The sequence below is a fragment of the Oncorhynchus tshawytscha genome, linkage group LG07 (assembly GCF_018296145.1).
Source record: "Oncorhynchus tshawytscha isolate Ot180627B linkage group LG07, Otsh_v2.0, whole genome shotgun sequence".
Taxonomy (NCBI): Eukaryota; Metazoa; Chordata; class Actinopteri; order Salmoniformes; family Salmonidae; genus Oncorhynchus; species Oncorhynchus tshawytscha.
In genome coordinates, this window is record NC_056435.1 from 56443859 (window position 1) to 56509243 (window position 65385).

Sequence of the window (65385 nt, forward strand, 5' to 3'; positions counted from 1 at the left end):
GTGCAAGGGATAATTGATGTGATGCACACGCGCACTTCACAGAGTAGGTGATCTTCTTCGATGATGCTTAACCGCGGTTGGCATCCAATAAATGTTGCATTACCGCCACCTATTGGACTGAGTATAACTCCCTTATACTTTGCTACAAAATAAAGGAAATAAATCTCCAGAACCCTACCATCTAACCCTACACTCATTAAAAACCCACCACCCTAACTCCACTTTTTAAATATATACACTGCTCAAAAAAATAAAGGGAACACTAAAATAACACATCCTAGATCTGAATGAATGAAATATTCTTATTAAATACTTTTTTCTTTACATAGTTGAATGTGCTGACAACAAAATCACACAAAAATGATCAATGGAAATCAAATTTATCAACCCATGGAGGTCTGGATTTGGAGTCACACTCAAAATTAAAGTGGAAAACCGCACTACAGGCTGATCCAACTTTGATGTAATGTCCTTAAAACAAGTCAAAATGAGGCTCAGTAGTGTGTGTGGCCTCCACGTGCCTGTATGACCTCCCTACAACGCCTGGGCATGCTCCTGATGAGGTGGCAGATGGTCTCCTGAGGGATCTCCTCCCAGACCTGGACTAAAGCATCCGCCAACTCCTGGACAGTCTGTGGTGCAACGTGGCGTTGGTGGATGGAGCGAGACATGATGTGACAGATGTGCTCAATTGGATTCAGGTCTGGGGAACGGGCGGGCCAGTCCATAGCATCAATGCTTTCCTCTTACAGGAACTGCTGACACACTCCAGCCACATGAGGTCTAGCATTGTCTTGCATTAGGAGGAACCCAGGGCCAGCCGCACCAGCATATGGTCTCACAAGGGGTCTGAGGATCTCATCTCGGTACCTAATGGCAGTCAGGCTACCTCTGGCGAGCACATGGAGGGCTGTGCGGCCCCCCAAAGAAATGCCACCCCACACCATGACTGACCCACTGCCAAACCGGTCATGCTGGAGAATGTTGTAGGCAGCAGAACGTTCTCCACGGTGTCTCCAGACTGTCACATCTGTCACATGTGCTCAGTGTGAACCTGCTTTCATCTGTGAAGAGCACAGGGCGCCAGTGGCGAATTTGCCAATCTTGGTGTTCTCTGGCAAATGCCAAACATCCTGCACGGTGTTGGGCTGTAAGCACAACCCCCACCTGTGGACGTCGGGCCCTCATACCACCCTCATGGAGTCTGTTTCTGACCGTTTGAGCAGACACATGCACATTTGTGGCCTGCTGGAGGTGATTTTGCAGGGCTCTGGCAGTGCTCCTCCTGCTCCTCCTTGCACAAAGGCGGAGGTAGCGGTCCTGTTGCTGGGTTGTTGCCCTCCTACGTCCTCCTCCACGTCTCCTGATGTGGTGGCCTGTCTCCTGGTAGCGCCTCCATGCTCTGGACACTACGCTGACAGACACAGCAAACCTTCTTGCCACAGCTCGCATTGATGTGCCATCCTGGATGAGCTGCACTACCTGAGCCACTTGTGTGGGTTGTAGACTCCGTCTCATGCTACCACTAGAGTGAAAGCACCGTCAGCATTCAAAAGTGACCAAAACATCAGCCAGGAAGCATAGGAACTGAGAAGTGGTCTGTGGTTATCACCTGCAGAACCACTCCTTTATTGGGGGTGTCTTGCTAATTGCCTATAATGTCCACCTGTTGTCTATTCCATTTGCACAACAGCATGTGAAATGTATTGTCAATCAGTGTTGCTTCCTAAGTGGACAGTTTTATTTCACAGAAGTGTGATTGACTTGGAGTTACATTGTGTTGTTTAAGTGTTCCCTTTATTTTTTTTGAGCAGTGTATATTTCCTACCACTGGCCAACAGCCAGGAAAGACGGGACACCACCACTCAACATATCCTGTAACTCTTCTGACTTCAAGTCGTGTACAAATACCTCAATTTCTTTTATTTTTCCTCTAACCTATTTTGTGCCTCTATAGTACAGTTTCCATTACCATCTACCTGCGCTGTTACTTCCGCTATTTCATTTATTAGTCTAATCTCTTTTGACCTCAACTGCTTTTGTTTTAACGAGTATTGTATTGAATGGCCTCTAAAAGTGCATTTGAAAGTGTCCCATACAGTAAGGGGATCTACTGTATCTATGTTGTACAAAAAAAGTAAATTGTCATCCAACAGACTTGGATTAGTTTTCCAATAACCCCGTCCACGTGGAAATTTTATAAGAGTTATATGGAAGCCAATTAGATGGTGGTCCGATCACATTTGGTCTCCTATTAATAGTTTTTTTTGCAAGAACGAGACTAGGAAGTAATCAAGACGGCTGGCTTGATTAAGCCTCCTCCATGTATATCTCACTAGGTCAGGGTTTTCAACCTCCATATATCCACTAGTTATAATGTATCCATGATCTTTGTAATCTCCTTAAGTGCTTGAGGGTGATAGCTTGTAGAATGATTTCCTTTACGATTCATTGAGGTACTTAAAATCGTATTATAATTTCCCAACCATAATAATACATGATTTCGTTGCAAGGGAGCTAAAAAGATGATTATACATATTTAAGAAAAGTGTGGATCCTTATTATTTGGCCCATATAGATTAATTAGCCAGATCTGTTTTTGGTACAATAGAATATTTAAAATAATCCATCTTCTTTGCGGATCAATTTCCACAATCGGATCAAAAGTTATATTAATGTAATCACCCCTTTTGAGTTTCTTTGACCATGACAAAAATATATTTCTCCCTCCCAGTTCTTTTCCCACCCAACCTCATCTATATTTGTAGAATGAGTTTCCTGTAAACAGTATATATGATATTCTTTCTCTTTTAGCCATGTAAAAATTGATCTTATTTGTTTATGATCTGCTAAACCATTACAATTATAACCTACTTGCTATACTTATTTCCCCACTTACCATAATGATACCCAAGTTTCAATTATACTTACCACAACCAATGTTTGTAAACTTACCATTCAAAGGGACCATGATGATTAAGTGTCCATATAGTTGTACCATAATAATTTGCACTGTTAAGCATACTGTAGCTGCAACTTTGTAAACCTCCAATTGTCCTAATATTCCACTCACTAAAACCTCCCCCCATATCTAGGTCTGTTGTCACTAAGACCATCTCCCTGACTCATGGCGCACCTTTGCGTCCTAAGGCAAACCCTTGGCCGTCAATTGGCGTTGGCCAGAGGCTGAGGGAAATATGGCCAGTCCCATGTTAATATAATGATCTATGAGGATGCCAAAGAGAACTAACCAAATAACATGGAAAACAGTCAGGGAAAAAAATAGTAATAATAATAGTTAATATTAATATAAATAATAACAGCGCAATCTTATACATGCATGCTAATATTTGAAAGTCCTAGCAAGGCTATAAGCATGTCAGCCCAGCCTGCTCAGTTCATTGGATTCATTGGATTCAGTCGTAAAACAAAATAAAAAGAGAAAACGACCTAAATATATCACAAGACCAGTCCTTTTTTAATGTCAATTACATGCAATCATATTTCATGTAGTCCTCATTATATCCTGTTATATCCCGACAAAAAAAGGAAGAAGGAAAAAGGAACATAGATTCTAACGGCCGCTAATGACTGCAAGGAAAAATTCGTCTTAGGTATCACATTATATCCTGTTGTTTCGTGCCATGGCTCTGCCAGAGCCGACCTCAAGCCAACCCCGGGCACTCCCTTATGGAAGGCATACTCAAATTCAATCTCACAATCGATTCCGACACAGCCACCGCACGACAGCCAAGAACACATACAGTACTGACAATCAGGAGCGAGTAAACTTGTAAAACTAACCCTCCCTCCACATTATGTTTTTCATTCCAGGGTCGTTGCTCTATCACCTCGCCTGTTTTACACCTAGGCCTATATCATTAGGATCAATAAAATAAAAGGTAGCATAAATAGCTTATATAGAAATATATAATATAACTTCCTCTCACTTTGAGAAGTGCTTCCATAAGCCAATTATTGTATTAGTTCTACGGTTAACTTTAATCACTTTATCCCAGTGTTAACCAGCCCGCCACACACTAGAGACAACAACCCTGTTGACAATACCTAATCCATCCTTTGCCGGTGTGTATCGGAAGAATAATCATCCTTTATATGTTTTATATTGACATTTATGTTTTAAATTTAAAAGGACAATACCAATTATTTTAGGATCGTATAGGCCTATTCCAATAAAGAACCTAGGCAGGTTTTTAATTATGTAAACCTTTATCCTAGCCCTATAATACATCTATACATATTTATTAGGTTTTATCTTAAAAGCTAATCATTCCGATTCACATCGACGAACAAGGGCCGCACTATATAAGAGCTTTTGTCATAATATACACGTCCTCTACAATTTGGACATACTGTATCATATTTTAAACAAAATTAAAAACTACCTTGTTATTTCTAATGTACAATCTTCAAATTAAATACAGAAAAAATCATAACGTTAAAAAAAGGTCAGCCTTACCCATCCTCGCTTTCCCCTGAATCAAAACCTGATATTACGTCCATATAGTGCAAACTTCTATATTGCCTAAATAGTAAAAGGATAAGTTCATCATATCCATTCTGCATTGCCATAAATTCAACCTTATTTTAAGTCCACATAGTCCACGGTTCCATAATGCATGACTAAAAACAAAAAAAGTAGTTAATGCAAAAACATTTTTATAAAAAAACAATGAATCCATATTCTGTGTAATGCGGTGCAAATATGTATCCGGGACTACTTCAACGGGAGGTAGCTATCACTCACAGCCACGTTGTAATCTTCGAGTCCTTGAACATTTGATTATTTACATATAATTTATCGACCACTAGACGAATATTCTGCTTCTCTGCTCCGAGGCAATTTTCATTTTGTATTGGGTTAGCATAGCTACGATCGGACGGGGACCTTCCCTCTACTCTGCCACCAAAACGATGAGTTCTTTGAAAATCAGTTGTTTCCACCCGTTCGTCCGTCATCTTGAGATTGTGTTTCATGAACACCTTGACTATTTCCTCCGTTGGCTGATAGTTTTAGTTTCGAATAGGCTACTTGATGGCCAACAGAGGCAAATATATCATTCTCCAAATTTAATGTCAGTTTCATTGAGGCCTTTTCCCCATTAAAATAACCACCCAGAGTAGTCCTATAATTTTCATTTCAAATTTCCACTTGTGCAGCCCCCGAGACCCAAGAACTGAGAATGCATAAAACTCTTAGCTTGATACCGTTTCCTTTAAGCAAAGTAAACATTAGAACGAGGTTCAAATAACCTCCAAGCGAATTTAGTACATTTCCAGTGCATTGTCTACATTATTTATTGATGTGCATCAGTTCATGAGAATAATAATGTCCCAATTTCAATGTCTCATCTTTACCACTCATGTCTTGTCCATTCGTCAACCAATATACCAGCATCATAAGAAAATGTTAGAACAGATCTTTCTCCATGATCACTCCAAGTGGACTATCACAGTATGAGAGAAAAGCAGTTGATAGCTTAGATCTGATACTATACACCAATTTCTGGCTTGGTTCTTTTCTCTCGGTAGAAGTGGTTTGGAAAGCCTCCTTCAACGCCTTTGTCACTCTTCTTCAGCCAGTTAGAGGGTTTTTTTGAGGTACACACACCATTCGGTCCAATTATCTCTTCCATGTATTAAGATACCGTCTGATGTCACTTTTCATGATAACCTCGAAAGAACAGATCAGAACAACAGTTTAGTTCAGTTCATTAACTACATGATAAATTATTACTTTTACCAATTATTCTTAATACACATATCTAAACATATTTCACAGAGAATATCAAGACACACATAATTTATCGTTCAGCTTTGTCTCCTAAACTATGCTCTTTTCTCAAACTCGGAACCATAAACAAATCCTCCATATCAACAGCCATATATCAAATCCATCCTATCTTGACAAGATCACAGAGACACACTGACTGGCACACAGACATTGTGGAGCCAAGAGATACACGCTTGACCTCTCCCCTCTCTCCGGCCCAAACAACTTAGTCTTGACATAGAACAGATACTGCAACCCCGCCACAGTATTATACAAAAATAACATTCTGATGAGAAGTAACTTACAAATATATGATGAACATAAAACATCTTACCTATGTTAACAACCAATTCTGATTATTCCCCAACATTCTACATACACCTTAGCCAAATACATATATAGCTCAGTTTTTCACAGTACCTGACATTTTATCCTAGTAAAAATTCCCTGTCTTAGGTCAGTTAGGATCACCACTTTATTTTAAGAATATGAAATGTCAGAACAATAGTAGAGAGAATTTTTTATTTCAGCTTTTATTTCTTTCATCACATTCCCAGTGGGTCAGAAGTTTACGTACACTCAATTAGCATTTGGTAGAAATGCCTTTAAATGGTTTAACTTGGGTCAAACATTTCAGGTAGCATTCCACAGGCTTCCCACAATAAGTTGGGTGAATTTGGCCCATTCCTCCTGACAGAGCTGGTGTAACTGAGTCAGGTTTGTAGGCCTCCTTGCTCACACACGCTTTTTCAGTTCTGCCCACAGATTTTCTATAGGATTGAGGTCAGGGCCTTGTGATGGCCACTCCAATACCTTGACTTTGTCGTCCTTATGCCATTTTGCCACAACTTTGGAAGTATGCTTGGGGTCATTGTCCATTTGGAAGACCCATTTGCGACCAAGCTTTAACTTCTTGACTGATGTCTTGAAATGTTGCTTCAATATATCCACATAATTGTCCTGCCTCATGATGCCATCTATTTTGTGAAGTGCACCAATCCCTCCTGCAGCAAAGCACTCCCACTACATAAAACTGCCACCCCTGTGCTTCATGGTTGGGAGTGTGTTCTTCGGCTTGCAAGCATCCCCCCTTTTCCTCCAAACATAACAATGGTCATTATGGCCAAACAATTATATATTTTTTTCATCAGACCAGAGGACTTTTCTCCAAAAAGCATGATCTTTGTCCCCATGTGCAGTTGCAAACTGTGGCTCTTTTTATGGCGGTTTTGGAGCAGTGGCTTCTTCTTTGCTGAGCGGCCTTTCAGGTTATGTCGATATAGGACTCGTTTTACTGTGGGTATAGATACTTTTGTACCTGTTTCCTCCAGCATCTTCACAATATCCTTTGCTGTTATGCTGGGATTGATTTGCACTTTTCACACCAAAGTACATTCATCTCTAGAAACATAAATTATGTTAATTAGCCTATCAGAAGCTTCTACAGCCATGATATAATTTCCTGGAATTTTCCGAGCTGTTTAAAGGCACAGTCAACTTAGTGTATGTAAACTTCTGAGCCACTGGATTTGTGATACAGTGAATTATAAGTGAAATAGTCTGTCTGTAAACAATTGTTGGAAAAATGACTTGTGTCATGCACAAAGTAGATGTCCTAACCAACTTGCCAAAACTATAGTTTGTTGACAAGAAAACTGTGGAGTGGTTGAAAAACTGGTTTTAATGACTCCAACCTAAGTGTTTGTAAACTTCCCGACTTCAACTGTAAATGGCCACAAAATCCTGATATACAGTTAACAGCGACCTCTACTGCATGGACATTGTACATGTACACTGGGGAACGCGCATTGATTCCTGACATAAAACTGTACTCCTCCAAAAATAACATGTTTGAAGATTTACTGATTTGAATATAGGAGGAGGACCTATGTGTATAAAGATCCATTCTCTCTATGACTTCGTTTGTCCCAACTTTGTTATTGTAAGTGACCTTTCATTTAGGTATGGCAACTTGGTTTAAACTTCATTCGGGCGCAAAAATAGAGATGGTCTGTTCACTTCTGTGTAAAAATAAAATGTTTTTTTTTTGGTCGCGTACACATATTTTGCATATGATATCGCAGGTGCAGCGAAATGCTTATGTTTCTAGCTCCAACAGTGCAGTACTACGAACAATACAAAATAATAGACACAACTCCCAAAATGTAAACAAATGAATTAAGAAAAACCTAAATGAGCAAAGTCAGAGTCTGGAAGATAAATGTATTTGTATCAAATCAAACTTTATTTGTCACATGCGCCGAATACAATAAGTGTAGACTTTACCGTGAAATGCTTACTTTACAAGCCCTTAACCAACAGTGCAGTTCATGAAGAAGAAAATATTGACCAATTAGACTCAAATAAAAAGTAATAATAAAAAGTAGCACAATATGAATAACGAGGCTATATACAGGGGCACCGGTACCGAGTCAGTGTGCGGGGGTACAGGCTAGTTGAGGTAATCTGTACATGTAGGTGGGGGCGAGGTGACTATGAAGTACAAACAAACAGTGAGTAGCAGCAGTGTACAAAAGGGAGGGTGATGTAGATGATCAAATTGGTATCAATGCAATAATATAAAATGTTGGTCATTTCTTGGTTTGATAGTAATTTGATTCAATATGTTGTGTTTGTTTGTCATTGTACAGTATTTTAGTCCAATAGACCTAGCAATACCGATTATTACCAATCCACTTCCTTTCTCGAGTTCTTGACCATGACGATTTACGTGCGCGCTCCCGCGTTGCAGATGATGCTGCCACTGATGAAGATGGCGAATGCTTGGAGTATGGCGATTTACTGCAGAAGCTGATAAAGGGAATGAGAAGAGATAATTCACAAGATAGAAAACCAACTAAAGAATACGTGCAGAATTACGGTGAATATCAAAGCTGTTGGGGTTATGATTGGAAGGGAAATATGTCCCCTGAAAACCTGACAGAAATAGAGCAGAAACCAAACAAACCACCAACGTTAGTAGTTTCTTACTGCATCCTAGCTGGCTAACTTAACGCGTTAGCTAGCTACTTTAGCTATACCCACTAGCTAGCAAGCTATATCTAACGTTATATTCCACAGATACACTGGCATTTTTTATTACAGTTTTCCACGGATTGTTAGCAAAATATCAATTATTTGAGACAGTGTTAACTAAGATGGAAATTCTAATTAGTGAGGGCGGGCCAGAAGTGATGCGTTCATCGGTGGATGTTAATGCTACTAGTAGCTAGCTAACGGTATTGTGCCAATTAGCTAACCACTTTCCTTAGTTATCCAGCTAGCTAGTTACATTAATTAAGCAGGTTGCTAGTTCGCTTTAGTTTAGAACACCCCATCGGGAGTCTGTGTATTGGTTCCAACCAATACACAAACTCCCTGTCCCAAAGCTAGCAAGCTAAATTAGCTACAGTATGTCTATCCCCACCCTTTTGTAATTTCCCAAAACTACCATGAAGCACATGTCACGTGATGGAATTGATGGAAGGTACTATTATTGTTTGTCTTTGGGCCCACCCTTTTAGTGTCATCTCCCATCTATGTCCAGGCACAGAAAGAATGTCCCGCTCTTCAGACAGTGATGATGGGTACTTTGTTGCCATGGATACAGAGGAAGATGTATCAGGGCCTGTTGGAATGGCACAGGGGGAAGATCTGAAATTGGGGACCAGCAGAGGAGAGGGGGACGTAGAAGGCTGCAATGAGGGTGAGGGGACAATGGTGGAGCTGCCGGAGGAAGTCCTAGAATACATCCTGTCTTTCCTCTCACCATACCAGGAGCACAAGACCGCTGCACTGGTGTGTAAACAGTGGTATCGCCTCATTAAAGGTATGTCTCTCTACTGATGACATAACAACCTCCACCACCATTCTAAACCCAAATAGTAGTGCTGTGCAAATAACCCAAATAAAAATGTTTTGGTTATTAAACTAATTGACCAACGTTGGTTCAAATCAAATTTTATTAGTCACATGCGCCGAATACAACAGGTATTCAACCTTATAGTGAAATTCTTACTTACAAGCCCCTAACCAACAATGGCGTTTTAAAAAATCCGGATAAGAATAAGAAATAAAAGTAACAAGTAATTAAAGAGCAGCAGTAAAATAACAATAGCGAGACTATATACAGGGGGGTACTGGTACAGAGTCAATGTGCGGAGGTACCGGTCTGGTTAGTTGAGGTAATATGTACATGTAGGTAGAGTTATTAAAGTGACTCTGCATAGATAATAACAGAGAGTAGCAGCAGTGTTCCAGAGGGGGGCAATGCAAATAGTCTGGGTAGCCATTTGATTAGCTGTTCAGGTGTCTTATGGCTTGGGGGTAGAAGCTCTTTCGAAGCCTCTTGGACCTAGATTTGGCGCTCCGGCACTGCTTGCCGTGCAGTAGCAGAGAGAACAGTCTATGACCGGGGTGGCTGGAGGCTTTGACAATTTTTAGGGCCTTCCTCTTACACCGCCTGGTATAGAGGTCCTGGATAGCAGGAAGCTTGTCCCCAGTGATGTACTGGGCCGTTTGCACTACCTCATACCTTCTGTAGTGCCTTGCAGTCGGAGGCCGAGCAGTTGCCATACCAGGCAGTGATGAAACCAGTCAGGATGCTCTCGATGGTGCAGCTGTAGAACCTTTTAAGGATCTGAAGACCCATGCCAAATATTTTCAGTCTCCTGAGGGGGAATAGGTTTTGTCGTGCCCTCTTCATAACTGTCTTGGTGTGCTTGGACCATGTTAGTTTGTTGGTGAAGTGGACACCAAGGAACTTGAAGGTCTAATCCTGAACCACTGCAGCCCCGTCGATGAGAAATGGGGGTGTGCTCGGTCCTCTTTTTCCTGTAGTCTACAATCATCTCGTTTGTCTTGATCACGTTGAGGGAGAGGTTGTTGTCCTGGCACCCCACGGCCAGGTCTCGGACCTCCTCCCTATAGGCTATAGGCTGTCGTTGTCGGTGATCAGGCCTACCACTGGGCTACCCTGGGGCGGCAGGGTAGCCTAGTGGTTAGAGCGTTGGACTAGTAACGAAAAGGTTGCAAGTTCGAATCCCCGAGCTGACAAGGTACAAATCTGTCGTTCTGCCCCTGAACAGGCAGTTAACCCACTGTTCCTAGGCCGTCATTGAAAATAAGAATTTGTTCTTAACTGACTTGCCTAGTAAAATAAAGGTAAAAAAACAAAAAAAACAATCTGCAAACTTAATGATGGTATTGGAGTCGTGCCTGGCAGTGCAGTCCTGAGTGAACAGGGAGTACAGGAGGGGACTGAGCATGCACCCCTGAGGGGCCCCTGTGTTGAGGATCAGCGTGGCGGATGTGTTGTTACCTACCCTCACCACCTGGGGGTGGCCCTTGCAGAGGGAGGTGTTAAGTCCCAGGGTCCTTGCCATAGACTTGCCATAGACTGTTCTCTTAGCTTTGAGGGCACTATGGTGTTGAACGCTGAGCTGTAGTCAATGAACAGCATTCTCACATAGGTGTTCCTTTTGTCCATGTTGGAAAGGGCAGTGTGGAGTGCAATAGAGATTGCATCATCTGGATCTGTTGGGGCGGTATGCGGATTGGATCTAGGGTTTCTGGGATAATGGTGTTGATGTGACAAGTCTTTCAAAGCACTTCTTGGCTACAGACGTGAGTGCTACGGGTCTGTAGTCATTTAGGCAGGTTGCCTTTGTGTTCTTGGGCACAGGCACTATGGTGGTCTGCTTCTAACATGTTGGTATTACAGACTCGGACAGGGAGAGGTTGAAGATGTCAGTGAAAGCACTTGCCAGTTTGTCAGCGCATGCTCGCAGTACACGTCCTGGTAATCCGTCTGGCCCCGCTCTCATGCATGTTTCAGTGTTATTTGCCTCAAAGTGAGCATTGAAGTAGTTTAGCTCGTCTGGTAGACTCATATCACTGGGCAGTTCTTGGCTGTGCTTCCTTTTGTAGTCTCTAATGGTTTGCAAGCCCTGCCACATCCGACGAGCGTCAGAGCCGGTGTAGTACGATTCGATCTTAGTCCTGTATTGAAGCTTTACCTGTTTGATGGTTCGTCGGAGGGCATAGCGGGATTTCTTATAACTTTCGGGTTAGAGTCCCGCTCCTTGAAAATGGCAGCTCTAGCCTTTAGCTCATTGCGTATGTAGCCTGTAATCCATGGCTTCTGGTTGGGGTATGTACGTACGGTCACTGTGGGGACGACGTCAACGATACACTTATTGATGAAGCCAGTGACTGATGTGGTGTACTCCTCAATGCCATCGGAGGAATCCCGGAACGTATTCCAGTCTTTACTGGCAAAACAGTCCTGTAGCTTAGCATCTGCTTCATCTGACCACTTTAAAAAAAAAAAAATTTGTCACTGGTGCTTCCTGCTTTAATTTTTGCTTGTAAGCAGGAATCAGGATGATAGAATTATGGTCAGATTTGCCAAATGGAGGGAGAGGGAGAGCTTTGAATGCGTCTCTGTGTGTGGAGTGAAGTTGGTCCAGAGTGTTTTTAATTTAAAAAATTTTATTCCCCCGCCCCCCCTCTGGTTGCGCATTTAACATGCTGATAGAAATTTGGTAAAACTGATTTAAGATTCCTTGCATTAAAGTCCCCGGATGCTAGGAGTGCCGCCTCTGGGTGAGCGTTTTCTTGTTTGCTTATGGCGGAATACAACTCATTCAATGCTGTCTTAGTGCCAGCCTCTGACTGTGGTGGTATGTATGTAAACAGCTACGAAAAATACAGATAAACTCCCAAGGTAGATAGTGTGGTCTACAGCGTATCATGAGATATTCTACCTCAGGCGAGCAATAGCTAGAGCTGTTATTTACAAAAATACATAGTCTTCCGCCCCTTGTCTTACCAGACACCGCTGTTCTATCCTGCGGGTACAATGTGTAACCAGCCAGCTGTGTGTTGAGTGTCGTCATTCAGCCACGACTCCGTGAAGCATAAGATATTACAGTTTTTAATGTCCCGTTGGTAGTTTAATCGCCCGCATAGGTCATCAATTTATTCTCCAAATATTGCACATTTGCTAGCAGAATGGAAGGAAGTGGGGGTTTTATTCGATCGCCTACGAATTCTCAGAAGGCTGCCTGCCCTCCTGCCCCTTTTTCTCCGCCTCTTCACTGGGATCTGGGCCTGTTCCTGAGAAAGTAGTATATCATTCGCATCGGGCTCGTCAGACTTTTTAAAGGGAAAAAATGATTCTGCCAGTCTGGTGAGTAATCGCAGTCCTGATGTCTAGAAGTTATTTTCGGACATAAGATGGTAGCGGTAACATTATGTACAAAATAAGTAAGAACATTTTTTTATAAACAAACAAAAAAACATGATCGGTTGGGGACATGTAAATCATCACCCTTCTCCGGCGCCATTGTTACTCTCAAATACAAATCAAAAACTCGAATTGCATTTATAAAAATAATAATTTGCGAGCCCAGTGAGCTGTTTCTTTAGAGAGAAATCAAATAATTTATGAGAGAATCAAGTCGAGAACTATGTGGGATGCTGGCATCCCGAGAGGCAGTGGCGCAGCGTTCTAAGTCTCTGCTTTGCAGTGCTGAGGCGCCATTACACCCTGAGGTTCAATACCAGGCTGTGCCACAGCCGTGAGTGATCGGGAGCCCCATAGGGCTGTGCACAATTGCCCCAGCGCTGTCCAGGTTAGTGGAGGGTTTGGCCGGGGGCCTTTCCTTGGCTCATCGCGCACTAGCTACTCATTGTGGCTGGTCGGGCGCCTGCAAGCTGACTTCGGTTGTTGGTCAAAAGTTGTTTCCTCCAATATATTGGTTATGGCTGGCATCTGGGTTAAGCGAGCTGTGTGTTAAGAAGCAGCGTGGCTTGGCGGGTCATGATTCGGAGGACGCTTGTCTCAACATTCGCCTCTCCTGACCCCATTGGGGAGTTTCAGCGATGAGGCAAGATCTTAACTACCAATTGGATATCATGAAATTGGGGATAAAAAAATAAATATACTTAACAAAAATATAAACGCAACATGCATACATACAGTTCATATAAGGAAATTAGCCAATTTAAATAAATTCATTAGACCCTAATCTATGGATTTCACATGGCTTGGAATACAGATATGCATCTATTGGTCACAGATACCTAAAAAAAGAAAAGGTAGGAGTGTGGATCAGAAAACCAGTCTATCTGGTGTGTGACCACCATTTGCCTCATGCAGCGTGATACATCTCCTTTGTGTAGAATTGATCAGGCTGTTGATTGTGGCTTTTTGAATGTCCCATGCCTCTTCAATGGTTGCGAAGTTGCTGGATATTGGCGGGAATGGGAACATGCTGCCGTTTCCATCGATCTAGAGCATCCCAAACATGCTCAATGGGTGACATGCAGGCCATGGAAGAATTGGGACATTTTCAGCTTCCAGGAATTGTGTACAGATCCTTGGAACATGGGGCTGTGCATTATCACGCTGAAACATAAGGTGATGGCGGCAGATGAATGGCACAACAATGGGCCTCAGGATCTCTTCACGGTATCTCTGCATTCTTATTGCCATCGACAAAATACAATTGTGTTCATTGTCCGTATCTTATGCCTGTGTAACAGTATAGCTTCCGTCCTTCTGCTCGCCCCTACCTGGGCTCGAACCAGGGACCATCTGCACACATCTACAACTGCCTCACACGAAGCATCGTTACCCATCGCAACACAATAGCCCAGGCAGAGCAAGTGGAACAACTACTTCAAGGTCTCAGAGCGAGTGATGTCACCAATTGAAACGCTATTAGCGCGCACCCCGCTAGCTAGCTAGCCATTTCACATCAGTTACACCTGCCCATACCATAACCCCACCGGCACCATGGGGCACTCTGTTCACAACGTTGACATTAGCAAACCGTTCGCCCACATGACGCTATACATGTGGTCTGTGGTTGTGTGGTTGGTTGGATGTACTGTTCTCTAAAGCGACGCTGGAAGCAGTTTATGGTAGAGAAATTAACATAAAATGTTCTGTTAACAGCTCTGGTGGACATTCCTGCAGTTAACATGCCAATTGCACACTCCCCCAAAATTACAGACATCTGTGGCATTGTGTTGTGTGACAACTGCACATTTTAGTGGCCTTTTTGTCCCCAGCACAAGGTGCACCAGTGTAATGATCATGATCACTTTACATATTGAGTTTTATATTTTTGTTCAGTGTATGTGGGATGCTGGACTGAAAGGAGCTGTAGTTTTCATTAAGCAAATATTCAACCTAGTTCAGCACAGAAATGTGGTAATGAAATACAATGACCATAATCCATTGCGCTTGTTTTTTCTGGCTCAGACAGAGATGGATACACTTTTATGCCTGCTACATTAGGTTAGATATTTTGTTGTTACAAAGTGGGATTAAAATTGATTGTCATTTATTTTGTCAACGATCTACAGAAAATACTCTTTCAAAGTGGAAGAAAAATTATATTTGTAAAAATGAATACTATCTTCATTAGAATTAGTATTCAACCCCCTGAGTCAATACATGTTATAATCACATTTGGAGGTGATTACAGCTATGAGTCTTTTGGGTAAATCTAAGAGTTTTTCACACCTGGATTGTGCATGATTTGCCTTTTTTTTTTTTTTTTTTTTTTTTTATTCTCTAAGCTCTGTCAAATTGGTTGTTGATCATTGCTAGACAACGATTTTAAGGTCTTGCCATAGATTTTCAAGCAGATTTATGTCAAAGCTGTAATTCGGCCACTCACCGTCTTCTTGGTAAGCAACTCCTGTGTAGATTTGGCCTTGTCTTAGGTTATTGTCTTTCTGAAAGCTGAATTCAGATTTCAACAGAAACCTGGCTGAGATTCAAAGGAAATTCAAGAAAAGCGGGTACAAAAATTGTCAGACAAATACTGGCGTTGAGAGAAAAAAAAAGAGACATTGTCTTTGAAAGAGATCAGACTGCAATAGCATGGAATAGTCCCCGCGATATGCAATAGCATTGAATAGTCCCCGCGATATGCAACTATTCAGGGAAGTCAGGAAGCAATACACGCAGTCAGCCAGGAAAGCAAAGGCCAGCTTTTTCAAGCAGAAATTTGCATCCTGTAGCTCTAACTCCAAAAAGTTCTGGAACACTGTAAAGTCCATGGAGAACAAGAGCACCTCCTCCCAGCTGCCCACTGCACTGAGGCTAGGTATCACGGTCACCACCGATAAATCCATGATAATCGAAAACTTCAACAAGCATTTCTCAACGGCTGGCCATGCCTTCCTCCTGGCTACTCCAACCTCGGCCAACACCCCCCACAGCTACTTGCCCAAGCCTCCCCAGCTTCTCCTTTACCCAAATCCAGATAGCAGATGTTCTGAAAGAGCTGCAAAACCTGGACCCGTACAAATCAGCTGGGCTTGACAATCTGGACCCTCTATTTCTGAAACTATCCGCCGCCATTGTCGCAACCCCTATTACCAGCCTGTTCAACCTCTCTTTCATAGAAAGAGGGAAAAAAAGCTGCCGCAGTCATCTCCCTCTTCAAAGGGGGAGACACCACTGTTACAGACCTATATCCATCCTGCCCTGCCTATCTAAGGTCTTCGAAAGCCAAGTCAACAAACAGATCACTGACCATCTCGAATCCCACCGTACCTTCTCCGCTGTGCAGTCTGGTTTCCGAGCCAGTCACGGGTGCACCTCAGCCACGCTCAAGGTACTAATCGATATCATAAACGCCATCGATAAAAGGCAGTACTGTGCAGCCATCTTCATCGACCTGGCCAAGGCTTTCGACTCTGTCAATCACCATATTCTTATCGGCAGACTCAGTAGCCTCGGTTTTTCTAATGACTTCCTTGCCTGGTTCACCAACTACTTTGCAGACAGAGTTCAGTGTGTCAAATCGGAGGGCATGTTGTCCGGTCCTCTGGCAGTCTCTATGGGGGTGCCACAGGGTTCAATTCTCGGGCCGACTCTTTTCTCTGTATATATCAATGATGTTGCTCTTGCTGCGTGCGATTCCCTGATCCACGTCTACGCAGACGACACCATTCTGTATACTTCTGGCTCTTCGTTGGACACTGTGCTATCTAACCTCCAAATGAGCTTCAATGCCATACAACACTCCTTTCGTGGCCTCCAACTGCTCTTAAACGCTAGTAAAACCAAATGCATGCTTTTCAACCGTTCGCTGCCTGCACCCGCACGCCCGACTAGCATCACCACCCTGGATGGTTCCGACCTAGAATATGTGGACATCTATAAGTACCTAGGTGTCTGGCTAGACTGTAAACTCTCCTTCCAGACTCATATCAAACATCTCCAATCTAAAATCAAATCTAGAGTCTGCTTTTTATTCCGCAACAAAGCCTCCTTCACTCACGCCGCCAAACTTACCCTAGTAAAACTGACAATCCTACCGATCCTTGACTTCGGCGATGTCATCTACAAAATAGCTTCCAACACTCTACTCAGCAAACTGGATGCAGTTTATCACAGTGCCATCCATTTTGTTACGAAAGCACCTTATACCGCGCTCCAGCAGGTGTATCTCACGGATCATCCCTAAAGCCAACACCTCATTTGGCTGCCTTTCCTTCCAGTTCTCTGCTGCCTGTGACTGGAACTAATTGCAAAAATCGCTGAAATTGGAGACTTATCTCCCTCACCAACTTTAAACATCTGCTATCTGAGCAGCTAACTGATCGCTGCAGCTGTACATAGTCTATCGGTAAATAGCCCACCCATTTTTACCTACCTCATCCCCATACTGTTTTTATTAATTTACTTTTCTGCTCTTTTGCATACCAGTATCTCTACCTGCACATGACCATCTGATCATTTATCACTCCATTGTTAATCTGCAAAATTGTAATTATTCGCCTACCTCATGCCTTTTGCACACAATGTATATACATTTTTTTTTTTTCCTACTGTGTTATTGACTTGTTTATTGTTTACTCCATGTGTAACTCTGTGTTGTTGTCTGTTCACACTGCTATGCTTTATCTTGGCCAGGTCGCAGTTGTAAATGAGAACTTGTTCTCAATTAGCCTACCTGGTTAAATAAAGGTGAAATAAAAAATACAATAAAAATCGTCTCGCAAAAAGTGTTTTTCCGTTCTTACTATGCGCTATTCAAAGTACTCTGGACAAATTAAGAGAATCTCACAGACATTGGCAGATTCTAAGATCCGATGACAGTATTGGTAATGTGTTTTTTTGGACCCTCCCTTGGTCGTATTCTCTTGGAGCAGAAATCTGAGATCAAGTGGTAGACTCTGTGATTTACCACCCCATAATACCCCCGCATGACATCTCCTTGTGCCCCTTCCAGATGGAAACTACAAGTGTAATGGCTGCACTTACAAATGTAGATCATTAAAACACCCCCAAACAGGGAAACCGATCAAGCAAAGGTGTTGTCACGTACTCAATTAAGGTAGTTATTTATCTTAAATGATGTGGGCAAAACAAAGTGCGAACTAAAAGTAAGAATCTCTGAGCATTGTAGCACCATTAGGTGCAAAAACTCAACGTATCCAGTTGCGGCACACATTTTGGAAACAAACTACTCTATTTTGTCCCTTCGCTATATTGGCATCGAACACTGTACCATCCTTAGGAGAGGGGGTAACCTTGACTATTCATTGTTAAAACAAGAGGCCATCTGAATCTTTAATTTAAAAATCCTTGCTTCCTTCAGTTTCAACGGAAAGTTTGATCTGAAACCATTCTTGTGATTGTGTTTTTGCTATCCATTGTAAATGTTTGTTGGTCAATGTGGCCAAATGGTAACTCTGATCGTATGTAATCCATTCATGCTTTATTATATGTTCTATTCATATCTGAAAATTGACCAATGAAATCAAGCCACAGCCGGCCATGATTAGACACCCATGTGTGTCCTTTCAAACTCTATATAAACTGGTGACCCGCAGTGTTTGTCATTATTCCCTGATGAAAGCAGCTTGGCTGTCGAAACATTATTAAATTATTGCATCTGAGCTCCTAGTGTGCGACTCTTCTTTTTCAAGTGTCCTACTCTGCTAGCCAGCACCTCACCTAACCTGGTGTGCATTTCTTCTGTCTCCGGAAAGCAGGCTGAATCAGGTTTTCCTCTAGGATTTTGCATGTGTTTAGCTCCATTTATTTTTTATCCTGAAAAACTCCCCAGTCCTTAACGATTACAAGCATACCCATAACCAGGGCTTGCGACTAACTTTATTCATCACCATTCCGAAGTGCAATTTCAACTAATCCAAACTGAACTTGAACTGTCCCAAAATGGAAATACTTATTTTATTTTTTGATATGTGACCATCGGTCAAGGTCATTTACAGTGCTTTTAAAGTAATTTGTGTATTTCTGAGACCATCTATATTACATAAACTTAATTTGTTCATGAAAACAGACACATCATTACATTATTCAATTCATTATTACATTATTCATTATTCATTACATTACATAGTTCAAACTCAAATATTGAAAAACAACCTAGCTTTTGAACAAAACAGTGTAAATAGCCAAGGAACACACAAAGTCTTCAGTAGACTTCCGTTTCAAGTTAAACAGACTTTTATGCCTGTGCGCAACGCTTCTAAAAATGAATATGTAACGCCGCTCTTCACGTGCGCACACTCAGACCCCAGCCAGGCAGTGTTGCACACGAGGCAGAAATACTTTGCACATTTTACAGTGTGCATTTGGTTCAGCTCAGGGAGATATAACCATATTCTGTAGAATACCATAGTAGCTAGCCTATAGACAATGCAAATGCTGCAGCAACTCCCGGCACACGAAACCTCAGTTCCGGGCCGCTGGGCCGCAGACAGGCTGGGAGAGAGTCAAATGTGCATTTTAATAGGTCTATTTGCCCAACATTGGAATTATATTCTAATATTATACATCTCCCGAGTCCGTATGGGAGTTGCAGCAATGGGACAAGACTAACTACCAATTTGGATATCGTAAAATTGGGGAGAAAAGGGGTTAAAAAAAAAAAAGCAAAGATTTCTAGATATGCCATTTACCAGCATTTCTTCTACTGTCCAAAGTCAGTAAGGCACAATCATATTGTTGCATCTTCAGATATTCTAAGTTTCTACTATTATGCTCTATATCCATATGTCGCATTATAAAAACCTCTAGCATCAGGTGCGTGTTTGAGAATGGTGTTCTCCCGTACTAGCATTTTTGAACATTCACGCTTATGGCCGAGACGAGCAAACCCATTACTGTGCTTGTAATGTGAATTATTCATAGTTTATCAACTTTTAAGCTAAATGTTGTGATCTGTTTCATCAGCCTCGTCTTTGTTTTTATTAATTTTATTTTACTTTTTACCTTGAGGCAAGTCAGTTAAGAAAAATATATTATTTTCAATGACGGGACAGCCTAGGAACAGTGGGTTAACTGCCTTGTTCAGGGGCAGAACAACAGATTTTTACCTTGTCAGCTCGGGATTAGATCTTGCAACCTTTCGGTTAAAAGTCCAATGCTCTAACCACTTGGCTACCTGCCGCCCCATTTGTGTTTAAACATTTTAGTAATGAACCACTGTTTTGTGCATTTGATATTTTTCTGGTCCATCGTCCCACAACTGTCTGTTTTGAATGATCCCAGACATATTTTTATTGTACCCGGGACGCCCTTAATTCTGAGCCACCACTATGCTTGAAAATATGAAGAGTGTTACTCAGTATTGTGTTGTATTGGATTAGCCCCAAACATAACAGTTTGTGTTTAGGACAACAAGTGTATTGCTTTGCCACACTTTTTGCAGTTACTTATTGCATTTTTATTTTTAAATTTAACATTTATTTATTTGGTTAATTCGGTTAAGAACAAATTCTTATTTACAATAATGGCCTACCGGGGAACAGTGGGTTCACTGCCTTGTTCAAGGGCAGAACACCAGATTTTTCCCTTGTCACCTCGGAGATTCGATCCAGCAACCTTTCAGTTACTGGCCCAACACTCTAACCACTAGGCTACCTGCAAACAGGATGCATGTTTTGGCATATTTTGTATTCTGTACAGGCTTCCTTCTCACGCTCAACTAGGTTAGTATTGTGGAGTAACTACAATGTTGTTGATCAGTCCTCAGTTTTTTCCAATCACAGCCATTGCACTGTAACTGTTTTAAAGTCACCATTGGCCTTATGGGGTTTTCTTCCTCTCCAGCAACTGAGTTAGGAAAGACACCTATATCTTTATACTGGCTGGGTGTATTGATACACCATCCAAAATGTAATTAATAACTTCATGCTCAAAGGCATGTTAAATGTCTTCTTTTTTTTTTTTTACCCATCTACCAATACTGTAGGTGTCCTTCTTTGCGAGGCATTGGGAAACCTCCCTGGTGGTTGAATCTGTGTTTGGGGTCATTCAAAAATCATGTTAAACACTATCCATGCAATTTGTGACTTGCATGGACTCCATGCGAGTCCATGCAATTTGTGACTTGTTAAGCAAATGTTTACGCCTGAACGTATTTAGGCTTGCCGTAACAAAGGGGTTGAATACTTATTGACTCAAGACATTTCAGCTTTTCATTTTTTATTAATTTGTTTTTTAAAAATCAACCAAAAGAATTCCACTAACATTATGGAGTATTGTGTTTGTGTGTGTGTGTGTGTGTGTGTGTGTGTGAAGGCCAGTAACAAAAAAAACTCAATTTAATCAATTTTAAATTCCGGCTATAACAAAGTGGAGAAAGTAAACAGGTGTAAACACTTTCTGAAGGCTCTGTACACACAGACCACATAGACTGCATGAGAGAGGAATGTACACCACAACGGTGATAGAGGGATAGAGACAGTTCGCGAAAGTATGTCTTATCTACTTTGGAGAACTAGTCAGCTCTGCAGCATACCTAGGCAGGCTAAGCTAGTTAAATATGATGACTAATGACAGTACAGTATGGAGAACACACAGAGATAACGTTGTCTGGCTGGCTGGTTGCTACTGCCTGAGCAGAGATAACGTTGTCTGGCTGGCTGGCTGCTACTGCCTGAGCAGAGATAACGTTGTCTGGCTGGCTGGCTGCTACTGCCTGAACAGAGATAATGTTGTCTGGCTGGCTGGCTCCTACTGCCTGAGCAGAGATTACGTTGTCTGGCTGGCTGGCTGCTACTGCCTGAGCAGAGATAACGTTGTCTGGCTGGCTGGCTGCTACTGCCTGAGCAGAGATGAGATAATGACTTTAAGGAATTAAATATATTAGATTCATCAAATAAATATATTAGAGTCATCAAATAATATACACAACTTAAATATTTTATTATTTCATAGTAATTTCGTTTTTTTCAATTCATATCTACCCAATGTGGACATGACGGATACAATATACTATTTTCAATGTTTTGGCAATTGAATGTTTACAATTTTTTTGGCTTATTTAATAATTAATTTAATGTGAAATAAATGCATAGTGAAATCAAAAACGTGATTATTTTGTAATAATTGAACTGAAACCGAACCAACCTCATAAAGCACTAATCGCTCAGCATTACCAAAAAGGCAACAACATGCCATTATGCTGCATTTTGAGACCCCCAAGTGGAAACCCAAACTACCACTCAGCTGTTTGAAGTGGTTTCTTTTTCACAATGCGTCATGTAACGTTTATTCCATTTTCAGATCGGACACTGAGTCAACCATGACAATAAGTGACTTGTTATTTCAAAAACAGTTAAGATAATGACGTGTTACTTATTATGTTGCTTTTATTGAGGCTGTGACTCACATAAAACCATAATAGTCATTCACCTCCTCTCCAATCTCTTTCTCCCCCCCAGGTGTTGCATATCAGTGTTACCATGGTTTTCTGCGGGCCGTCCAGGAGGGCAATATTCAGTGGGAGAGTCGTACATACCCATATCCTGGAACACCCATCACGCAACGCTTCTCACACAGTCAGTATACAACATATACCACCGCTTTGTTGTATTGAGTTGATTGGCCATGGTATAAGCTGGATAATCAACTCCAGGCTGTGTAGTCCTAAGTATTATCTTTAAAAAAGTAACGCCATACACAATTTAAATTGGAAGTATTAGGGATAGGGCATTGAAGGTGTAAATCAGTTGAATAGCCCCATCTTGTTGCAGGGGTTGGATTTGAAAAAGGTTATTTATGGGGGCCAGATATTTTCTACATGGGATTACTCTTTCCTAAAACCGGTATAAAAAACCATGCACCAACACAATTCTAATCTTATGAAGCTCTTTAAATGTAATGTTGCTAAAAGTTCATTTTAAGTGCTTTAAGATTAGCCTAATTCAGTGCATCAAATTGTTTAATTACATACATAGCTTCATCTTTAGTTTTTATTTACACATAGGAAACCTTTGTGCATGGCATCTCAGTTTGACTAGTATCATATTCTGTTTTATTTTCTATTTCTTTATCATTTTGTTATTTGTTATTTTTTTACACATAGAAACCTTTTATGCATGGGATATCTGTTGACTAGCTTTTGCGGAGAAGTCTCTCTCCCCCACCTCAGTAGAGAACGTGGGGGAGAGATTTGGTCATGTGTGCAATAAGCATAGAACACTATTTTATATAAAGAATTGGAAACTCGTTCTCATTCTGACAAATAAGATAGGCTTACACTTGATTTCAACATCTGAACAAAGTGGACAGGCAAGCATGCTGTTCAAACAGTTGGAGACAAGGGTGTGTTCATAACAATTCAACTGTTCAACCTTGTTAGCTAGGAAATAGATCCAAGTTGGCTAAACTTGAAATATAAAGATTGGCTGGCTACTCACTAGCACGTGAGATTGTTTTGAGACCTTGTGTTCATTTCCTATAATGTCTGCTACAAGAAGTTAGTCATTATTAGTGAATGTGCATTATTCCTTTTTTTTTTAAACATTTGTATCAAAAAGGGCATTTTCATAGACATACTTGAAAGCCAGATCAGTGATTATTGCAAAAAAAGCAGGTTAAACTATTTTGATAAAATAATTTACTTAGTGGGGCTTATACACTGAGTGTACAACACATTAAGAACACCTTCCTTTTCCCCTCAGAACAGCCTCATTTTGTCGGGGCATGGACTCTACAAGGTGTCGAAAGCGTTCCACAGGGATGTCAAGTTGGCTGGATGTCCTTTAGGTGGTGGCACATTATTGATACACACGGGAAACTGTTGAGCGTGAAAAACCCAGCAGTGTTGCACTACAATACCTGTTCAAAGGCACACTTCAATATTTTGTCTTGTCCATTCACCCGCTGAATGGCACATGTTTTGTACACTCTGTGTATTTAGCCTAATTTCACATGCATGGAATTAATTTGATTATTGCTGACTGTTTGAAATGCATTGTATTTGACCTTTATTTGTACATCAAAGATTATTTAGAGAAAACATTTAAGAAATCGATGTATATCGTGAATCAACCATAAGCTTGAAAAAATCCAGATGATTTTCAGGCCATATTGCCCAGCTCTAACTGATGGTGACTGAATATAGTTGCGCGGTGTAGCGAAATAGAGCCTTTTCTTTGGGCTCAATTCAGAGGAGAAAATGTATTTTGAAAATATGTCTGTTTTTCAATCATGTCAATAACTGTTTTATCCCTCCCCTGTAGTCTCAAATTAAGTCCATTCAGTTGATTGAAGATCACTGAAAAACATCTGATACGAACTCATCAAGCATTTTCGTTAGATATGTGTTAGCTTTCTTGTGTTGGAGAAAAGCAACTATGTCCTCCCTAATCTCACAGGCTGTTCTCTTGAGAGTATTATTACCCTTTCTTAGCCACCGAACGTCATTATGTAAAAGTGGATCAGGATGCTCAGCAGACTACGAAGCAAGCAATGTTGAAGTCTAGATGTTGATCGGATAACATTCATGATCGCCGAAACTGAGTCCATGGTCTTTTTCACTCACAGCTGAGTTAAGTACAAAGCATGCTTTGGTGTATTGGGCAGTGTAGTGATCTCCTCTGCAGTGAAAGAGCTGACAGGCGGGCAGACCCTTGTACCCCTGTTTGCAGCTCTAATTGGCTGTAACTGGTATGTTGGGTGATATTGATTGACAGCAATTAAGGGGTGGGACTACAAGAATACAGATTCTCCCATTGGAGAATATTGAACGAACGCTCCTTTTGGCCCTAAACACTGGATTTTTAAATGAATGTTCATAATTGATCAAAAGGCTATTCTAAAATGATAAACAGGCAGGATCTGGCCCACGGACGCCAGTTAAATAGCCCTGGTTATGACTCAAACCATGTATGTGTGTGTTGCAGGTGCATGCTACTACGACTCCAACCAGTCCATGTATGTGTTTGGGGGCTGTACTCAAAGTAGCTGCAACGCTGCCTTCAATGACCTGTGGAGACTTGACCTCAACAGCAAGGAGTGGATCCGCCCTTTAGCCTCGGGTAAGAAATCAGCCCTTTTTTTCCTTTTAAAAAAAAAAACAACCTTTATTTAACTAGGCAAGTCAGTTAAGAACAAATTCTTACTTTCAATGATGGCCTAGGAACAGTGGGTTAACTGCCTGTTCAGGGGCAGAATGACAGATTTGTACCTTGTCAGCTCGGGGATTCGAACTTGCAACCTTTAAGTTACATGGGGTGGATACTGCCTACTTGTAACAAGGAAAGTGAAAATAACGTTCCTTGATGGTTCGTGTGCTTTACACATGGCGGTAAAAAATAAAAAATGTTTTAGTCATTTTTTTACTCTGCTTGCAGATGTAACTTGTCATGTTTAAATCGACTTCCAACCTTTTGAATGCATGACATAGAAGTATGTACAGTGCATTTGGATATGATTCAGACCCCCTTTTCCACATTTTTTCCATTACAACCTTATTCTAAAATGGATGAAATGGATAAAAAATCCTCATCGACCTACACACTACCACATAGTGACAAAGCCAAAACAGGTTTTTAGAAATGTTTGCAAATTCATAATACATAAAAACAGATACCTTTACATAAGTATTCAGACACTTTGCTATGAGGTGTATCCAGTTTCCATTAATCATCCTTGAGATGTTTCTACAACTTGATTGTCCACCTGTGGTAAATTCAATTGATTGGACATGTCTATTTTAGGTCCCACAGTTGACAGTGCATGTCAGAGCAAAAACCAAGGCATGAAGTAGAAGGAATTGTCCGTAGAGCGCCGAGACAGGATTGTGCCGAGGCACAGATCTGGGGAAGGGTACCAAAACATTTCTGCAGCATTGAAGGTCCCCAAGAACACAGTGGCCAAGAACCACCCGATTTGTCACTCTTGACAGAGCTCCAGAGTTCCTCTGTGGAGATGGGAGAACCTTCCAGAAGGACAACCTTTTCTGCAGCACTCCACCAATCAGGCCTTTATGGTAGAGTGGTCAGACGGAAGCCACTCCTCAGTAAAAGGCACATGACAGCCCGCTTGGAGTTTGCCAAAAGGACTCTCAGCCCATGTGAAACCAGATTCTCTGGTCTGATGAATCCAAGATTGAACTATTTGGCCTGAATGCCAAGCGTCACTTCTGGAGGAAACCTGGCACCATCCCTACATTGAAGCATGATGGTGGCAGCATCATGCTGTGGGGATGTTTTCAGCGGCAGGGACTGGGAAACTAGTCAGGCTCGAGGGAAAGGTGAACGGAGCAAAGTACAGAGATCCTTGATGAAACCCTGCTCCACAGCGACGGTTCACTTTCCAACTGCACACAGCCAAGACAACGCAGAAGTGGCTTTGGGACAAGTGTCTGAATGTCTTTGAGTAGCCCAGCCAAAGCCCGGACTTGAAACTAATCTAACATCTCTAGAGAGACCTGAAAATAGCTGTGCAGCGATGCTCCCCATCCAACCTGACAGAGCTTTAGAGGATCGGCAAAGAAGAATGGGATAATCTCCCCAAATACAGGTCTGTCTAGCTTGTAGCGTCATACCTAAGAAGACTGGAGACTGTAATCGCTGCCAAAGGTGCTTCAACAAAGTACTGAGTTTAGAGTCTGAATACTTTTCATTTAGAATACATTTGCAAAAATTGAAAAAATGTTTTGCTTTGTCATTATGGGCTATTGTGTGTAGATGAGGGGGGGGAAACAATTAAATACATTTTAGAATAAGGCTGTAATGTAACAAAATGTGGAAAAAGTCAAGGGGTCTGAATGCTCTGTATGAAGTCTTATTCTTACTCCTTTTGGCCACACAGGCTCCTATCCGTCTCCTAAAGCGGGTGCTACCCTGGTGATGTACAACAATCTGCTGGTGCTGTTTGGTGGATGGACTCGACCTAGCCCATACCCACTACATCAGCCTGAGAGGTTCTTTGACGAGATCCACACATACTCCCCCTCCAAAAACTGGTAAGAGGAAGAGACCAGAAGGTTTGGAGATAGGCCTAGACCCTGTGGATGAATTAACTCCTTTAGCCATACAGTATGTGTCAACATCACATGTTGACTACTGTTCACTCTCATACAGGCTGATAGTCAGAGTGCTATTACTCATGACAATTCTTTCTGTGTAGAGACTGAAAACCCATAGCCCCACAATAGTATGGCATTGGTTGAAGCTCAACATTATGTGCAAATCTCCATACCATCATATCTAAGCCAATGACACCAATGTCAATGAAAATTCGCAAATCAACTTGGAGGTATGACACACTCCGTCATGAGTCGTCCGGCTGTTACCGGATTTTTAATAGGGTTGTTAGCTATTGAGTTTTTTTCTGTACCCATCTAGCTCAAATTCTAGATGTCAGATTAAAACGAGACTATATTGTCCTGAAAGTGAACATTGGACTTAACTTCTTGGTGACGGGGCAGTATTTTCACGTCCGGATTTGGATAGAAAACACTCTGAAGTTTCTAAAACTGTTTGAATTATGTCTATGAGTATAACAGAACTCATGTAGCAGGTGAGGTCACTCTTTTCAATGGTGTTTCATTGGAAACACCAGATTTCTAAGGGACCTTCCTTGCAGTTCCTACCGCTTCCACTGGATGTCACCAGTCTTTAGAAATTGGTTGAGGTTTTTCCTTTGTGTAATGAAGAAGTAGCCCTGTTCAAAACGAGGGTCACTTCAAGTGTACTGTTTGTTAGAGGCGCGAGACCAGAAAGGTAGCGTCAATTTGTTTTCTTCCTGTATTGAACACAGATCATCCTGTCTTCAATTTGATCGATTATTTTACTTTAAAAAATACCTGAAGTTGTATTACAAAAGTTGTTTGAAATGTTTTGGCAAAGGTTACAGTTAACTTTTGAGATATTTTATAGTCACATTGCCCAAGTTGGAACCAGTGTTTTTCTGGATCAAACATGCCAAATAAATGAACATTTTGGATATATATCGATGCAATTAATCGAACAAAAGGACCATGTGTGATGTTTATGGGACATATTGGAGTGCCAACAAAAGAAGCTCGTCAAAGGTAAGGCATGATTTATATTTTTATTTCTGCGTTTTGTGTCGTGCCTGCAGGGTTGAAATATGCTTCTTTCTCTTTGTTGACGGAGGTGCTATCCTCAGATAATAGCATTGTTTGCCTTTGTCGAAAAGCCTTTTGGACATCTGACATGTTGGCTGGATTCACAACAGAGTTCTAACACCATGTCGAACAACTGTTGATAGGCAACAACACAGCTGACGCTGCAGAACCAGGCTGCCAGTTACAAGAGAACAACCTTAAGCTACTGTATGGTGTATATACAAGCTGAGGTTAATCAAATGCTAGTAAACGTTACCTAGCTAATGTTAGCTTGCGTATCCAAAGTCCAGAAACTAGCCTCTCTAGCTAGCTAACACCAGTCAGCCGTAAGCTGGCTAGCTAACAAACAGGCAAAGAAAGGTTTTTACACAAATCACTTCAGTCATTAGCTAGCTAGCTACAGCTGACCTCGACACAGACACTAGCTAACATTAGCTAGTTTAGGTCCAAATGCCAGCCCTACATTTTTCCACAAAACATAGCTACATCATTTCAAAACCAACACCCAACTTTGGGCAAATTGTCACACTGCTACCTAGCTCTTGAACATTTTTTTTGGTAGGTTTTTCAGCGGTTAGCTTTGTTCAGTTAGCATAGGTGGCCGTCTTTGTCTTCAGTCTGTCTTCTGTAAACAAGCGCTGTTGCATGGAGATATGACCGAGTGGGAACCCTAACCCTATAAAGGTGTTTAATTGAACCTTTTTTTAAATGATTTCTCACTGATATGAAATATGCATTCCTTATGTTTCCAAAACCATACCGCAAGCGATGGAAACAACTCAAACTGAGAAAACAAATTGTTGGCCTGGGGGTAGGTTTATGACAGTCATAAATACCTCTTTCCCCCTTTTTCCTCTCTTTACCCTACTGATGTTACATTTGCAAAACCCTTGGTTAACATAGAAATTCTGGGAACATCAGAAGGTGGGGGGAAATTAACTATATTCTGGTAATCCGACCAATTGAAGATATGCGGTGGTACTTAATGAATATGATGTCAGTTCGGTTGTCATCTGAGACATTCTCATCAATGATAAGATGACATAAACTCTACAGTGGAAAGTCTACACATCAGAGTTATCGGATTAACATGGAATTGTTGTTCAATTTAAATGTTTGAATATGAAATTATTCGTGATGGGATGAAATGTGATTTTAGCTTCTAAAATGTGAGTTTTGGGTTTTCATAAGGTAGGGCTCTGCTCAATCAGTGGCCCACCCCTGTGAAGGGACATGGTCTATAAAACTTTTCAAACACGCCCTCCTCTCCCTTCCTATATAAAGCCTTGACGACAATGTAACCTCCTGTTCCGAGGATGTGGGGACGACGGTCCGATGTCAGAATGGTTCAGATAATAACTACAGAACGAAGCCAACATCAGCGTGAGCTTTGGTTGCGAATGGTATGAACTTTGAACTCTTATTCACTACAGAAGTGATACCTCCTAGCCATTGAGTTAGCAACAGCCCCTGCAAACGAAGGTTAAGAAGGAACAGACAGAGTATCCCGTCTATCACACGACGTTACTACAACGTATCCAATTGACAACCAGAGACATTCTTCAAAGGACTCGGTTGGACAACACGGCCTTCCATCTACCACAACCTACCGAAGCGCAGCTCAGAGTAAATATTTATTGCATTTTCCTTTTCCAAATGGCCGGTAATTTAGAATGCATAAGATACGGTATTTACGATAGCACAGCTTCGCCCATTGTTCCTCAGTCTTCCCGCTCTTTCACTCATACCCAGCCCCTTTTCTTTTGTGTAACAAGCTGTCATATCTGTTCCGCCCGCTAGGGACATTTTCCTTTATGACGTAATTTGTAATCAAGTTATGATTTAATTATGTGTAATTCTGTGTGATTAGTTAGATATTTAGTAAATAAATAATTAAACCCAATTTTATACTGCTGATTCAACTTGTTAGCCAGGGTTTGTGCAGATAAGCAAGAATTTACAACTTTCAGATGAGACTGAATTAAGATGACGATTAATATTGACTGCTATTGATGTCAAATATTACTAGGTCTTTAAGAAGATAACAGAAGATAACAGCTCTATAAATATTATTTATTGGTGCCCAACTGTAGTTAATTACATTTACATGAATAGCTCAATCAGGTAATATTAATGACGGAGAAAATATTTTATAGAATAGCATGTCATATCACTTAATCCGGCATAGCCAAAGACACGACACTAGCTAGCCACATGTAGCTAGCTATGTTAAATCCCCTATGCACATTTCAACAGCTCTTCGCTTGTGCATTATAGTGTGCAAATGCATACAAATGCATTCAAATGCTAGCGTCAGAAGAATTCACCAGTTTCGCTGGTGTACCAGTACGCTCCTTCTCCTGTCTTGACATTTGAATCCAAATGTGTACTGATCAACAGTGCCAAACTAACAACTCATTGTATTTATCTGGATCTGGATTTTGGACTTGCCCATGTGTTGGATATTTGTCAACAACTAATGCCCCACCAAACCTGGATTCTATAATTGTATAGAATGTGTAGAATCTGTATACGATGCTTTAGGCTAGAAACAAGCTGTAAAATGCACAATAAAGACGTGGCTATGGTGAACATGGGGATATATTTTAGACTCTATGGCTGAGTTATACAACCTTCAAAAGTCAATGACCTCAAACCGTTTTCTTTTACACAGAACAAAAATATAAACACAACTTGCAACAATTTCAAAGATTTTTCTGAGACAGTTCATATAAGGAAATCAGTCAATTTAAATACATTTATTAGGCCCTAATCTATTAATTTCACATGACTGGGAATAGAGAGATGCATCTGTTGGTCACAGATACCTTAAATAAAAAGGTTGGGGCATGGATCAGTTGAAACCAGTCAGTATCTGGTGTGACCACCATTTTCCTCATGCAGCGCAACACATCTCCTTTGGATAAAGTTTATCAGGCTGTTGATAGAGGCCTGTGGTATGTTGTCCCACTCCTCTTCAATGGGTGTGAAAAATTGCTGGATATTCTGTGGGAACTGGAACATGCTGTCGTACACGTCGATCCAGAGCAACCCTAATAATGAGTGACGTCAGGTGAGTATGCTGCCATGGAATAAGTGGGACATTTTCAGCTTCCAGGATTTGTGTACAGATCCTTGCGACATGGTGTTGTGCTTTATCGTGCTGAAACATGAGGAGATGGTGGCAGATTAATGGCACAACAGTGGGCCTCAGGATCTCGTCATTCAAATTGCCATTGATAAAATTCCATTGTGTTCGTTCTCTGTAGCTTATGCCTGCCCATACCATAACCCCCCTGCCACCATGGGGATCTCTGTTCACAACGTTGACATTAGCAAACCGCTCGCCCACACGACGCCATAGAAGGTGTCTGAAATCTGCCTGGTAAAATTTAAACCGGGTATCATCCGTGAAGAGCACAATCTCCAGCATGCCAGTGGCCATCGAAGGTGAGTATTTACCGAATTGCAGTCAGGTCAAGACCCTGGTGAGGACGATGGGCACGCAGATGAGCTTCCCTGAGACGGTTTCTGACTGTTTGTGCAGAAATTCTAAAGTTGTGCTAACCCACAACGGGTGGCTGGTCTCAGACGATCCCGCAGGTGAAGAAGCCAGATGTGGAAGTCCTGGCCTGTCATGGTTACACGTGGTTGTGAGTTCGGTTGGATGTACTGCCAAATTCTCTAAAAGGACGTTGGTAGAGAAATGAACATTCAATTCTCTGGCAACAGCTCTGGTGGACATTCCAGTAGTCAGTTTGCCAGTTGCACGCTCCCTCAAAACTGTGGCGTTGTGTGACAAAACTGCACATTCTAAAGTGGCCTTTTATTGTCCCCAGCACAAAGTGCACCTGTGTAATGATCATGCTGTTGAATCAGCTTCTAGATACGTCACACTAGTCAGGTGGATGGATTATCTTGGCAAAGGAGAAATGCTCACTAACAGGGATGTAAACAAATTTGTGTACTTCCTTTTAGAAAATACGCTTTTTGTGCATATGGAACATTTCTGGGATATTTTATTTCAGCTCATGAAACATGGAACCAAGATTTTACATGATATTGCATTTATTCTTGTTTAGTATTGTTAGGTTCTAATTTTTCAGAGTAAATAACTCATGGCCACTAGAGAAGCTTAACAAAGTGTAATTCTTCCCAAAGGGTTGTTACAGCTGTAATTCAGAAAAAAAAATTCACACAAGCACTGATATTTAACACTGTCTCCACAACCGAACAGCCAATGCATCCCTGTTGCTAGGCAGAACCTTATTGATATCTGTTCTTCCTCACTTCATCTGACCTGACCTCTATCTACCCCAAAGTGCTCACTCCAGCCCAACTCAAGGCTGTCATGGTTATTGATACCAGACTCTCTCTTCTCCTCCCAGAGGATCCCTGAAGGCTAACAATAACATGCTGACATAATGTAAACGCTATACATTACCCTCTCTTCCTCAGTGACATTGTTAGTTTCTCAGATCTCCACCTGTCTCCCCTTATCAATGTCTGCCACATGTAATCGCTTCCCTGCACTCAACACATTCCAAGATTAGTTGCACCCACTATCTACCTTCCTCCTATAACCCTTAACTACTGGTGTAGACCCTCTACCTTAGCCCTCCATCAGTGACATGAATAAGTAACATTTCATTTTCTCAGAACCCAACAGTATACATTGTTTTCAATGGAAATTGAGTCATATTTTACTGTTGCAATCAATTGAGCTATTCACCTCTTGAAAACAACAGACAATTACTTTTGTCTATCCATGGTAAATTCTACACATACTTTTAATAGTTCAAAACAGATTTCAGCTGGCAACAGCCAGCAGACCAGGGTTTAAACTAGTAACCCTTGCAGTTATGCAAGCACACAACCTGTACCATTAAGGCCCAGACCTTTTGGCAGATGACACATTTAAATGTTACAATAGCACTGCCAATGACAGACTTTTGGTGTTTCTGAATTTGTTAATATTACACAGCTAACGGTTACAGAAATCCAGAATGCAGACAGGCTCTGTAGACCTCTATAAATTAGTGACTGTGTCCATCACACTTATGTTGGGCACCTACCGACCCCAAAAAATGTATTGCTAAAATAAAGGTTTTAGGAAATACAGACAGGCACCACTACTACAAGACAAAACCGCTCACTCAAATAAGCTTGATAATAAAAACAGCTTGAAGAAGTGGAATGGGATTTTTTTTATACCTTTATTTAACTAGGTAAGTCAGTTAAGAACAACAGATTTGTACCTTGTCAGCTCAGGGATTTGAACTTGCAACCTTTCAGTTACTAGTTCAACGCTCTAACCACTAGGCTACGCTGCCACTCCAATTAGTGTTTAGTGTGATTAGATTAGTGTGGCTTGTGTGAAGAATACAATACTTTAACTTGTATTCAGTACAAATCACATTATTATGGAGGCACCTCCTCTATGAGTATGAATTAGGCTGGTTGAGAAGGTTTGAATCCTAAGCAACATGCATGTACAATAGACCAACATAGCTACTGTAGTAGGTCAAAGTTGTGTGCTGGAAAATCTTGGTAGAGCATGGGTGGAATAACATTGTGGGGCTTGTGAATTTCCTTTTTCTTCAGACCAATGCCTGCTTCTCACTTAATTATACTTATAGCCTTACCTAGCCATCAGTGCTTGGTCTTCTATCACTTTACCCTCATCTAGTTAAGCCCGTAAACTTCTCCATGTGCCCTCAGGTGGAACTGCATCGTGACAACCCAAGGACCCCTACCCATGGCCGGTCACTCCTCCTCCGTCATAGGGAGCGACATGGTGGTGTTTGGAGGGTCGCTAGGGGCCCGCCAAATGTATGTCTTTACTTTGAGGAGCTTTTGAGTTTTTTTCTGCACATTTTTACTATGCTGTGCCAAACCAGACATTACAATGGAACAACCTGACACATCAGTTAAAACACTTAAAATAAATACAGTTGTGGTGTAGCGAGACAATGTTCAAAGGTTGTAATGTGAATGTCTTGAAAGTAAAGTGAAATCATGTCATTAAACTGTTTTTTTCAATGCTGATAGTTGTCTGTGAATCTGTTAAGGTGTGTGTGCTTTTGGCTCACCGTGTCCCCCTGCTCTCTCCACTGGTCCCAAATCAGGAGTAACGAGGTGTGGGTTCTGGATCTGGAGCAGTGGTCCTGGTCCAAGCCCACCATCTCAGGGCCATCCCCACACCCACGAGGAGGCCAGTCTCAGGTCAGGATGATGTTTTTCCTTCACACCTTCTCCCCTCAATACCTCCATCACCCTCTACATATCTCAATTCCTGCATTTCCACCACACACCCTCCATATCCCCACCATGTAGTATTTCAGATTATTTAGTAAATACACTACCATTCAAACATTTGGGGTCAGTTATAAATGTCCTTGTTTTTGAAAGAAAAGCATTTTCGTGTTCTTTATTATATCAAATTGATCCGAAATACAGTGTAGAAGATGTTAATGTTGTAAATGACTATTGTAGTTGGAAATTGCAGTTTATTTGTATTTTTATGGAATATCTACAGAGGCCCATTATCAGCAACCATCACTCCTGTGTTCCAATGGCACGTTGTGTTAGCTAATCCAAGTTTATAATTTTAAAAGGCTAATTGATCATTACAAAACCCTTTTGCAATTGTTAACACAGCTGAAAACTGTAGTTCTGATTAAAGAAGCTATAAAACTGGCCTTCAGACTAGTTGAGTATTTTTATTTTTTTATTTCACCTTTATTTAACCAGGTAGGCTAGTTGAGAACAAGTTCTCATTTACAACTGCGACCTGGCCAAGATAAAGCATAGCAGTGTGAGCAGACAACACAGAGTTACACATGGAATAAACAAATTAACAAGTCAATAACACAGTAGAAAACAAAGGGGGAGTCTATATACAATGTACAATGTGTGCAAAAGGCATGAGGAGGTAGACGAATAGTTACAATTTTGCAGATTAACACTGGAGTGATATATGATCGGATGGTCATGTACAGGTAGAGATATTGGTGTGCAAAAGAGCAGAAAAGTAAATAAATAAAAACAGTATGGGGATGAGGTAGGTGAAAATGGGTGGGCTATTTACCAATAGACTATGTACAGCTGCAGCGATCGGTTAGCTGCTCAGATAGCTGATGTTTGAAGTTGGTGAGGGAGATAAAAGTCTCCAACTTCAGCGATTTTGCAATTCGTTCCAGTCACAGGCAGCAGAGTACTGGAACGAAAGGCGGCCAAATGAGGTGTTGGCTTTAGGGATGATCAGTGAGATACACCTGCTGGAGCGCGTGCTACGGATGGGTGTTGCCATCGTGACCAGTGAACTGAGATAAGGCGGAGCTTTACCTAGCATGGACTTGTAGATGACCTGGAGCCAGTGGGTCTGGCGACGAATATGTAGCGAGGGCCAGCCGACTAGAGCATACAAGTCGCAGTGGTGGGTGGTATAAGGTGCTTTAGTGACAAAACGGATGGCACTGTGATATACTGCATCCAGTTTGCTGAGTAGAGTGTTGGAAGCCATTTTGTAGATGACATCGCCGAAGTCGAGGATTGGTAGGATAGTCAGTTTTACTAGGGTAAGCTTGGCGGCGTGAGTGAAGGAGGCTTTGTTGCGGAATAGAAAGCCGACTCTTGATTTGATTTTTGATTGGAGGTGTTTGATATGAGTCTGGAAGGAGAGTTTGCAGTCTAGCCAGACACCTAGGTACTTATAGATGTCCACATATTCAAGGTCGGAACCATCCAGGGTGGTGATGCTAGTCGGGCATGCGGGTGCAGGCAGCGATCGGTTGAAAAGCATGCATTTGGTTTTACTAGCGTTTAAGAGGAGTTGGAGGCCACGGAAGGAGTGTTGTATGGCATTGAAGCTTGTTTGGAGGTTAGATAGCACAGTGTCCAATGACGGGCCGAAAGTATATAGAATGGTGTCGTCTGCGTAGAGGTGGATCAGGGAATCGCCCGCAGCAAGAGCAACATCATTGATATACACAGAGAAAAGAGTCGGCCCGAGAATTGAACCCTGTGGTACCCCCATAGAGACTGCCAGAGGACCGGACAGCATGCCCTCCGATTTGACACACTGAACTCTGTCTGCAAAGTAATTGGTGAACCAGGCAAGGCAGTCATCCGAAAAACCGAGGCTACTGAGTCTGCCGATGAGAATATGGTGATTGACAGAGTCGAAAGCCTTGGCAAGGTCGATGAAGACGGCTGCACAGTACTGTCTTTTATCGATGGCGGTTATGATATCGTTTAGTACCTTGAGTGTGGCTGAGGTGCACCCGTGACCGGCTCGGAAGCCAGATTGCACAGCGGAGAAGGTACGGTGGGATTCGAGATGGTCAGTGACCTGTTTGTTGACTTGGCTTTCGAAGACCTTAGATAGGCAGGGCAGGATGGATATAGGTCTGTAACAGTTTGGGTCCAGGGTGTCTCCCCCTTTGAAGAGGGGGATGACTGCGGCAGCTTTCAATCCTTGGGGATCTCAGACGATATGAAAGAGAGGTTGAACAGGCTGGTAATAGGGGTTGCGACAATGGCGGCGGATAGTTTCAGAAATAGGGGGTCCAGATTGTCAAGCCCAGCTGATTTGTACGGGTCCAGGTTTTGCAGCTCTTTCAGAACATCTGCTATCTGGATTTGGGTAAAGGAGAACTTGGAGAGGCTTGGGCGAGGAGCTGCCGGGGGGGAGGAGCTGTTGGCCGAGGTTGGAGTAGCCAGGCGGAAGGCATGGCCAGCCGTTGAGAAATGCTTATTGAAGTTTTCGATAATCATGGATTTATCGGTGGTGACCGTGTTACCTAGCCTCAGTGCAGTGGGCAGCTGGGAGGAGGTGCTCTTGTTCTCCATGGACTTCACAGTATCCCAGAACTTTTTGGAGTTGGAGCTACAGGATGCAAACTTCTGCCTGAAGAAGCTGGCCTTAGCTTTCCTGACTGACTGCGTGTATTGGTTCCGGACTTCCCTGAACAGTTGCATATCACGGGGACTATTCGATGCTATTGCAGTCCGCCACAGGATGTTTTTGTGCTGGTCGAGGGCAGTCAGGTCTGGGGTGAACCAAGGACTGTATCTGTTCTTAGTTCTGCATTTTTTGAACGGAGCATGCTTATCTAAAATGGTGAGGAAGTTACTTTTAAAGAATGACCAGGCATCCTCAACTGACGGGATGAGGTCGATGTCCTTCCAGGATACACGGGCCAGCTCCAGTATCTGGAGCATCAGCATTTGTGGGTTCGATTACAGGCTCAAAATGGCCAGAAACAAAGAACTTTCTTCTGAAACTCATCAGTCTATTCTTGTTCTGAGAAATTAAGGCTATTCCATGTGTGAAATTGCCAAGAAACTGAAGATCTCGTACAACGATGTGTACTACTCAGCGCAAACTGTCTCTAACCAGAATAGAAAGAGTGGGAGGCCCAGGTGCACAACTAAGCAAGAGGACAAGTACATTAGTGTCTAGTTTGAGAAACAGGCGTCTCACAAGTCCTAAACTGGCAGCTTCATTAAATAGTACCCGCAAAACACCAGTCTCAATGTCAACTGTGAAGAGGCGACTCCGGGATGCTGGCCTTCTGGGCAGAGTTGCAAAGAAAAAGCCATATCTCAGACTGGCCAATAAAAATAAACGTTTAAAATGGGCAAAAGAACAGACACTGGACAGAGGAATTCTGCCTAGAAGGCCAGCATCCCAGAGTCGGCTCTTCACTGTTGAAACTGGTGTTTTCTGTGAAGGAAGTAGTACACAGCATTGTACGAGATCTTCAGTTTCTTGGCAATTTCTCGCATGGAATAGCCATCATTTCTCAGAACAAGAATAGACTGACGAGCTTCAGAAGAAAGTTATTTGTTTCTGGTCATTTGGAGCCTGTAATCGAACCCAGATATGCTGATGCTCCAGATACTCAACTAGTTTAAAGAAGGCCACTTTTATTGCTTCTTTAATCAGAAAAACAGTTTCAGCTGTGCTAACATCAATGCAAAAGGGTTTTTTAGTGATCAATTAGCCTTTTAAAATTATACATTTGGATTAGCTAACACAATGTGCCATTGGAACACAGGAGTGATGGTTGCTGATAATGGGCCTTTGTACGCCAACGTAGATATTCCATTAAAAATCTGCCGTTTCCAGCTACAATGGTCATTTACAACATGAACGATGTCTGCACTGTATTTTTGATCAATTTGATGTTATTTCAATGGACAAAATGTGTTTAAAAAAAAATAATAATTAAACAGGGACATTTCTAATTGACACAACTTTTGAAAGGTATCTGTCTGTGTTTTTACAGGGAATACAAGTTACCTTTTTGTGGCTCGTATAGATGGTTATCTACATGTTTTAAATGTATTTTCTCCTCTCTCACAGATTGTGATTGACAACAAGACTCTTCTTATTCTGGGAGGCTGTGGAGGCCCTAATGCAGTGAGAGCCTATGTTCTCTTATGAAAGGCAGCATTATTATTGTCCATGCATAAAAAGCTCTGCCTTCTTGTTTTGCTGTTTGTGACTCTGCACCTCCCTTCTCTCTCATGTCCCTGCTAGCTGCTGAAAGATGCCTGGCTCCTGCACATGGGTGCCCCACCCTGGACATGGCAGCAGCTGAGGGTGGAGAATGATGACCATGGAGCCCCAGAACTGTGGTGCCACCCTGCTTGCAGGGTATGTGTGGCTCTCTGTCATCTATCCCCTGCCTCACTGCACTAAACACTGTTGGGATATTGTTTTGTAGGTTTACTTTCATCTCAACTTCCTTCGTTGTTTTCTGTCGTCCATCCCACGCTCTCTCCAGGTTGGACAGTGTGTAGTGGTGTTCTCCCAGGCTCCGTCTGGCCGTGCGCCACTCAGCCCCAGCCTGAACTCTCGGCCCTCCCCCATCAGTGCCTCTCCTGGCCCCCTGGGCCCAGAGCCCCCCTCACTGCGCTCCCAGTCCCCTTTAAGGAGCGGCGCCGCCGGGGTCGTCCTGGGGGCAGTTGAGGAGGCCCCCTGTGTGAACGGCCGCTGGGGGACACTGAGACCACGTCCCTCGGCCAGAGGGGGTGCCAGAGAGGGTAGCCCCGGCTCCTCCCCTCAACAGCCATCCCCCTCCCAGGGGCCTGACAGCCCGCCTCTGCCCTCCCTCCATCCTCTACTCAACGGTTCATCCCCCTCTCCCCGGACCAGCCCTGCCCAGGATGCCTCCCCGCCCTCTCGCCCCCCTGTCTCCTCGGACTACGGCTGGGAGTCTCCCCCCTCAGCCACCCACCCCCTTTCTGAGGTACCCAGCACTAACGGCGTGCACACGCCTCCACCTGCCCCTGACTCCCCACGCACTCCCCCGGGGGCTGTGTCCCCCGCAGCCCTGAGACGAGGCCTGGAAGCTGTCAAAAACCTGTCCTCTTCATCCTCCTCAAACCCCTTGTCCCAAGGAGCTGCTTCAGGAGGAAGTGGGGGAGGAGTGGCTTCAGCAGGAACATCCCCCTCTTCCAGCCCGCCACAGGCTGCTGCTGCCGGGTCTGATGGACATTCCATCCCGCCTATCGCACGGCGGCTTGGCCACCACCCGCCCCAGAGCCTGAACGTGGGCAAGCCCCTGTACCAGTCGCTCAATTGCAAGCCCATGCAGATGTATGTCCTGGATGTGTCCCGAGCCAAAGCAGCTGGTCTCGTCTCCTGGAGGGTTTACGGGAACGGCACCCCCGCTGCCGTCACAGGCCCCCCCGAGACCAGCCTTCACACTGTGGTCCAGGGTAGGGGCGAGCTCATCATATTCGGGGGCTTGATGGACAAGAAGCAGAACGTGAAGTACTACCCTAAAACCAACGCCTTGTACTTTGTGCGCGCTAAGAGGTAATGCAGCGATGGCTGGGTTTGTGAGTGACGCCAAAGTGTTTGCTAGGTAATGGACGATCAATCCATCCTAACCCATACAAGGGAAGTCAAACAAGGCCTTTTTCCTCTACCGCTGAGGATTGTGGGAATAGAATGTGTCACACTAATTATTGACGTCCCTCTCCCCTCTCACACTAACTTCTCCCTCTACCCCCATCTTCCTATCACATAACTTAAAAGAAAATATTTCAGACAGTACATTTAATAAGACACTTGAGGATGTTGTTGCTATAATGGTGACTGTTGGATGAATGGGCATCCTGACCTCCCAACACCTGCTGTGTGTGTGTGTGTGTGAGAGAGAGAGAGAGACGAAGGTTGGTCAAATGGCCTGAGTGGACAGCAGTTCATCCCAAAAGATGTAGACAGTTTCTTTTCCTCTTTGGTCGCCCCGCTTTGAACTTACTGAAAGAAAAGAAAATGGAACGAGCCTTGCGCTTGCTTACGAGGGCGCAACAGTGGACAACAGACTACCTTGCTTTTTTTAAATCACTCTTTCAGCCTGCATTGTTTACATTGGAATCTGTGTGAGTGTGTGTAATAGCATGGATGTTGGTGTGTGTGTGGTGTAAATGCATGTTGGTTGTTGTTTAGGGGGAGGTTGCTGCAGTGTACTGTGTAGCATAAGAAAACAATAAAGGCCTCCATGTCTTAACTGTCAGGTTGTGTTTTATTGTTGATTAATTCCTGACTGGACTATAGTTAACTGAGGTTCCAGGTCTAAATACTGCATTTATTGTAAGAATGAAAACCACCTCACAGCTTTTGTACATGATTGCACTCCTGCTCTTTTCACAATCTATACACCAATGATCTGATTGTGATGACATCACCTGTGTTGAAAATAGTGGTGACAGTTATCACAAATAGCCTAGCACACAGTGCTCATAAAATGAACTTGATTTTTATCTTGGCACTAGAGGTGTAGTTCTTCTCAGACACATTAATCAACCTTCAGTGGAGTGGCTAAGCTGATGTGTCCTGAAAGTATTTTGATTCTGGGCCATCACATATTTGGCAAACATCTTACAAAATAAAGGTTACAAATAAAATAAACCTTTTGACTTGAGGTTGTTTGTAGGGGTGCCAGGTAGGTTCTACCTACCAGAGAAAATATTGATTTCTCCTTTTTTGTTTGGGAGGGAATGAGTCCCATCTGATCCGTCAAGTCTACACCAACACAAAGGACTCATGTAAAAGTCGGTATGGACATACACTTTTCATAAACCTTTACAACATTGGAAAAAACTTAAACTGGGTTATTTTTGCATTACCAAAATAAACCATCACATAACTGTGAGCTCTGGTTCCTCAAGAAACGTCCTGTACCTCTGGCCTAAGAGTCTAGCCCGGTAACGGAGTAGAGTGAACACACGTGACCTCAGTATTGCAATTGTCCTTTCATAAAGTGATGGGTAAACCCGGTCTCATTAATACAATCAGATTGCGATCAACTCTACCACACAACTATAAAGAGTGTCACATCTCTGTAGTCTTCACTACACCTTAAATCATCACGGTATACATCACACCAAAACAAATTGAATACCACATGCAAAAAGTTGTGGTCAGTCAGACAATCCAATTCGCCATCAGATCTCCCGCTGGGAAAGGCCACGAAGAAACAGCGGAGACCGACGTAGATTAGTAGTCAAACAATAGACATAAGTAGATCCTGCGACACGCCTACTGACACGGCTACTGTACACACTTTTAATAAACTGTCTCTTAACGAACTTCCAAACTGAGGGTAGAACATTTCCTCTCTCGCGCCACTGTCACAAACCCACTTTTGCGCAGCTGATGCTGGCTATTTAACAGGGAATTAAAGGGGAAGCGCCCTATTGGAAGGAGAAGCACTGAGACGGTTCAGACAAATTCAGGGCGGTCACAACACGACTGACAGGAACGACTCCTGGGTCAATTTCCTGATATTCAGGCCCAAAACAAAGGATGGGATGTTCTGATGGTGCACTATTGATACTGCACTAGCTAAAGTCTAGGCCTCTAGTGGCCCCTGCGGTTATAGCCGAATCAAATGAATGGGTATGGGAAACACGAAAAACTAACACGTTGGCATTAAAAGAGTAATTTTGAAACAAAAGCTATGTTCTAAAAGAGGCAGCTTGATTACAGTACAATGACTGCTAAATCCTCTATTGCAGCATTTCCCAATTGTCAAGGTCATTCCCACATGAAAAAATACTACAGTATACTGTAGAATACTACACTACACAATGTAGAATTGCTCGATCATGTGTAGCACTTACTATAGAATGTTTTAGTATACTGTAGAATACTATAGTAAATACTACAGTATTATCCAAAGAAACAATTGTAAATATTACAGTAATGTCGGCAAAAACACTACACTTTTTAGCTATAGTAAATACTGCAGTATTTCATTTGAATATACCCTGCCCATTCCCTCCCCCATATCCCAATTTGTGCCACCCATAAGTGAGAAACCTACATGCCATGTATATATAATGTGTTCCATTCAGGTTATAGGAAATAAACATTGTCAATAGAGAAATACAGAAAACAATATAAACCAGAAATTCGACATCAGTAGACCATCCCCTCACCCGCTCTGTTACTATTGAAGAAATTAAGACTATTTGGAAAAAAAAGAAAAACAAAGCACCTGGGGAAGACAACATTGACAGTACACTCATCAAACAAGCACCTGATGAATACCTGCACCTCCTTTCTAACCTCTTCACCACGTCTCATGGAAGGCTATTTTCCCCTACCGTGGAATTCTGCAGTTGTCACAATGATTCACAAACCTGGTCAGCCTCCTCAGTCATGTCGGGAAGCTGTGTGAGAGTACTCACCCAAAGACTGAGCGGCAACACTGAGGAAATGGGCCTCCTTGGAATCCACCGAGCTGGCTTTGAAAAAAACAAGATCAACTACCAATAACATTCTAAGACTATATAAAAATATATTTTTTTTTACAAAATACAAAAGTACAAAAAGTGTGTGTGTATATAAAAGTGTGTGTATAAAGGTGGATGCATTCCTTAGCCCCAGCCCCTTCTCCCGGCACACGGCTGTGAACTGTAATTTTAATGAAGTTGGTTTTAAACACAATAAACTTATGTCAGGAAAGGAAAAAAATAGAGTAACTAATCTATGCCTGTTCTAATAAAACCTTAGTGCACTTAGACTCGGGGGATGCTTTGCTTGACCACACCCTCCTTCCTTGCTCCTGGTCTGCCCTGCCTCTTCCACCAAATCATTTGTTTTTAATGTACAGAAAAGAGCAGATGCTCTGAGCTGCCCAATCAGGTCTATTGCCTATTGTCGTTATAGAAAAGAGCAGACGCTGTCAACTATTGTTCAGACCCCAGTCCTACCTACTTGCTATTTTAGTATTTCTCCAGTAGGTTTCCTCAAGGAGAAAGACTCCACTTTATTTCAATGATAATAAAACAGAAACACTATAGTAAATACTACAGTAATGTCTGCAAACAAACTACAGTAAATACTACAGTCTGCAATAACATGACAGTAAATACTACAGTAATGTCTGCAAACGAACTACAGTAAATACTACAGTCTGCAATAACATGACAGAAAATACTACAGTGTACTACAGTCTGCAAAAGGACCATTAATTACTATAGTATATACTACAGTTGTCCTTTACTGCAGTGCTTATACTATAGTTTACTGTAAATACTACAGTATTCACTGTAGTGTTTTTGCGGACTTTAGTTTGGAAAACACTACAGTGAATACTACAGTAAAGTCAGTAAAACACTAGTCAGTACTATAGTATTTATACCATAGTATACTATAGTATTTTTCATGTTGGGTGTTGTGATTTGTTCATGAAGAAATCATTTTATCACCTAATAAAAAGCATAAGCTGGCGGACACAAAAAAGTTGGTAAAGTTGCCGGCTAATGGCGAGTAAACTATATAAAATGTATTGGGTAAACCAGTTTTTTACCAACCATAATTGCCTACCACCATGACTATGATATAATACCAGCCTAACTTTAATTAGGGACCGAGTGTAGTAGCCTATAAATGTGTCTCTTCTTTTGTTGTGGTTTGCAGATGAACCTGTTTTTCCTTAACACAGGATTAGGAATCCTACTAGACAAATATCTAAACCACAGTATCAGAAGCACAGCAGTGGTCAATATGCTTTCCCCCTTTTTCCTGTGTGACACACTTCCACTCCACCCCCTCTCTCATAACTATAACCTTTTACCCAGAGAGAATCAATAGGACCAAGGCAGGGGACAGAGCTGAGCTTTCGATTGGAACAGAGCATTTGAACAAAGCAGGGGATGTGGTGAGGTGTCGGACAGGGTTGTCTGGATTGGTTCTGGCCTAAGGCAGTAGGAGGAGACTTTCACAATGAATGGGAGTTCTGGGAACACATGTTAACTGAAGTTGTCTGGCTGTGCATGGAAGGGAAGCAGAGAGAGGAAAGGAACACAACAAGAGTAAGATCTGCTTCATTTGCTATCAGAAATGTAGACGTTTATAGATATGTGCAGATTATGCAGAGTCACTCTGGGGATCAGACTTCAGTGTCTTAAGTGCTTGATTTATAACTTGTGGGCCCTCCTTACCTCCGTAATTGTAGAGTTAGTATATGTATGTGTGTGCTGTTATTGGAAGTTAATGTGTATTTTTCTTTGTACAACAAGCTGTAAAGTGACCAAACTGCAGAGGTAGAAAATATGAGTGTTATGTGACTGAGTTTTGTTGAGAAAAAATGTAGTGTCAGCTGTCCTCTTTCCTCACTCTCTCCTGTTACATATTATTTAAATAAAGGGAACCAAACAAGCAACCAAAGCAAGACATGTAGTTCTTCCTCATAACTCCTCTTTCCAACTCATAACTCCTCATAACACCTCTACATAACTCCTGATAACACCTCTACATAACTCCTGATAACACCTCTACATAACTCCTGATAACACCTTTACATAACTCCTGATAACACCTCTACCTAACTCCTGATAACACCTCTACATAACTCCTGATAACACCTTTACATAACTCCTGATAACACCTCTACATAACTCCTGATAACACCTCTACATAACTCCTGATAACACCTCTACATAACTCCTGATAACACCTCTACATAACTCCTCATAACACCTCTACATAACTCCTGATAACACCTTTACATAACTCCTGATAACACCTCTACCTAACTCCTCATAACACCTCTACATAACTCCTGATAACACCTCTACATAACTCCTGATAACACCTCTACCTAACTCCTCATAACACCTCTACATAACTCCTCATAACACCTCTACATAACTCCTGATAACACCTCTACATAACTCCTCATAACACCTCTACATAACTCCTGATAACACCTCTACCTAACTCCTCATAACACCTTTACATAACTCCTCATAACACCTCTACATAACTCCTGATAACAACATAACTCCTCATAACACCTCTACATAACTCCTGATAACACCTCTACATAACTCCTGATAACACCTCTACATAACTCCTGATAACACCTCTACATAACTCCTGATAACACCTCTACATAACTCCTCATAACACCTCTACATAACTCCTCATAACACCTCTACATAACTCCTGATAACACCTCTACCTAACTCCTCATAACACCTTTACATAACTCCTCATAACACCTCTACATAACTCCTGATAACACCTCTACATAACTCCTGATAACACCTCTACATAACTCCTGATAACACCTCTACATAACTCCTCATAACACCTCTACATAACTCCTGATAACACCTCTACATAACTCCTGATAACACCTCTACATAACTCCTGATAACACCTCTACCTAACTCCTCATAACACCTCTACATAACTCCTCATAACACCTCTACATAACTCCTGATAACACCTCTACCTAACTCCTCATAACACCTCTACATAACTCCTGATAACACCTCTACATAACTCCTGATAACACCTCTACATAACTCCTGATAACACCTCTACATAACTCCTGATAACACCTTTACATAACTCCTGATAACACCTCTACCTAACTCCTCATAACACCTCTACATAACTCCTCATAACACCTTTACATAACTCCTGATAACACCTCTACATAACTCCTGATAACACCTCTACATACTGATAACTAACCTGATAACACCTCTACCTAACTCCTCATAACACCTCTACATAACTCCTGATAACACCTCTACATAACTCCTGATAACACCTCTACATAACTCTGATAACACCTCTACATAACTCCTGATAACACCTCTACCTAACTCCTCATAACACCTCTACATAACTCCTGATAACACCTCTACATAACTCCTGATAACACCTCTACATAACTCCTCATAACACCTCTACATAACTCCTGATAACACCTCTACATAACTCCTGATAACACCTCTACATAACTCCTGATAACACCTCTACCTAACTCCTCATAACACCTCTACATAACTCCTCATAACACCTCTACATAACTCCTGATAACACCTCTACCTAACTCCTCATAACACCTCTACATAACTCCTGATAACACCTTTACATAACTCCTGATAACACCTCTACCTAACTCCTCATAACACCTCTACATAACTCCTGATAACACCTCTACATAACTCCTGATAACACCTCTACATAACTCCTGATAACACCTCTACATAACTCCTGATAACACCTCTACATAACTCCTCATAACACCTCTACATAACTCCTCATAACACCTTTACATAACTCCTGATAACACCTCTACCTAACTCCTCATAACACCTCTACATAACTCCTCATAACACCTTTACATAACTCCTGATAACACCTCTACATAACTCCTCATAACACCTCTACATAACTCCTGATAACACCTCTACATAACTCCTGATAACACCTCTACCTAACTCCCATAACACCTCTACATAACTCCTCATAACACCTCTACATAACTCCTGATAACACCTCTACCTAACTCCTCATAACACCTCTACATAACTCCTGATAACACCTCTACATAACTCCTGATAACACCTCTACATAACTCCTGATAACACCTCTACCTAACTCCTCATAACACCTCTACATAACTCCTGATAACACCTTTACATAACTCCTGATAACACCTCTACCTAACTCCTCATAACACCTCTACATAACTCCTGATAACACCTCTACCTAACTCCTCATAACACCTCTACATAACTCCTGATAACACCTCTACCTAACTCCTCATAACACCTTACATAACTCCTGATAACACCTCTACATAACTCCTGATAACACCTCTACATAACTCCTGATAACACCTCTACATAACTCCTGATAACACCTCTACCTAACTCCTCATAACACCTCTACATAACTCCTGATAACACCTCTACATAACTCCTGATAACACCTCTACATAACTCCTGATAACACCTCTACATAACTCCTGATAACACCTCTACCTAACTCCTCATAACACCTCTACATAACTCCTGATAACACCTCTACATAACTCCTGATAACACCTCTACATAACTCCTCATAACACCTCTACATAACTCCTGATAACACCTCTACATAACTCCTGATAACACCTCTACATAACTCCTGATAACACCTCTACCTAACTCCTCATAACACCTCTACATAACTCCTCATAACACCTCTACATAACTCCTGATAACACCTCTACCTAACTCCTCATAACACCTCTACATAACTCCTGATAACACCTTTACATAACTCCTGATAACACCTCTACCTAACTCCTCATAACACCTCTACATAACTCCTGATAACACCTCTACATAACTCCTGATAACACCTCTACATAACTCCTGATAACACCTCTACATAACTCCTGATAACACCTCTACATAACTCCTCATAACACCTCTACATAACTCCTCATAACACCTTTACATAACTCCTGATAACACCTCTACCTAACTCCTCATAACACCTCTACATAACTCCTCATAACACCTTTACATAACTCCTGATAACACCTCTACATAACTCCTCATAACACCTCTACATAACTCCTGATAACACCTCTACATAACTCCTGATAACACCTCTACATAACTCCTCATAACACCTCTACATAACTCCTGATAACACCTCTACATAACTCCTCATAACACCTCTACATAACTCCTCATAACACCTCTACCTAACTCCTCATAACACCTCTACATAACTCCTCATAAGTTCCTTCACTATTTTACAGGCTCTGCTGTCTCTCAGGTTGGGCCAGATCTCTTGGCTGGACTTCCTCAATGATCATTGCACATGTAGACATGCTAGCTCAGTGAACAAATACAACCCTTTAACCCATGAGTCTAAGCCCTGTCTAAGCCGGGGCCTTTCTGCTATTAGCCCTTACAAACACATTGAATAACAGATTTACTACATGGAACAACAGATAGTCCACCCAAAAATCAAAAGGAAGTTTGTTCTGAAGTGTCTGCCTTATATCTGTGAGATATAAGAAACAGGAAACATTATTATTATTATATATTTTTTTAAACATATATTTAACCCCTTATTGTTTTGGCACTAAACAGTCTCCTTATATACTTCCATTCATTTTTTCAACTGGTACCAGGGGACGTTCAGACGAGTCTTGTGAGGCCTGTTGGTCTCCTAGGGGAAAACAACCAACATGTACGTGTTCGTGAGAGTCTCAACTTTACACAGAGGGGTGACAGGCTCTGCTGTCTCTCAAGTTGGGCCAGATCTCTTGGCTGGACTTACTCAATGATCATTGCACAAGTTAGCTCAGTGAACACACACAACCCTTTAACCCAATTCATCAATGTTGACCTCAAGATGTAACTATACTTATGGACAGACTAGCATGAGGCATCTAAGAACATCATCCCAGAAACACTGAACACCAATGGCAGAGGAGCACAGTAACAGGAGCACAGGTCACATGTGACGTCATATCAGGCATATCAGGCAGTAATCACTGACTTCTTCTCATACCAGTCCCCGTCAACCGTACAGTTCTGACCTCTGTTTCCAAGATTTCATGATCACATGCACCATACCCAGTAGTACACTCTATACCCTCTCACCCATCTGGAAGCCCTGACATAGACTGGGCAATAGGTAGACTCATCACCCAGGACACCATTGGACACTCCGCACTTCAGAGATGACCGGTACCCAGCTTCTAAACTACCCTGCCACAGACTCTCCCTTCAGGTCTCCCAACTCCCACTCTATTCAGCTCCATTCAGTTGCCATGACATCCCCAATCCCCCCTCTTTCCCAGGCCACCACGGTCACCTCGCCGCAGCTCCCTCTGGCCCTGTGGCCCCCGCTGGACTTTGCCTTGGGTGCGTTGTCGTGCTGCGGGGCCTGTGTGTTCACTAACCCCCTGGAGGTGGTGAAGACGCGACTGCAGCTGCAGGGAGAGCTGCGGGCGCGGGGGACCTACCAGCGGCACTACCGCGGGGTGGTCCAGGCCCTATGGGTGGTGGGTAGAACAGACGGGCTACGCGGGCTGCAGAAGGGGCTCTCGGCTGGGCTGTTGTACCAGGGTTTGATGAACGGTGTGAGGCTGGGCTTCTACTCCTACTGTGATGCCGTGGGGGTCACTGCAGCCCCTGGAGGGAGTCTGATGTCAGGAGCCATTGCCGGGGCTCTGGGTGCCTTCATCGCCTCTCCTGCCTATCTGGTGAGTAGCATGTTTGTTTTGTTGTTTCTCTCGTAGTCAATAGCTTTGTAAAAGGTAAAGAGGTATGGAAGGCACTTGGGGTCATAATGTACATACATAACATATATAGCATCTACAGTATTTACAGTGTGACGTCCCTCCCACTCTGTGTGTTGAGATCTCCTGTTTGGTAGTCTGCTTGTTGCAGGAGGCCAGTGGGCAGAGCAAGAGGATCGTCAGCTGATGTGGCGCACCTGGGCAGGCTTGGCCTGCAGGCTATAAAGGGAGGCCACATCAGCCAACACTCTCTCTCTTCCCTGACTGGCAGGCTGGTTTCCACCACCTTGTGTTTTTTTCGGTCTGTTTTCACCATATAACACCCTCTCCACTCATCCACACACTACATACACTACTGATCCTACAGACGTCCACAGCTTATGTTACATTGTTGTATTTATTATTATTTAGTTTAATACATGTATTCCTTTATACATTTAAGTCATGCGTGGTCTCCCTTTGTTGTTACGAAATATGAGCCAGGTTGTAACAACAGTGTTGACCCTACATTGTAAAAACTGATAAACAACAGCAAATCAGCTCAAATTGATTTTAATTTAGGAAATCTCTTCCAGAGTTTCCCCACAGAATAGATAGATAGTTCACTAACCCCCTGGAGGTGGTGAAGACGCGACTGCAGCTGCAGGGAGAGCTGCGGGCGCGGGGGACCTACCAGCGGCACTACCGCAGGGTGGTCCAGGCCCTATGGGTGGTGGGTAGAACAGACGGGCTACGCGGGCTGCAGAGTATGTTATCGTATACAAACGTAAGCAACGTTTGAATTGATTATGTTTTAGTCAAATGTTATATCTGTTTGGGCTTTTGCCGTCAATTTGCAGTCTACAAAATATTTGTAATTATGTTATGGCCCCCTGACCATCCGCTCAATAAAAAATCGGCCCGCGGCTGAATCTGGTTGATGATCCCTGTGTTAAGGACAGACGCTGGGAGACGAGAAGCAAGTACAGGGAGTGACCATTTAATAAACAATGGACATGAAACAGAACCTGGACAGCGTCTGGACAGGGGAAAACAAATCGACAATAATGCTGACACTGGGAACAAACTGAGAACAGACAGATATAGAGGGGAAAACAACAAAGTGAAGGAGTCCAGGTGAGTCCAATGAGTGCTGATGAGCGTAATGATGGTGACAGGTGTGTGTAATGATTCCGTTCCAGAGAGGCGCTCGTGGGCGCCAGGGCGCCACAGAGGGTGAGCTGGTACAAACGTGACACCCTGCCCTACAGTATGTGCCCCAATTTCACAACAAAGGCTTTTTGAGCACTCAGTGCATCATACCTTATGGAGTATAATCATAAGTGTCATAAATATTGCACCAGCCATGTTCCCTGTTATGAGAACCTGGTGCATTTGTGCAGGTACTGTAAATACAATTATAAACTGGGTGGTTCGAGCCCTGAATGCTGATTGGTTGACAACCATGATATATCAGACCGTATACCACAGGTAAGACAAAACATTTATTTTTACTGCTCAAATTACGTTGGTAACCAGTTTATAACAGCAATGAGGCACCTCGGGGGTTTGTGGTATATGGCCAATATACCACGGCTAAGGGTTGTGTCCAGGCACTCTGCTTAAGAACAGCCCTAAGCCGTGGTATATACCACACCCTCTTGTGCCTTATTGCTTAAATCTATCAAGTCAGCCAGTTCAGCATGTTACGTATCATGTTATGTTCAGGGATGTGATTGTTACTGTGCGAAGGGCAGTGGCTTCTACAGTGGCTGTGTATTTCCCCATGCGTTCAGGCAGTTGCCCCTCACTTGTATAATAACCCATATAATAACCTAAGGTGGCCCTCATATACTCATGCTACTGTTGTTGTTGTCTAGGCTGCATCTGTTGCTCAATACATCAATGAGCCGCATAATCTCTCCAGCACTCTGAAAACACTATACATATAGATATGTTTCTGAGTATCTGGGTCACTAAATATACCTGGCATGTATCCACTTCCAAGCACTACCCAAAATACTTCCCAGCACTCCCTCCTGTCCTTTTTGGCAGTGTATGAAGGTAAGCGAGACAGAATGATAGAAAGAGATTTCTGATTTACACCCGGTATGGGAGAAAGACCAGGGAGGGCTCGGCCTCCGGAGTATGTGTGCATGTATACTGTGGGACCCAAACTCATCTCAATAACCTAAGCAACGGTCATTGAGAGAGGGAGCGAGAAAGTGAAAGAGCGAGAGAGATGAACAGTGAGGAAAGACAGATGTGAAATTGAGATCATGGGCATCCTGAAGGGGTGTGTGTGCAGAGTGCTGAAAAATGTGTACATGTTGTGTAACTAATACCAGGTGTAACCACTGAACAGTGTGTCTCTATATATTGACAGGGTTGTGCTTATTTAATTATAGGGTGATGTACTGCAGAGGCTCTCTTTGCAATGCTGTGTATGTCAAATGTGTATTCAATACATTGAAGAATCTATGTCTTATATTTCCTCCACAGGTGAAGACACATCTGCAGGCCCAGACAGTTGAGGCCATCGCAGTGGGTCACCAGCACAACCATCAGGTGAGGGGTGTATGCATGTGTGTACATGTGTATCACATGTGGATGCAGGACATCTGTTCCCTGTGTTCAAGACCTGCCAATAATTTGTTTTTGTATTTTACCATTTTTCTTCCCACTTTTGATCTTGGTCTCATTGCTGCAACTCCCCAACGGGCTCGGGAGACGAAGGTCGAGTCATGTGTCCTCCGACACATGATCTGCCAAACCGCGCTTCTTAACACGCGCATGCTTAACCCGGAAGCCAGCCGTACTAATGTGTCAGAGGAAACACCGTTCACCTGACTACTGAGGTCAGCCTGCAGGTGCCTGGGCCGCCACAAGGAGTCGCTAAAGCGCGATGAGCCAAGTAAAGCCCCCCCATCCAAACACTCCCCTAACCGGGACAACACTGGGCCAATTGTGCACCAACCTATGGGACTCCCGATCACGGCCAGTTGTGATACAGCCCACTATCGAACCTGGGTCTGTAGTGATGCCTCTAGCACTGCGATGCAGTGCCTTAGACCGCTGCGCCACTTGGGATGCCCCATGCCAATTTTTAATGATGGCTCTGATATTGCAAAAATCCTGTATTAACACCCTTTCAGTTTCAGAGGTAGGGGCAAACTTGCTTTATTTTGTCTTGGTACTCCTCTCACACTTACAATAAAACAGCGTTTCCCAAACTTGGTCCTCGGGACCCAAGGGGTGCACGTTTTGTTTTTTGTCCTAACACTACACAGCTGATTCAAATGACCAAAGCTTGATGATTAGTTGATTATTTGAATCAGCTGTGTAGTGCTAGGGCAAAAACCAAAACATGCACCTCTTGGGGTCCCGAGGACCCTGCAGTGAAGCTCAAGGCAATGTATAGATCTAAGGTATGCAGGTTTTCTACAGTAAAGTCAACTGGTACAATATCCCTTTGTGTTTGCCATAGGCTGAAGCAATCCAATACCCTGACACACTATCATTTGTGGGCAAAATGTCCACAAGTGATGTAAGTGCAGAGTTCATAACTTAATAGTAGAAAAATGTCCATACTTCAGAGAGGGATTTCCATTTGAAAACACTTTCATATTCAACAGCGAGAAGCACTAGGCTATGTATGGTAGCCTACACATGTGGTTCGACACTTCAACTTTTCTCCCTCAAAATGTATCTGTCTTCTTCTGAATTTGCTTTACAAGCCAGTTGCCTCTAGCTACAGTTTACTAGAGCATACCTCTCCACACCTTGTGGTAAAAAGAAGCAAATCACTTTAACTGATGGAGGATCCCCTTTCCCTCCCTCAGGGGGTGTCGAGTGCCTTCGCCAATATCTACTGGCGGGAGGGCGTGGTGGGGCTGTGGAGGGGTGTGAACGGGGCTGTGCCTCGAGTCATGGTGGGATCAGCCACCCAACTGGCCACCTTCAGCTCCACCAAAGAATGGGTGGCACGCCTGCAGGTAACTATAGAAACCATGTATGCACACTCAGACTGTGTTGCCTATTGCATTACAAGCCAGGTCTCACACATGCAGATGGCAATCATAGTACAGTACCAGCAGATAAGGATCGTGTTTATAGATTAGGGTTGTCTGTTATTGTCATGCAAAATACTGCCGGTCTCACGGTAATTGGCTGTTAATTAACATAAACATGTTTAGCATCCCCAGGCCTCCACTCATACAAGCTTCAAACAAACCGCTGATGCACGCCTTTTGAACATCTACATTGAAAAAAGTATAATAAATCAATTTAACATACACCATCACAATAAATCCATTATTTATTTTAGTCACGTCTAAATAAACATTATGATATAAAGAAAATGTATTTCTGAAGAACAGAATATAAGTTGGCCTACTGTATGTTATCTGGCTATGCTCCATGCCATAGGCTGTAGGCTTCTTCATTAGCTGACAAGATATGCATGCCATTATTTTATATTACATCATTTTAGAGTGAGAAGAATATAATTGAACTTAGCTGAATAAAATAGAAAGGATATTTTTGCCACTCTGGAGCGAGTGCGCATATGAAGTCGCTATGTTGAATGTATGTTGAATTTGTGTCTTTGTAGTGGTACAGTCCAAACAGCTGGCTGGTTGCCTTGACAGCTGCCTGTATCAGTGGAGTCGCAGTGACAATCACCATGACCCCGTTTGATGTCATCAGCACCCGCCTCTACAACCAGCCAGTGGATGAGCATCATAGTGTGAGCCTTTTTTCAATATCTTGTTGTCTTTCACCCATCATTATTGGCATTGCCCAATTCACCCTGATATTCCCTGGCCTCTCTCTTGGCTTCTAAGTACCTTTCCTTCTCCATACACTGTACACCCCTAGCTCTTAGCTGTTCAACCCAAATATATATCAATATCTATACTGTAACTATCTATAGCTGTTGAACTCACAGTTTTATCCTCTACCTCTTTTGCCTGTCTGTTAGGGTCGTCTGTACCAGGGCTTCTCAGACTGTCTGGTGAAGGTGTGTCGGACCGAAGGTGTGCTGGGACTTTATAAAGGCATGGGTCCTGTATTCTTCCGCCTGTGTCCTCACACCATTCTCAGCATGCTCTTCTGGGACCTGATGAGACAGAGAGCCTTCCAGGACGTCCAGAACCAGAGCTGAAGAGAAGAGGATATTCAGTCAATCCTGGATGACAATGGAAGTTGAATTTTAAAATAATGATTAATTACTAAACCCAACAGGTTTTGGTCTGTTGCCTTCGTCAGAGCCAGACCTGAGACAGAGGGCCTCATACTGTACATGGACAGAGTTGAGGTTTAATAATTGACAGGTCCATTGGTGGAGAGAAGGAGAGACATTGAGGAGTAGACACTCTTGCACTCACTCAGTAGTTGACAGAAATGATACATAATGGCTTGACATACACATCACTAAACTTAAACAATTTGTTCCATCTCCAGTTTATTTGACTGACACTGCAAGTTCCTGGACAGTGATGTTGAAGGAGGATATGGAAGAGGAGGCTCACTCCATGCCTAAGCCTTAAAGGGGCAATCTGCAGTTGTTATATACATTTTTGGACTTATACATAAATTCTATGTATCCATTGATTCTTAAAGAATATATAACTTAGAATTTCTCCATGAGCTTAGTTCAAATGGAATACCCCATCAGAACCCAAAATATAAGCTTGTTTTACTCCAGTGTTTGTAAACAAAGTGTAAATGTAAATAAACACTATATATCCTCAAAACATGGTTACAACTATAATGTTGATATCATGGATGGTCAGTCCTTGCATCCATAGTTCTGTCTATGGATTTAAGAGTGGTTACATTTCTCCAGCCACATCCCTCAACTTTGACCAAAACAGGAATCGGGGAGGTCTCTTTTTATCTTTTTTATGGATTCAACTGCTGATTGCCGCTTTAAGATCAAAAGTCAAACTGTGCACAAGAAGGCCCATTATTAATGAAGCAAGACAAAGGTTGGTCAGATCAACAATTCTGTGTAATATGTGTCTTTTATTCTAGGTTAGTGACCTAGATAATTTTGAGGCAACAGTTTTACTGATATTTTTGTCATTTCCATGTAATGTGTGAACATAAAAATGCTTTGACTTGTGCATGTCTGAAGATGAAAAAAATGTAAGATAATTTGAACTAATTGAAGTATATGTATACTTGTTATATTGAATTGCCATTAATAAAGACCATTCTACTTTAAAATTGGAATACACATCCGTTTTAATATTCACAGACCCCATTGACGGCACAGATGAGTACCCCAGCCTAGCTTCTGAGAATGCATTTTTTAAAGACAACAGTCTAATCTAGCAGATTCCCTTGATGTGATTTCAGACAATCATCTATTGCAACCCCTTTTGATCACGAAACATCTAGGCCTCTTCGGACAGGGGGGCACACGTCAGACCACAATCACACGACCTTTGAAACTTCAACACGAAGAGAACACACAAGTGATCAATACGGTGAAAATGAAGGCAACATGAAAACCATCTGAAGAGTTTCGTGTTGCGGAGGAAAGGATACTAATACCTCCTACTTGGTCACTGCGTTTCTAATCAATGGCAATATCACTATACATTTTGGATCGAAGTTTCTAGCATCGGATGCATAACACATACTTGCGCGCATCGTGCCAGTCAGAAAAAACGAAAAAATGTCAATGTCTCCCTCAAATTGGCTAGCGTGGATCCCGGTGTGGCTGCCATTTGACTCCAACCCTTTTGATTGTGTATTGCAAGGTGGGTCGCTATACGGTTATGCATTTATCCGTTCGCGTCTATGTTATTGCACCGGTTTCATATTAATTAAGTCCTTGAATTATGGTGGTGATGATGAAACCATTCATGTTCAGAAACTTTATTGGTGATGCTGATAGTAACGCGCGCGTGTGTGCTTGTGTTCCTCAGGTCTGGTTGGTGCGTGTGGAATCTCAGTGTTCTATAATCTCATGAGAGTTCACCTACTCCTTCAGTCAATCAGGTGAGATACTGTTGCTTTTTAATATATATTGTCTCAAAACAATAAATAACCTCTACGGTGTTCATGAATAACCTGTGTTCATGAATGCTTACATCAAATGCAATGTTGTATGCGATAGTGCATATGTGTACAACGTTACTGGTGTACACTTAACTTAATCTCTCCCCTGTAGCAGTGGTTCTGAATATAATGGGGACAGTAAAGACAAGGGAAGGTCAGAGTCTTCGCCTGCAGCAGGGAACAAGCCGTTGGGGGGACATGGGTTGAGTGGTGTGCTGCAGTTTTGGTTCCTGACTGGCCTCCTGTCTCTGGTCGGCCCCCGGGTCTCCTCTCTAGTGGTCCTGGAGTTCTCCCTCAGAGCCGTCGCTGCCTGGATCACTGCAGGACCGGTGAGACACACACAAACACACACACATCAACACAGTGTGTTTAATATTGTTTTTTGGTTCCTTTTGTAAATATGGTACACCAGTGTTATTTTTGTGTTTTGTTTTGGGGGACATTGTCATTCATTGTTCTATAAATGTATTCCTTAATCCATGCATTAATGTGTCTGTCTGTCTGTCTGTCTGTCTGTCTGTCTGTCTGTCTGTCTGTCTGTCTGTCTGTCTGTCTGTCTGTCTGTCTGTCTGTCTGTCTGTCTGTCTGTCTGTCTGTCTGTCTGTCTGCCTGCCTGCCTGCCTGCCTGCCTGCCTGCCTGCCTGCCTGCCTGCCTGCCTGTCTGTCTGTCTGTCTGTCTGTCTGTCTGTCTGTCTGTCTGTCTGTCTGTCTGCCTGCCTGCCTACCCACCCACCCAGGATGTCCTCCCAGGCAGCACCAAGCTCATGCTGGTCCAGTGCCAGTTTTCTCTAGGCTGTGCTCTGAGCTGCAGTCTCCACTTCCTCCAGGAGGGGGCTCCCCATCGCTCACTCAGCCTCTTGCTGGCGGCCGGTCTCAGCTGGCTGCTGGCGGGTCACTGCCACTTTCTCTGGGGCCACGTCTCCAGGCTCTACCACATACACAGCTCCCAGCGTTACTGTGGGGTCTGCATCACCCTCCTGAACTCCGGCCACTCCCTGCTCCCCTCGCTGCAGAGAGCCGTGCTCCTGGCCTTTGCCGTGGCTGGCGTGGCCGGCCTCGCCACCGTGCACCACCACTTCCTGTCCGAGGCGGAGTCTCTGAGGTTCTGGACACCACTGACCATCTGCTACACCCTGTTGGTGGTCTATGTCCAAGGTGATGCATCACTTAGATTGACTTGATTTCCATTGAAAATCTTAGCAGCCCAAAGAATGAGTTGAATCAATCAATTGAGAGAAGTAGCACCATAACAAGTAGAATAGCCTCTATAAGATCAGGGTCGTGTTCAGTAGTGAGGAAACATTTCACAACAGAGTGTAATGGGGCAGGTACTACCTCAATTTGTCCAATAAGAACACATATTTTCATGTTCGGTCACAAAACTTTGCAGTGTGCCTTACTGAACAGAATCACCTTTATTTGCCATGTACATTTACACATACCTGAATTTAACTTGGTGATATGGTGCTGCTAGTGATAGACAACAATTAGAGACAGAATACAGACAGCGGAGTTTACACAAAGTTTACATACATTATATACAAATAGGTAGAGTGAGCATAGAGCTATAAGAGATTGAGCAGTGGCTCTACAAATATACAGTTTATATACAGTGTATGTACAAATGTACATTATCAGTATACATTTATCTAGCACCCTAGTAGTGTCACGTTTGTTCATTGTCTTCTCTATTGCCCTCCACAGAGGAGCGGAATCGACGCCCTGGCAGTGAGGCCTTGCTGCACACGGTGGCTTTGCGTCTGGGAGCCCTGCTGGTGCTCATGCTGATGGTGGGCCGCTGGACCGACATGCTCCACATCCTCATCACCTTCCTGGGGGAATTTGTCTGTCTCTTACCTTCTCATGACCTCCTCCAAGCCCTGTCCCAGGTTAGTGTGGCTCCACAGCCTGTACACATCTCACTCTTGCTCTGTGTTGGCTCACTTTCTCTCTCTCTCTCTCTCTCTCTGTCTCTCTCTCTTTTTCACCTTCTCTTTCTCTCTCTGCAGGGACAGCGAAAACATTTCACAGGGGTGTGGGAAAACAATAGTTTAAACCTAGACATGTTTCTAAAAAGCCTAGATAATATTTCTGCCAACATTGGGTAGGCTATTTGTTAGTCAACTTGTCTGTAATTACATACATGCAGCTTCTCGTCTGCCATAACTTTGCCGTAGAAGATTTAATAAAGCTTTGCTTACAAAAAGAATGTTAGAATGAGCATCAATAATAGAATGCATCAATAATTTAGTTGAAATCGGGTTACGTTTTCTCTTTCATTTCTGCTTCAAGGACCTTTAGGGACCGGGGAGAAAACACAATACCTCTAATGGCACAGACTTTTAATTTCTGCTTCAAGGACCTTTAGGGACCGGGGAGAAAACACAATACCTCTAATGGCACAAACTTTTCATTTCTGCTTCAAGGACCTTTAGGGAACGGGGAGAAAACACAATACCTCTAATGGCACAAACTTTTCATTTCTGCTTCAAGGACTGTTGGGGAATAATCAGAATTGGTTGGTAACATAGGTAAATGTTTTATATTCATCATATGTTTGTAAGTTACTTCTCATCAGAATGTGTTTGTATAATACTGTGGCAGGGTTGCAGTATCTGTTCTATGTCAAGACTAAGTTGCTTGGGCTGGAGAGATGGGAGAGGTCAAGCGTGTATCTCTTGGCTCCACAATGTCTGTGTGCCAGTCAGTGTGTCTCTGTGATCTTGTCAAGATAGGATGGATTTGATATATGCCTGTTGATATGGAGGATTGGTTTATGGTTCTGAGTTTGAGAAAATAACATGTTTTAGGAGACAAAGCTGAACGATGAATTATGCCGATGCTGTCTTATCCTGTGTGTGTCTTTGCTATAAAGGATCTCAGTTGAAATGTGGCAGGGACTCTCAGAGAATTCATTGATAGACACTGAATTGATCTGAGAGTCACAGGGTTGTGATAGAGCTCATATAATTAAAAATGGACTTTGTGATAACTAACTCTGACTTGTGTGTGGTTTGCTCTCATGATTTGGTAAATAGAGGAAATTTCCACGACAGGACCTTTAGGGAACGGGGAGAAAACACAATACCTCTAATGGCACAGACTTTTCATTTCTGCTTCAAGGACCTTTAGGGACCGGGGAGAAAACACAATACCTCTAATGGCACAAACTTTTCATTTCTGCTTCAAGGACCTTTAGGGACCGGGGAGAAAACACAATACCTCTAATGGCACAGACTTTTCATTTCTGCTTCAAGGACCTTTAGGGACCGGGGAGAAAACACAAAACGGGAAAGATTCTTCCGCTCTTATGGCACAGACTTTTGTGATCATACGGTAATCATTGATTCCAAATCATTTTCTGTATCTTCATGTCAGTATTCTCTTTTGTTCTATTGCTTTTTAGGTGGAAGCAGAAGAAGACATTCCCAGCAGATCTGCCCAGCACTCCAGCAGCACACAGCAGCACATGTCACCAAGGAGAAGCCTGCGCTCCATGTCATCAGACAGAGACACACAGAGAGACTATAAGGCTGCAGAATACCACAACACAGACCAGTCCCTGTTTCACTCTACCTCAGATAGAGAAAAATAACTTGTTCTTCAAATACAGCCATCTACTGGCCTGTCTCACTCTGTGATATGTTGAAATCCAATAATGTCCCCATTTACGCATATTAATCATTGATACGGTTTTGTTCCCATAGACGTACACCATTTCTGTCATAAATCATAGCAATATTAAAATATGAATTGTTGTTTATGACCTTGGTATGACACTGTGTGGTTTGGACCAGTGAAGGGAGACCTAAACCTGCTTACACAAGATCTGTTGTTTCTTTCCTCTGTCTTCTCTTGAATTATTAACCAGTCTATTACCACAGTGACAAGGATGTGGTTGCTAGAGCCATAAATATACAGTTTGTTCTCTGGCTAAGTGGCTTACATGACACTGTATGGTATAGATACGGTATAGATTTGAGCTGTAGCTAGGAGTTGTAGTCTATTTAGCTTTACCAGATGTCCTGAGTTGACTATTCAAACTATAACAATTGTGATGATCATTTCTATTATTTAAGAGGGGTGAGTATACAGTGAAAGATAGAAGGTGGTAAGGAAGTGGTTGAGTGGTAAGTCAAATGGGGGAATGATATGAGAAGGAGAGGGTTGAAGATAGGGATGAACTGAGGTTCCAAGACCCGAGGGAGAGGTGTGTGGTAACTGTTGTCTCTACTGGGTGTACCTCGTCCCTTCAAAAAGTAGTCATCATCCTATTGCGCAATCCTAGTAGATTTACATTTTAGTCATTTAGCAGATGTTCTTGTCCTGGGCGACTTACAGTCAAACAGGAAGTGCAGACAGGAATCATGCTTTATCAACTAAACGAAAGAGCAATTAGACCATTATTTGGTTTATGATGCCAGCGTTATGTCTAGGGTTTTAAATAGTTGCGAATAAAACCAGATTAAAGTTGAGAACAGGGTTTTATTTGTGGCCAAGGCCACGCAAATGGTTTCTAAAATGCAAATCATGCCTACATGCCTTTTCTGTCCTTTTACAAACACACTTGTTGTGAAATGTTCATCATCATCCTGTTTGTGTTTCCCTTGGAGTCACCCTATTTGTACTGAATAAACCAAAAGGCCATTTATTTCAAAGTGATGTAACATTATGTGCTGTTTTCCTACAATGGCCATCTCTTCTCTTACAGAAGTATTAGAGTTGTGTTGTCAGTTTTCCCCTTTCTGCATCTGGGTTCTTGATGAAGGGAAGTAGCGAGGACCAGCCAACGAGAGCATACAGGTCGCAGTGGTGGGTAGTATATGTGGCTTTGGTGACAAAACGGATGGCACTGTGATAGACTGCATCCAATTTGCTGACGAGAGTGTTGGAGGCTATTTTGTAAATTACATTGCCGAAGTCAAGGATTGGTATGAATAGTCAGTTTTACGAGGGTACGTTTGGCAGCATGAGTGAAGGAGGCTTTGCTGTGAAATAGGAAGCTGATTCTAGATGTAACTTTGAATTGGAGATGCTTAATGTGAGTCTGGAAGGAGAGTTTACAGTCTAGCCAGACACCTAGGAATTTATAGTTGTCCACATATTCTAAGTCAGAACCGTCCGGAGTAGTGATGCTAGTCGGGCGGGCGGGTGCGAGCAGCGATCGGTTGAAGAGCATGCATTTAGTTTTTAATAGCATTTAAGAGCAGTTGGAGGCCACGGAAGGAGTGTTGTATGGCATTGAAGCTTGTTTGGAGGTTTGTAAACACAGTGTCCAAGGAAGGGCCAGATGTATACAGAATGGTGTCATCTGCGTAGAGGTGAATCAAAGAATCACCAGCAGCAAGAGCGACATCATTGATATATAGAGAGAAAATAGTCAGCCCGAGAATTGAACCCTGTGGCACCCCCATAGACTCCCAGAGGTCTGGACAACAGGCCCTCCGATTTGACACACTGAACTCTATCTGAGAAGTAGTTAGTGAACCAGGCAAGACAGTCATTAGAGACACCAAGGCCTTTGAGTCTGCCAATAAGAATACAGTGATTGACAGAGTCGAAAGCCTTGGCCAGGTCGATGAAGATGGATGCACAGTACTGTATTTTATCAATGGCGGTTATGATATCGTTTAGGACCTTGAGCATGACTGAGGTGCACCCATGACCATCTCTGAAACCAGATTGCATAGTAGAGAAGGTAGGTGGGATTCAAAATCGTCAGTGATCTGTTTGTTCACTTGGCTTTCGAAGACTTTAGAAAGGCAGGGGCAGGATGAATATAGGTCTGTAACAGTTTAGGTCTAGAGTGTCTCCCCTTTGAAGAGGGGTTTGACCGCGGCCGCTTTCCAATCTTAAGGAATCTGAAAGAGAGTTTGAACAGACTAGTAATAGGGGTTGCAAAGATGGCAGCGGATAATTTTAGGAAGAGAGGGTCCAGATTGTCTAGCCCAGCTGATTTGTAGGGATCCAGATTTTGCAGCTCTTTCAGAACATCAGCTGTCTGGATTTGGGTGTAGGAGAAGTGGGGGAGGGGGGGGCTTGGGCCAGTTGCTGCGGGGGTGCAGAGCTGGGGTTGGGGTAGCCAGGTGGAAAGCATGGCTAGCCGTAGAGAAATGATTAATGAAATTCTCGATTATCTGGGATTTTTCAGTGGTGACAGATTTCTTCTGACAATACTATAGAACAGGTCCACTTATATTTCTGACGAGACCTCATATGATGACCATTGTGTTGAAAATGTGTTCTGTAATGTTTAGCAATGCACACGGTGATGTACTGATAGTGATGGGTGCCAAAAGCTGTGTACAGAGACTCTGTAGTGTGTAACAGGTGTAAAACAGTACAGTACAATTCTTACTTCAGAGCAATTTACCAACAATGACGTGATAATAATATCAATAATAAGAATATAGAAAATAATAGAACATGTAATCAAAAACACACAAGAAGTACGATATAAGTTGAAGAAACTGGACAATGCAAGAACACTATACAGGTCAGTGCCAGTACTTTATTCAATGTACAGGGGTACAGTGGTGTAAAGTATTTAAGTAAAACTACTTTAAAGTACTACTTAAGTAGTTTTTTGGGTATCTGTACTTTACTATTTTTGCTTTTCCTTCACTACATTCCAATAGAAAATATTGTACTTTTAACTCCATACATTTTCCCTGACAACCAAAAGTACTTGTTACATTTTGAATGCTTAGCAGGACAGGAAAATTGTGAAATTCACACACTTATCGAGAGAACATGTGGTCATCCCTTCTACCTATGGTCAGGTGGACTGATTAAACACAAATGCATCTTTTGTAAATAATGCCTGAGTGTTGGAGTGTGTCCCTGGCTATCCGTAATATTGAGTGGCACCCCCCTTTGCCCTCAGAACAGCCTCAATTCGTTGGGGCATGGACTCTACAACATGTAAAAAAAAAAGCGTTCCTCAGGGATGCTGGCCCATGTTGACTCCAATGCTTCCCACAGTTGTGTCAAGTTGGCTGGATGTCCTTTGGGTGGTGGACCATTCTTGATACACACAGGAAACTGTTGAGCGTGAAAAACCCAGCAGCGTTGTAGTTCTTGACACGCTCAAACCGGTGCGTCTGGCACCTACTACCATACCCCGTTCAAAGGCACTTCAATATTTTGTCTTGGCCCTTCACCCTCTGAATGGCCAACACACAGTCCATGTCTAAAGGTTTAAAAATCCTTCTTTAACCTGTCCATCTCCACTGATTGAAGTGGATTTGACAGGTGACATCAATAAGGGATCATAGTTTTCACCTCCATTCTATGGCATGGAAAGAGCAGGTGTACTGTATACTCAGTGTATAAATACTTGGCAATATTTGAATGATAACATTTACATGTAAACAGGAGTTATAGTGACCAGAAGCATGATAAATAGATACTAATGGTAATAGCAATCAATAATCAACAGCAGCATAATGGTAATAATACATCTAATCAATAGCAATAATTTTAGCATAACCATAGGCGTGGGGGGCGTTGTAAGTGTGTGGCGTCAGTAATGAGTGTGTGAGTGAGAGTGTATGTGAGTGTGTGTATGTGAGTAAGAGTGACAGGGAAGGTGTGTGCATCTGAGTGGTTAGAGACCAGTGGATGGGCACAGAGTCCGTGTGGATAGTCTGTGGGAGAGGCAGTCGTTTTTAGCCATTTAACAGTCTTATGGCCAGGAGATAGAAGCTGTTTCAGAGTCTGTTCGTCTGAGCCATGATGCACCATAACCACCTGCTGGACGGGAGTATGGAGAAAAGTCCATGTCTCGGGTGGCTGGAGTCTTCGGGCCTTTCTCAGTCAATTGTCTGGCACTGCCTCCCTTTACTTAGAAGAAATAAGATTTTATCTAAACTTCTCAGAAAAACATGAACCTCCCTGTCGCCTCATTGTGTTCTCGATCTCTCACTCGAAACAACGAAAACACAGGCCAATAAGATGCCTGAACGGAGGGGCACTGGGAATTTGATGTATTTTTTCAAAGAACAGTGTGCAAGACTGGGGCACCTTTCACCATGAACTGTAACCCTATTCCTTCTCCATCCAGAAGGTTTGGACCCCAACATGTATCTAATTTTGAGACTGAGAAAATAGTGTATTGATATTACTTGAAAATGGCACTGTTGAGGACAGCTTAAGAATACCATGTCTGTGTGCTAAAACTAAATGATTAGTCACACATGTGAAGAATCTTTGACTTTATCCCCCTTTACCCACAGAGCGCTGCAGTGGATAGACAGCTGGACGAAAGCACACCATCTAGTGGGGGGGAACAGAAGGAACCGTCTCAGCGTATCCAGGGCAGTTTAGAGGAGCAGCTAGTGATGGTAGAGACCAAGGGTAAGGTGAAGGGTGAGACTGTGTCTGGTAACTTTTAGAAATGTCACCCGGGCCTGGCACCTTTCACATTTGATATCAGAGGTCGAATTACAGGGGAGCGAGAGGGGCTGGTCACCCTCATAACAAATCAGGTACTGTCAGGATGGTGTATTGGAGGCAAAGTCAAGTGCAGGAGAGCAGATTATAATGAACAGGCGCACTTTTATTATAG

At 42.6% G+C, this 65385-nt stretch overlaps 4 protein-coding genes across 8 annotated transcripts in view; 3 read left to right on the forward strand and 1 right to left on the reverse strand.

Annotated features, from left to right (window-relative positions):
• Positions 1-54, reverse strand: part of LOC112254898 (SUZ domain-containing protein 1) — a 4510-nt gene extending 4456 nt beyond the window's left edge. For all 3 annotated transcript variants that reach the window (XR_002954208.1, XM_024427863.1, XM_024427862.1), the window contains exon 1: positions 1-54. This exon is cut by the window's left edge. The gene's annotated coding sequence lies outside the window, so the exon portion shown is untranslated.
• Positions 55-8512: 8458 nt separating this feature from the next.
• LOC112254877 (F-box only protein 42) lies at positions 8513-40715 on the forward strand. 2 transcript variants are annotated; one of them, XM_024427817.2, is made up of 10 exons: positions 8513-8675; positions 9319-9623; positions 22526-22642; positions 24992-25126; positions 26904-27057; positions 33907-34017; positions 34257-34410; positions 38558-38614; positions 38735-38851; positions 38982-40715. In XM_024427817.2, the coding sequence occupies exons 2-10, from the start codon at positions 9353-9355 to the stop codon at positions 40020-40022; spliced, it is 2157 nt and encodes a 718-aa protein (XP_024283585.1). In that variant the 5' UTR covers positions 8513-8675; positions 9319-9352; the 3' UTR covers positions 40023-40715. The 2 variants fall into 2 exon arrangements, with proteins under 2 accessions (XP_024283585.1, XP_024283584.1); XM_024427816.2 differs by having other exon boundaries at positions 9342-9623; positions 34314-34410.
• Positions 40716-44344: 3629 nt separating this feature from the next.
• Positions 44345-55388, forward strand: LOC112254888 (solute carrier family 25 member 34). Its single transcript, XM_024427851.2, has 6 exons — positions 44345-44529; positions 48651-49730; positions 52248-52313; positions 53588-53740; positions 54358-54492; positions 54727-55388. Exons 2-6 carry the CDS (start codon positions 49206-49208, stop codon positions 54907-54909), a joined length of 1062 nt encoding a protein of 353 aa, XP_024283619.1. The 5' UTR covers positions 44345-44529; positions 48651-49205; the 3' UTR covers positions 54910-55388.
• A 655-nt stretch (positions 55389-56043) lies between these two features.
• On the forward strand, positions 56044-60582 carry LOC112254887 (transmembrane protein 82). 2 transcript variants are annotated; one of them, XM_024427849.2, is made up of 6 exons: positions 56044-56515; positions 56684-56756; positions 56932-57145; positions 57554-57971; positions 58521-58705; positions 60223-60582. In XM_024427849.2, exons 1-6 carry the CDS (start codon positions 56431-56433, stop codon positions 60409-60411), a joined length of 1164 nt encoding a protein of 387 aa, XP_024283617.1. In that variant the 5' UTR covers positions 56044-56430; the 3' UTR covers positions 60412-60582. The 2 variants fall into 2 exon arrangements, with proteins under 2 accessions (XP_024283617.1, XP_024283616.1); XM_024427848.2 differs by having other exon boundaries at positions 56045-56515; positions 56929-57145.
• The last annotated feature ends 4803 nt before the right edge of the window (positions 60583-65385 follow it).

What these genes read in the sequence shown, in the direction of transcription:
- LOC112254877 (XM_024427816.2), top strand. Translation starts at nt 8,618, where the DNA reads ATGAGAAGAGATAATTCACAAGATAGAAAACCAACTAAAGAATACGTG. An exon ending in GTGGTATCGCCTCATTAAAG is followed by an intron (nt 9,624 to 22,525) that starts GTATGTCTCTCT and finishes TCTCCCCCCCAG; the next exon opens with GTGTTGCATATCAGTGTTAC. An exon ending in TCGCTAGGGGCCCGCCAAAT is followed by an intron (nt 34,018 to 34,313) that starts GTATGTCTTTAC and finishes GTCCCAAATCAG; the next exon opens with GAGTAACGAGGTGTGGGTTC.
- LOC112254888 (XM_024427851.2), top strand. Translation starts at nt 49,206, where the DNA reads ATGACCGGTACCCAGCTTCTAAACTACCCTGCCACAGACTCTCCCTTC. An exon ending in TCGCCTCTCCTGCCTATCTG is followed by an intron (nt 49,731 to 52,247) that starts GTGAGTAGCATG and finishes TTTCCTCCACAG; the next exon opens with GTGAAGACACATCTGCAGGC. An exon ending in AATGGGTGGCACGCCTGCAG is followed by an intron (nt 53,741 to 54,357) that starts GTAACTATAGAA and finishes GTGTCTTTGTAG; the next exon opens with TGGTACAGTCCAAACAGCTG.
- LOC112254887 (XM_024427848.2), top strand. Translation starts at nt 56,431, where the DNA reads ATGTCAATGTCTCCCTCAAATTGGCTAGCGTGGATCCCGGTGTGGCTG. An exon ending in TTTTGATTGTGTATTGCAAG is followed by an intron (nt 56,516 to 56,683) that starts GTGGGTCGCTAT and finishes TGTGTTCCTCAG; the next exon opens with GTCTGGTTGGTGCGTGTGGA. An exon ending in CCTGGATCACTGCAGGACCG is followed by an intron (nt 57,146 to 57,553) that starts GTGAGACACACA and finishes CCACCCACCCAG; the next exon opens with GATGTCCTCCCAGGCAGCAC.